The sequence below is a fragment of the Cupressus sempervirens genome, chromosome 8 (genome assembly GCF_028749045.1).
Source record: "Cupressus sempervirens isolate cs-2001-9-10 chromosome 8, ASM2874904v1, whole genome shotgun sequence".
In the NCBI taxonomy this organism is placed as follows: domain Eukaryota; kingdom Viridiplantae; phylum Streptophyta; class Pinopsida; order Cupressales; family Cupressaceae; genus Cupressus; species Cupressus sempervirens.
Genome location: NC_143125.1, coordinates 773583740 through 773655828, shown reverse-complemented (window position 1 = coordinate 773655828; position 72089 = coordinate 773583740). Strand labels below are relative to the sequence as shown.

Sequence of the window (72089 nt, the reverse complement as noted above, 5' to 3'; positions counted from 1 at the left end):
TTCAAATACATCATGTATGTCCCTAGGGGTCCTAGTACTCTTAGGAACATATGTTGTCATATAATGAGTCAAAAGGGGGCCGAAAGTACTCTATGACCCCTTTCAACTCATTTGAACATATGATATTTGTTCTTCTAGGACCCTTAGGAACATATGTTCTCATTTAATGGGTGAAAAGGGGTCGTAGAGTACTCTATGATCTGTTTTGATTCATCAGAACAATTATAATATGTCCCTAGGGGTGCTACAACCCCTAGGGTTATATGTTATCATGACTTGGGTCGAAAGGTGTCATAGAACATATGTTCTCATTTAATGGGTCAAAAGGGGTCCTAGAGTACTCTATGACCCCTTTCAATTCATACGAACAATTATAATATGTCCCTACGGGCCCTACGACCCCTAGGGTTATATGTTATCATGACATTTTTTCCCCTTTTGATCTATTTGAACAAATAAAATAGGTCCCTAGGATTCTTAAGACCCCTAGGGACATATGTTGTCATGAAATGTGTCAAAATGGGTCATAGGTTATCCTATGACCACTTTCCACTCATTCGAACAAATGAATTAGGTCCTAAGTGGTCCTAGGAATCCTAGGGATGTATGTTGTCATGCAAAATATTAGAAGGGGCCCTTTTGACCCATTTGAACAAATGAAATAGGTTCCCAATGGTCTTAGGACCCCTAGGGACATATGTTGTCATGAAATTTGTTGAAAGGGATCATAGGTTATCCTATGACCCCTTTCGACTCATATGAACAATTATAATATGTCCCTAAGGGTCCTAGGGTTCTAATTTATCATGAAATGTGTTGAAAGGGGTCATAGGTTATCCTATAACACCTTTCAACCCATTGGAATAAATAGCCCCTAAGGGTCCTAGGGATATATGTTGTCATGAAATCTGTCGACAGGGCTCATAGGTTATTCTATTGCACCCTTTTAACACATTCAAACAAATAAATTAGGTCCTAAGGGGTCTTATGACTCCTAGGTACATATTTTGTCTTGAAAAATATTGGAAGGTTTTGACCCATTTGAACAAATGAAATATGTCCAGTGGTGTCCTAAGACTCCTAGGGACATATGTTGTCACAAAATGCATTGAAATGGTTCATACATTATCCTATGACCCCTTTCAACCCATATGAACAATTATAATATGTCCTTAAGGGTCCTAGGGTCCTAGGTTATCCTATGGTCACTTTTGACCCATTGAAACAACTAAAAAAGGTCCCTAAGGGTCCATATGTTATCATGAAATGTGTCAAAAGTAGTCATAGGTTATCCTATGGTCCCTTTCAACCCATATGAAAAATTACAATATCTTCCTAGTGGTCCTAGGATCCATAGGGACATATGTTGTAATCAAATGTTTTGACACATTTGAACAAATGAACTAGGTCCTTGGTGGTCCCAGGACCCCTATGGACATATGTTGTTATTAAATAAATTGAAATGGGTTGTAGGTTATCGTATGACCCCTTTCGACCCATATAAATTATTATAATATGTCCCTAGGGGTCCTAAGACCCCTAGGAACATATGTTGTCATGAAATATGTCAAAAGTGGTCATAAGTTATCCTCTAACCCCTTTCGAACCATTCAAACAAATAAAATAGGTCCCTATGGATCCTAGGACCCCTAGAGACATATGTTGTCATGGAGTGTGTCGAAAGGGGTTATAGGCTATCTTATGACCCCTTTCAACCCATTCAAACAAATGAATTAGGACCCCTAGGGACATATGTTGTCATGAAATGTGTTGAAAGTGGTCATAAGCTATCATATGACCCATTTCAATCTATTTGAAAAAGTTTAGTAAGTCCGTAGGGGACCTAGGACCCCTAGGGACATATTTTGTAATGAAATACATCAAAAGTGGTCATAAGTTATCATATGATCCATTTGGACATAGGTTATCCTATGACCCCTTTCAGCCCACTCAAATAAATGACATAGGTCCCTAGGGGTCCTAGGACCCCTAAGTACATATGTTTTCATGAAATGTGTTGAAAAGGGTCATATGTTATCCTATGACTCCTTTTGACCCATTTGAACAAATAAAATGGGTTCTTAAGTGTTCCAGGACCTCCAAAGACATATGTTATCATGAAATGTGTTGAAAGGGGTCATAGGGTACTCTATAACCCATTTTGACTCATTTGAATACATGATATATGTTCCTAGGGGTTCTAGGACCCTTAAGAACATATTCTATCATTTAATGGGTCAAAAGGGGTCATAGGTTACCCTATGACCACTTTCAACCTATTTAAATACAAGAATTATGTCCCTAGGGGTCCTATGATCCCTAGTAACATATGTTGTCATATAATGTGTTGAAAGGGGTCATGGGGTACTTTATGACTCCTTTCAACTCATTTGAACACATGATATATTTTACTAGGGGTCCTAGGACACCTATGAACACATTTTATCATATAATGGGTCAAAAGGGGTCATATGGAACCCTATGACCCCTTTTGACCCATTCAAACACATGATGTATGTCCCTAGGGGCCCTAGGACCCCTAGGGACATACACTTTGTGTTGTAATGGGTCAAAAGAGGTCATGGGATACTATATGACTCCTTTTGATCCATTACATGACAACATATGTTCCTAGGGGTCATGTTGTGTTTGAATTGATAGAAAGTGGTCATAGAGAATGCCATGAAACATTTTGAAACATTACATGAAAAATATGTTCATAGGGTTCCTAGGACCCCTAGGGGTATACATGTTGCATTCCAATGGGTAAAATAGGGGTTAAAGGATATCCTATGACCGCTTTCGACCTGTTACATGAAAAAATATGTTTTTGGGGTCCTAGGACTCCTAGGAAAAAATATGTTGTGTTCAAATGGGATGAAAGGGGTCATAGGATAACCTATGACTCATTTTAATCAAATACATGAGAAATTATGTTCCCAGGGGTGCTAGGGCCTCTAGGGACATACATGCCATGTTTCAATGGGTAGAAAGGGGCCATAGGGTATCCTATGACCCCTTTGGACCCATTACATGAAAACATATGTGCCTAGGGTTCCTAGGACCCCTAGGGACATACCTCTTATATTCTAATTAGTAGAAAGGGGTCATAGGATACCCTATGACCCCTTTCAACCCATTACATGAGAGCATATATTCCTAGGGGTCCTTCGACCCTTATCATCATGTGTGTTGCTTTCCAATGGGTCAAAATCCTATGATCACTTTCAACCCATTACATGATATTATATGTTCTTAGGGGTCCTAAGACCCCTAAGGCCATACATGTTGTGTTCCAATGGGTCAAAAGGGGTCATCAGATACCCTGTGACCCCTTTCAGCCCATTACATGACAAAATATGTTCCTAGGGGTCATATGATACTCTATGATCCATTTCAACCCATTGGAACACAACATGCATGTCTATAGGGGTCCTAGGACACCTAGAAATATATGTTAAATCATGTAATAGGTCAAAAGGGGTCATAGGATACTCTATAACTTGTTTCTACCCATTGAAACACAAGATGTATGTCCCTAGACATCCTATGACACTAGGAACATATGTTGTTGTTTAATGGGTCAAAAGGGGTTATAGGATATCCCATGACCCCTTTGGATTCATTAGAACACATGTATGTCCCTAGGAGTAACTCTAGGAACATACATTGTCATATAGTTTATTAAGTTAGGTTACTAATATATATATAATATATAATTATAATGTATATGATATATAATTATATAATTATATATAATAAGTAGTAACTATATATAAAATAATTATATAGTAAATAATAATTATAATTATTTAATACCATATAATAAATTTTAGTAACTATATATAATAATTGGTTCCCCCCCAAATTATGTTATAACTATATTATACTAGGACAATATAACTTAAAAATTGGTCTCACCTTTGAGCTTGGTAAATAAAAATCAATATTTATCTTAAAAATTGGTCCCTACTCCCTTTACATTTGAATTTTGTGTCATGATTTAGATGCATAGATTAGATACCCATTTTCAAATCGGATACTCGTTCTCAAATCAGATACCCATTCTCAAATCGGGTACCCATTCTCAAATCGAGTACTCGATAAGGAAAGGTATTATATTTTTGGTTTGGTATCATGATCACTGGGACAAAAGTCAAAATGGATTTTGAAATACATTTAGACATTTCAAAACTACATATTTTTCACATTTTTTTGGCACAGCATGATCCTGCACATACCCACCATCATAATTTAGTTCCTTCTTGTTTTGGAATTCAACATTTTAGCCTGAACTATTCAACTATGCCACACTAAAAATTATATTTAAATCTATTAACTTGATATGCATTATCACATATGATCTTATCACTCAATATAATTAATCCTTTTCCTTTCACATAACACATGGTGCATCATTTCCAGAGTTAACACTACTTCCATTATAATGTTCTAACTTTTCAAATTTACTTGTATCACCAGTCATATGATGTGAGAAACCATTATCAATTATCCTTTATCATTCTTATTCACATGTGAGATTAGATAAAAAAATTCATCTTTAACAAATTAATGCTTTATTCCAAGATAAACAATTTCTTCAACATTTTCACCCAAATCACTATTAGAACCATCTTCTTCAACAATGTAACAAGATTTCTTACCTTTTCCTTTGTAGTTTTTTTTACCTTGGTTGTTTCTATTGTCTCTTCTTCCTTAGTATTTTTTGACTTTCCTTTCTTCCTTCTCATCTATCTCGGGACATCTTGTAGCAATATGACCAACTTTATTACATGTAAAACAAATCATAGGGATTCTTTGCTATATTTTTTGGGTAGATTATATTTCACAAGTACGCATCTCAATTTCTTCTCATCTTAAGTTTCTCCTTGAAGTCATGTATATAATAATTGCATATCTTCTTCTCTAAGAAAAGATAAACCTTAGGATCTCTCATCACCTTTCTCTATACTGGATGCATTGATCATTATCTCCTCCACATCTTCTCCATTGGTTGGCATCGCTCCACCTCCCACTTTGGATGTGTCACCTCAAGCCCACGCTCGTCTTTTTGCCAACACCCCCAACGAGCCATTTCTCTCTTCATGGTCTCTTCAAGCTCCTCACATCACATTGATCACATGTGTTCTCATCATCATCCCAATTCTCATGACACCCAACACATCTCTTTTCATCACACTTGGGGGTCATCATACATTCAATACTGGGATAGAGAATGTCATAAATTTCTCCAATGCACCATTAAGTACTCAACCTTTTCAATTTCTAAAACATGGTCTTGGATTTTACTTTTCCCCCAAGACTATTCCTCACATAGATTTTCTCATTGAAATTGAGAATCTAGTTTGTTCCCTCGCTCGAGATGTGGCTGAAGAAGTTCAACAAGACTATGAAGTTGCATTAAGGCATGCAAATCCTTTGAGGAAAAACATTCCTAATTTTGAACTATCTACATTTATTGAATTTCTTAAGGAAAAAGACCTTGTCATTACCCAAGAAGACAAAGGGAATTTAATGGTCATCATGAACCCTCAAGACTATGCATCAAAAATGTTGCTCATTTTGAATAAATACACTTACAAAATCTTACCTTGTAACCCTTGCACCAAAATTTTAAAGAAGGTCAAGGTTGAAATATCTTTCCTATCCTTTGATGATGAGACCAAAAATTGTCCCATCCCTCCAAAATAAATAACCCCCCACATTTACAGTACACCAAAAATTCATAAAATAGGCATTCCTCTTAGACCCCATTATTGACACCATTGGATCCCCTCCTTATCCTCTTGCCTCATTCCTTGCTAAAGTAATTGTGCCATTTTTCAATAACACTCCTTCCATCAAGGACTCATCCCATATTGTTGAGTTCATCAAGGATGAAACACTTGTTGATTCTGACCCCACGGTGAAGAAAAACTCTAAGACTTCCATACCCATTTACATAGCATCACTCCTTGCATTTCCTTCACATTAGAGATTGAGTCAGACAACTAACTCCCTTTTCTTGACATCTTACTAATCAAGAAACTTGATGGATCCATAGGTCATCAAGTCTTCCAAAAATCAACCCACACAGACCAATACCTCCATTCGTCTTCACACCAATACCCTAATAAAAATTGTTATGTTCTTAAGATGATCATCTTGAGAGTCTTTTACATTTGTGATGATGAACATGTAGACCTAGATCTCTCACATCTTTGCAATGTCTTCAAAATCAATGGGTACTCAAATAGAAAAATCAAGAAGGCTATCAAAGACATTGAAATCCTCCTCCTTTCTCAATCCAAATCCCACAAAATCTCTCACTCTCATAGGGTCTTGTTGCTCTTTATCAATGGTGTCTCCCACAAGATTGCCAAAATTCTAGCCAATAAAGGTATTTTTAGTACCTTTGAACCCTTCTTGTTGGTTAAACATTGTATCCACTCTCTAAAAGACTCAAAAGATACCTCTCTTGAATTTGGAGTCTACAATATTGAATGCTCATGTGGTTTTCCTTATATAGGAGAAATAATATGTACTATCAAAACTCTATTATAATAACATGGGGTTGACATAAAATATGATAGAGTTGCCAAGTCAACCCTAGCTAAGCACTCCTCAACCACCAAACACCACATTTTCTTAGAGAAGGCGCAAGTCTTATGTAAAGAAGATTATTTCTTTAGGCAAAAAATTAAAGAGGCCCTTGAAATTGGAAACCACCCATGGAACCCTAATCTAGATGAAGGGTTATTTCTTAGCAATTCATGACAACCCTTATTATCCTCTATTAGAAACCATTCTTGCCACCCCCCCCCCCCCCCCCCCCCCCCCCTCTCTCTCTCTCTCTCTCTCTCCATATATATATATATATATATATATATATATATATTTCACCATTCATCCATCTCATAACTTATCAAATAAATTGAAATGTATCTAACTATGTATCACAACCATAGCATAATCTAAATCAACACATAACACAAAAGATTCTTATTACCTAGAAACCCTCCAAGGTGAAGATAAAACTAGGGTTGGGATGACACCCACAAACCTTCACTACTGTAGCAATAAAGTGTGGCCAATTATGGATACAAATTTCTAATCATAAACTATAAGCATACCCTATAAAAGGTCTACTCTATTAAAGGCTCACAAGACTGTTAGGTCTTACCTTGATGAAAGGATTTAAATTCACAATTCAGTAAGCACTCTATTAGGAGATTTATACAAGTCTGTTAGGACTACTCTATTAAGAGATTTACCATGTATCACCTCTCAAAATGATTTAATACCTAATGCTTTGGTTATCACCCTTTTTCTAGATATCATATCTCCTCTTTGTTGGTTATACCTTGATCCTTTTGATCAAATTTATCTTCTCTGACCCTTCATTGCTTGTCTTCTCAAATGACTTTGTTCTTATCAACTAGTTTTGCATTACTAATCCTTCACTTAAGAATCTTCTCCATCATGAATGCCTTCATTCCTCTTAGCATTAAATCTTCTTTAGACATGATTCTCCTCTTCGCATATAAATATTCCCCCTTAGGGTTTACCTCTTTAAATAGGCATTTTGAGACAATCTTAGGTCATAATCAACAACTTTGGTTGATTATTATTGCCTCTTTAATATTACCTTTTTCTTATTGGATACTTAGGTTACCTTGGGATACGAAATATGACTATGTTCTTATATCAAAATATCAAAAAATAAAGATTATGTTGGCCAAAAATGGTTTGCATACAAGTTTGTGCCATTCCAAACTTGTATGTCCATGACTAGTTGCTCAACATCAATAGGCTTTCGATGCTCAGCCTTAACTATGCTCTCTATTGTCACTCGACCTCTAATTGGCTCAACACATATTGTTGCTTGGATCCTAAATGAATTGACATTAATTTTCGCTTGGCATATACTAACTTGTCATATCAGCTTGGCATGTATTGTTTGAACACTTTTGCTTGACTTGCTCTATTTACTTAGCCTAAGTAGTAGCTCGGTTGTAGTGATGACTGACTAACTCTTCTAGATAATGACTTTATGGTTAGCTATTTATCTATAAATTTTTCTTTGTTTCTATAAATTGTCCCTTTTATTATTATCATGGTTATTATATATATTGATATATACATTTGTGTGTGTAGACTTTTATTTATTAGTAAGTTTGATCTTATTTCTTTCTTTTATTGTCTCATATTTAGATATATCAAATTATAATATTGATGTATACTTTTCCCTCTATTTGTTCTCCTTCCCCATTATTTTCTTATTGTTGAAACTCAAACTCTTCTCAACTATTGTGCACCCACTCCCATTGATTTCTTCTTTTATCCACACTGGGTTTGCAATCTTACCATATTTTTCCTTTAGCTCTCTTATCCTAATGATGGATCAGAAAGTGTGATCCTAAACTTTGATGCATAAAATTAAAACACAATCTACTTAGAAAATATAAAAAAGAATTCTATTGGATTGTGGAAAACTATTATCTACGTATTATAGGGAGTTTACCTTTGTAATTTCCTTTTCCTCATCATAGCCTTCTTGCCAATAATGTTTCTAACTCATCAAGGCCATCATTTGATTCAATATCACTATCGGTCTGCTTACTCTTCTTCTTTATTTTAGATCCATCAAGGGATAGTTGAGACTTGAAAGCACAATCGAAGGTGTGTAGTTATCAAAATTTGACAATTCAAATGCAGCGAATCTACTAATTAGACTATCCAAGGTTAGATCATTACTAGGTGTACATCTTAGTTCTTGTATTGTAGACACTCTAATTGCATAGATAGAAAGTAAAGTCATCAATATCTTTCTTATCACAGTCTCATCAGATATATTTTCTCCAATTCCTATTATAACATTCACAACCTCCTTAATTTTACCACAACAATGTGCAACAATCTCTCCTTCTTTCATTCTCATGTCATCAAACTTGCGTCTCAAAATTTTTCCTTTAGTGCTGAACACATTTTTGTCTCCTCCATGGATTTGTGCCAATTTATTGAATACATACTTTGCGTTAGTTGACTCCTTTACATCATCAAATTTAGCATAAGTCAAGGAAGATGCCAGATCTATCATCATTTGATTATTCTTCCACTTCTCCTTTATTTTCTCAACTGACATGGCTCTAGGAACTTCAATGTATTCATTTTCTAGGTAATACAATGTAGAATCTCCAACTCTAGATAGATGTGGTCTCATCATTCATTGCCATGTTGGGAAGTTCTCCTTGTTCATCTTGATCTTTACCTTATGTCCTTTCAAACTTGAACCTTACAAGAACCAAATCTATGAATATCAATTTTTAGAATGATTAGAATAAATGAGAGGGGGAAGGCATGATTAAATTATCCTTAGGTCTAGATGTACCAATTCCACTTTTAGCAACATTAGAAAACTAATTCAAAATCATAAAACCACTCGACCAATAAAGAAACTTGTCAACAACTTAAATTATTCATTCATCACTTAGCTCTTTGTTTTGTATATGCTGACTAAAATAACTGATTAATAGTAAATAACATGCATCATGGAAATAACATTCACATATATGACATTAGGATTTAACATAGAAACCCAATTTGGGAAAAACCACCAAGTAGCATGCTACAACATTTTAGTCTTCTAAAGTGTCGTCGATTAAGAGATAACCCTCTTAAAGGTTACAAAACACATTGTTAGTTATGGGGTAAAAGCATAAACCTGTGTCACCCTTTTGTAAAGGAAAATTCTAACAAAAGTATAACTATTCACCTTCAATGACATAAAACTTGTATTATTATTTAGAATTGGGTAAGTGCACCAAGTTGTGGTGCCAAAAGGGGGCTATAAGGGACACCTTTTTTCTGAAATCAGCAATTTCTGAACTTCAACAAGAATTTCAAGATAGTTACACTCAAAATTTTAAGATATGACAAAGACAAAAATAGTAGACCTTTGAATCTTGTATCTAAACTACTAATTGCTTTTCAAAATGATTTAGTTTTAGGTCCTCAAAAAAGGGGCCAACAGAAAGTGGTACTATTTCTTTAGAAAAAAAACATAACATAGTACAAAGTGTGGCCCCACTAAAATTTTAACTTTTTTTTTGAAATTCTTTAATCACTCTAGTGAAAAGTTACCTAACACTATGTAGTTGATCCCAGATTTTTTGGGTAATTTTATAATTTGTATTTTTTTAATGAATTTTTTAATTAGACACATCCCAAAAATGTGAAATATCTATGTGCTCCCCCTAGAAATGATTGAAAACTAATCTAAAATAAAAACTTATTTTTTTCAAAGTGTGTAGAATTTAGTCTAGTTTGTAAAAAACTAAGTTGTTGCAAAATTTGATGAACGAGCTAAAATCTATAGCCCAATTAGTACATGTTTGTTTTTGACAAAAAAAATGGACATACATTCAAAAAAAATTATAGTTGAAAGGCTTGAAATAGTTCAAATAAAAAATAAATTATATGGTTAAATAGCTAACACAGAGACCTACAATGTCAAGTAATCTAATTTTATTAATGCTCAACCACAAGGAAACTTGAAGGAGAGCACACAAGAAAAATCAATCATCTTTTTTATGTTTATAATGAAACATGTCTCAGACTAGTTTAGATACTCCAAACCTTTGGGTTGGATCCTCGAGGCAAAACCACGCCTTAGGCCTAATATAATCCAAAGCTTTACATAGCATGGGAACACTATAGTGTGCATGCGCTATGTAAAGGTTTTTAAATTTTTGTCTTAATAGTGCTTGCATGCTTTAGTACACACACACACACTATTAAGACCTAAATTAGGAAGGAGAGAGGGAGAGAGCACACACTATTAAGACCTAAATTAGGAAGGAGAGAGGGAGAGAGAGAGAGAGAGAGAGAGAGAGAGAGAGAGAGGGTGGGGGGATGGGCGCATGTGTGTGAGAGAGAGAGAGTAGGGGATGGGAGAGGAGAGAGAGAGAGTAGGGGCCGAGAGAGAGAGGAAGTGTGAGAGGAAGAGTAAGGGGTGGCATAGAGAGAGTAGAGAGGGAGAGAGAGTAGGAGATGGGAGAGGGAGTGGGGGAGAGAGAGAGAGAGAGAAGGGGGATGGATGGGAGTGTGTGTGTTAGAGAGAGAGTAGGGGATGGGAGAGGAGAGAGAGAGGGGGGATGGGAGTGAGTGTGTGTGGAAGAGAGAGAGAGAGAGAGAGTAGGGGATGGGAGAGGGGAGAGAGAGTAGCGAGAGAGAGAGAGTGAGAGAGAGAGAGATAAAGTAGGAGATGTGAGAGAGAGTGAAAGAGAGAGAGTAGGCAATGGGTAAGGGAGTGGGAGAGGGAGAGAGAGGGAGATGGGAGTGTGTGTAAGAGAGAGAACAGTGGATGGGAGAGAGTGTGAGACTGTGAGAGAGAGTAGGGGGTGGCAAAGAGAGAGTACAGGATGGGAGAGAGAGATTGAGAGTAGGGGATGGGAGGGAGGGGGAGAGAGAGAGAGAGAGGAGGATGGGAGTGTGTGTGTGTGTGAGAGAGAGAGAGTAGGGGATGGGAGAGGAGAGAGAGAGAGGGGGGTGGGATGAGAGTGTGTGTGTGTGTTTGTGAAAGTGAGAGAGTAGGGGATGGCAAAGGGGAGGGAGATAGAGAGTAGCCTAAGAGAGAGAGTAGGAGATGGAAGAGAGAGAGTAGGCAGTGGGAGAGAGAGTGGGAGAAGGAGAGAGAGAGGGGGGATGGGAGTGTGTGTAAGCAAGAGTAGGGGATGGGAGGGAGTGCAAGAGTGTGAGATAGAGTAGAGGTGGAGGAGAGAGTAGGGGATGAGAGAGAGAGAGAGTGAGAGAATGAGAGAGAGTAGGTAGTGGGAGAGGGAGAGAGAGGGAGGGATGGAGTGTGTGAGAGAGATCTGGAGAGTAGGAGATGGGAGAGGGGGGAGAGAGAGAGAGAGAGAGAGAGAGAGAGAGTAGGTGGTGGGAGAGGGAGTGGGAGAGGGAGAGAGAGGGGGGATGGGAGTATGTGTGAGAGATCTAGAGAGTAGGGGATGGGAGAGGAGAGAGGGGGGGGATGGGACTATCTATGTCAAAGATAGAGAGTAGGGGATGGGAGAGGGGAGAGAGAGAGAGTATCCCAATAGAGAGAGTAGGTAGTCAGAGAGGGAGAGAGAAGGGGAGATCAGATTGTGTGTAAGAGAGAGAATAGGGGATGGGAGAGAGTGTGAGACTGTGAGAGAGATAGTAGGGGGTGCCAAGGAGAGAGTACGAGATGGGTTAGTGAGAGAGAGAGAGAGAGAGATTATGGGATGGGAGAGAGAGTAGGCAATGGGAGAGGTAGTGGGAGAGGGAGATTGATAGAGAGAGAGTAGCACTGGGAGAGAGAATGGGAGAGCGAGAGCAAGAGAGACAGAGAGGGGGGATGGAACTCTGTGTGTGTGTGTGAGAGAGAGAGAGAGAGAGTAGGTGGTGGGAGAGGGAGTGGGAGAGGGAGAGAGAGACAAAGAGAGGGGATGGGAATGTGTGTAAGAGAGAGAGTAAGGGATGGGAGAGAGAGAGTGACAGACAAGGAGTAGGGGATGGGAGAGAGAGAGTGAGAGAGAGAGTAGGCAGTGGGAGAGGGAGTGTGAGAGGGAGAGTGAGAGAGAGAGTAGGGGATGGGAGAGAGAGAAAGAGAGTAGGCAGTGGGAGATGGAGTGGGAGAGGGAGATAGATAGAGAGAGTAGCCTGAGAGAGAGAGTATGAGAAGGGAGAATAGAGAGAGTGGGAGAGAGTATAGGATAGGAGAGGAGAGAGTGAGAGAGATAGAGTAGGGGATGGGGGAGAGAGTAGGGGTTGGGAAAGGAGACAAAGAGTGAGAGAGAGTAGGGAATGAGAGAGGAGAGAGAGTGAGAGAGAGAGATAGTAAGGGATGGGAGAGGGAGTGGGAGAGGAAGATAGACAGAAAGAGTAGCGATGGGAGAGGGAGTGTGAGAGGGAGAGCAAGAGAGAGAGAGGGGAGATGGGAGTGTGTGTAAGAGAGATGGAGAGTAGGGGATGGGAGAGAGAGATTAGGTGGTGGGAGATGGAGTGGGAGAGGGAGATAGATAGAGAGAGTAGCCTGAGAGAGAGAGAGAGAGAGAGAGAGAGAGAGAGAGAGAGAGAGAGAGAGAGAGAGAGAGAAGGGGATGGGAGAGGAGAGAGAGAGAGAGTAGGGAATGAGAGAGGAAATATAGTGAGAGAGAGTAGGGGATGGGAGAGAGATAGTGAGAGAGAGTAAGGGATGGGAGAGGAGAGAGAGTGAGAGAAAGAGTAGGGGATGGGAGAGAGAGGAGGTGGTGGGAGAGGGAGATAGATAGAGAGAGTAAGAGATGGGAGAGGAGAGAGTGAGAGAGAGTAGGGGATGGGAGAGGATAGAGAGAGCAAGAGGGAGTAGGCAATGGGAGAGGATTGAGAGAGAGAGAGAGAGTAGGGGATGGGGGATGGGGAATGGTGTCATAGGGAGAGAATATTCTTCACATAGTGTGTACACACTATAGTGTGTATGCACTATATGAGAACACCAAAAAATGGTTATAATGCAAGTTTGGGTCCCTTTTGATGCATATTCTACGTTTTTTATGTTGTGCATTCTATAGTTCTGAAAGAAAACATGACTTTCAAGTTGTTGGAAGTTAGCAAACACTATTTGAAGGCTTTTTGAATATTCTTTCACTCTATTTGAAGCTATAAAACATCAAATTCAATCATTGGATACACTATTTGAAGGCATTTTGAATATTATTTTTATAGAAAAGGTTAGTGTAATCCTTTTTAAATATTCTTTGTTGTTATATAGAGACAAATTTGATTATAATTTGACATGTTTAATATATAGTGAATTCATTGAAATTTGTATGTTTGATGAATTTTTATTTCAAAATGGCTAAAATTTTGAAAAGTTGTTTAATATGTATTGTGTATTCATTGAAGTAATTGTAATTTGTATATGTATTTGAATGATTTTAAATTTACAAATTGTAAGTAATTCAAATGTTTGAATAATTTGACATATAGAAATCATCATCGTGCCAAGGAAGAAACCAAAAACTCAAACAATGGAAGAGAGGGAGAGAGATTTGGCAATTAAAAGAGATAAAATGAAACTACTATGCGAACAAAAAAATTGCAAAGAAATAATGAAGAATTGACTTTTGAAGAGGAACAAGAACCATATATACAAAGAAACAAAGAGGAAGAATTGGAAAGACAAAGAGAATGAATGAGACTGTTACGCTCAAGAAGACAATTAAATTGTGAAGCTACACCATCTTTCAATTTTGGAGTCATATCATCATCTCATGTTGAAGAGACACTGATTTTACATCATTGAGTTCATTTCCATGACCCCGTTTCATATCGGTTGCTTTGTAAACAAAATCCTAACTTGATCACTTAGGGATATGTTGCTTTGTGATGGAAAAGGAATGTTGGAGTGGGGCTAGAACTTGATGCTTTGGGGTTTGAAGTAACTTTGAAAAGGGTATTCAAAAACCTAATTTTTTTGGGTCTTGTTTGAAACTTTGAGAAGTTAGATCCCAAAAACCATTTCAGGAGGACTAAAAGGGGCTCACAGGGCTACTAAGCCAAATTGGTGTTTGAGACTTTGTGCAAGTGTATGATTTAAACTAGTGGTGTAGTATATGGTAAATAGGTTCCCTAAGATCATTTAACCTCTTAGAGCTCTTGGGACAAACTTCTAGGGTGTTTTCTTAGTATTAACCTAGTTGTGGGAGATTGGAGCAAAACCCATAAAGTGGGGCAAGTTTGGTTCTTTGTCCTTGGATTCTTGGTGAAGTTGGAGAGCATGTTTATTTGATCAATTGGAGGATTGGAGTGTGTTGAAACCTTGTAATAAGGTTAAATATTTCATAGCTAGTTGGTTGATTTCAAGAGTGGGAAGCCCATTTGAAGCTTCTTAGTTGTGCTCTCTACATCAGTTCCCTTATTAGCCTTTTGGAGAATCCTTATGTTTGGTGCTTCTAAACTTAGAAAAACTTAGTGATTAGGTTCCCTACCTTGTTTGGTTTGTGATAACTTGTGATAAGTTCATTATTGATGCTTGTGATAAGTGTCCCAACACTAAACCCTCTTTTTGGGAAATTTGAAGGATTCCAACCTTGTCTAATTGCCTAGTGGCTTGCCTTTTAGAAACTTCCATCATGCACTACTACATCATAACCTATCCTAAGTGAACTATCTAGGATCCTTAGGTGGCTTCTTTGATGAGTCTAGAATGGGTGCTCCTACACCATTCATCTACTTGACTGGGACATGTTTGGGAATTGGCAATCTCCCTTTAAACTCAAGTCTCCATTTAAAGGTGGCAATGAGCTTTTTATTTTACTATTAGGATCATTAATATATTTCGATGAGAACTTTGAGAGATCATGCCCAACTTGAGTATCCTAGCTTCCTAAGCCCTATAAATGCAAGGCCATTGATGAATAGGCATTTCTAATTGAAACATGTATGGTTTTGGAATGACGTGTGTGACTAGATTCTTTGCCTACTAATGAGCCAATTTGAGGCTTCGCTTCACATTGCTCCATGGACAATTCTATAACACTTGTTACTTCTCTATCTAAAAATTTTGTAGCTGGTAGCCAACTTCTTATTCATTATCTTTCAATATTCATGGGAAAATAAGGTATTTGGTTACCTAATAGGTCCTAGGAATTTTAACTAGGGTCCTAAAATAGTCCTAGATGGACCCATTTGACCTAAATATGTAAAGAGCAAAAATTGCTCAAAAGTTGTAATGTTGCTCAAAAAGTTGCTTGAGCAAATTTTGTAATTTTTGCAAAAGAGTTGCGAATGGATTTTTGGGAAGTTTTAACTATCCATGCTCAGGTATATGAGCATGGGAAACTTTTTTTCGAAGGTTAGAAGGTTTCTAGTCAGATTTGCATTTTTAAGCAACTTTTACAACTTTTGCAATTTTCCACAAAAAGTGCAACTTTTGTAAAATTCACTAGATTTCACTTCTAGGACTTGAAAAGGGTTCCAAACTATTAAAAAAAATGAAAAACACCTAATCCTAGGCTATCTTGACCAAAAACTCAAACAGAGCCAATTTTTCCTAATTAGCAACTTTTACTCATATCTTGCACAAAGTGGCCTAGGCATACATATCTTGCTCATATCTCTCTCATTGTTCATCATGGGATTGAACTATCTATTCTATTAGATCTAGATAGCTAGGAAAACCCTAGATCCAAGCTCATCCCATCCCTTTGAGCACTTGAATATTCTCGAGCATGCCAAACCGCAACATCCCTAAGAGTCACTAAATTCCATAGGGCAATGATCTTTGGCAGGGTATATCTCAGAGCTCATGTGAGGTATGGATGAAATTATAGGTGCTATAGGAACATGTTGTAGAGAGATACAATAACCTCTCTCTCTCTTTTTGGAGATCTTACTCCATTTTTATTTTGTGGCGCCATCTCGGGTGATGCTAAAACTTGTAGTGTTGGCTAGTACAAAGTTGCCAACTACCAAATCTCCCTCACTATTTGTCATGGGATTGAAATGTCTATTCTATTAGCTCTAAGTGGCTGAGTAAACCCTAGCCCCAAACTTGTCCCCTCCCATTGAGTGCTCTAACATTCTTGGGCACACCAAACCAAAATGTCCCTAAGAGTCACTAAATGCCATAGGGCAGTGATATCTGACAGGGCATATCTCAGAGCTTGTACAAACTATGGATGCAATTTTAGCCACTATAGGACTATTTTGTGGAGAACTAAAATAACCTTTCTCACTTTTTTGAATCTTACTCCATTTTGATTTAGCTGTGCCATCTTGGGTGGTGTTAAAACTTGTAGTGTTGGCCAGTATAAAGTTTCCAACTACCAAATCTCCCTCACCATTCATCGTGGGATTGAACTATCTATTCCATTAGCTCTAAGTGGCTAGGTAAACCCTAGCCAAAACTTTTCCCATCCTATTGAGCACTTGAACATTCTTGGACATGCCAAACTAAAATATCCCTAAGAGTCACTAAATTGCATAGGGAAAAAATATTTGATGGGGCATATCTAGGAGCTCATGCGAGGTATGGATGTGATTCTAGGTGATATATGACCATGTTGTGGAGTCCTACAATAACCTCTCTCTCTTTTTGGAGATCTTACTCCATTTTGATTTTGTGATGCCATCTCAGGTGATGCTGAAACTTGTAGTTTTGGCCAATATAAATTTGCTAACTACCAAATCTCCCTCACCATTCCTCATGGGGATCAAACTATCTATTCTATTAGCTCTAGCTAGCTAGGTAAACCTTAGCCCTAATCTCATCCTATCCCTTTAAGTGATTGAACATTCTCAAGCACCCCAAACCAAAATGTCCCTCAAAGTCACTAAACTTCGTAGGGTAGTGATATTTGATGGGGCATATCTTAGAACTTGTGAGAGGTATGAATGTGATTCTAACTACTATAGGACCATGTTGTAGAGACTTACAATAACCTCTCTCACTTTTTGGAGATCTTAATTTTATTTTATTTTGCAATGCCATCTTGGGTGATGCTAAAACTTGTAGTGTTGGCTAGTACAAAGTTGCCAACTACCAAATCTCACTCACAATTCATTGTGGGATCAAACTATCTATTTTTTTAGATCCAAGTGTCTAGGTAAACCCTAGCCCCCAGCTTATCCCATCTTGTTGAGAACTTGAACATTCTCAGGAACGTCAAACCAAAATATCCCTAAGAGATACTAAATGCCATAGGGCAGCAATCTTTGACGGGGCATATCTCAAAGCTTGTACAAGGTATCAATGCAATTCTAATTGCTATGGGACCATGTTGTGGAGACCTAAAATAAAATCTCTCAATTTTTGGAGATCTTACTCTATTTTGATTTTGTGGCACCATCTCGGGTGATGCTAAAACTTGTAGTGTTGGCCAGTACAAAGATGCCAATTATCAAATCTCCCTCATCATTCATCGTTGGATCAAACTGTCTATTCCCTTAGCTTTAGGTAGCAAGGTAAACCCTAGCCTCAAGCTTGTCCCATCTTGTTGAGCACTCAAACATTCTTGGGCATGCCAAACTGAAACATCCCTAAGAGTCACTAAATGCCATAGGGTAGTGATCTTTGATAGGGCATATCTCAGAGCTCGTACAGGGTATGGATGTGATTCTAAGTGCTATAGGACCATGTTACAAAGACATACAATAAACTCTCTTTCTTTTTGGAGTCTTAGTCCATTTTGATTTTGCAGTGCCATCTCAAGTGATGCTGAAACTTGTAGCGTTGGCTAGTAGAAAGTTGCGAACTACAAAATCTCCCTCATTGTCCATCATGGGATCGAAATGTCTATTCCCTTAGCTTTGAGTGGCCAAGTAAATCCTAAACCCAATCTCATCCCATCCTGTTGAGTGCTTGAATATTCTCAGGCATGCTGAACCAAAACATCCTTAAGAGTCACTAAATTTTGTAGGGCAACGATCTTTGACAGGGTATATCTCAGAGCTCGCGTGAGGTATAGATTCAATTCTAGGTGCTATAGGACCATGTTGTGGAGACTTAGAATAACCTCTCTCACTTTTTGGAAATCTTATTCCATTTTGATTTTGTGATGCCATCTTAGGTGATGCTCAAACTTGTAGTATTGGCCAGTACAAAATTACCAACTGCCAAACCTCTCTCACCTTTTATTGTGAGATTGAACTGCCTATTCTATTAGCTTCGAATGGTCAGATAAACACTAGCCCCAAGCGTGTCCCTGTTGGTAATATAGATGGAGTAACTAAGGAGGGGGGGGGGGGGGGGGGGGTGGTAGGGGGGTGAATCAGTTACCACAAAATAAAATCCACAAATCCTTTAGATGTCTTAAAATTAGTTAGTGTTGTCACTTGGTAGCCACATAGAAAAATTTTGTAACTTAGTAGATGTACTATTAACTTATTAAGCATTCATAAAAATTTGACATGAGGGCATAAAAGAAATAACATGAACACAAGAGACACAAGATTTAATGTGGAAACCCAATATGGGAAAAACCACCAAGTAACTAGCTACCAATTTGAACTCTTCTAAAGTGAGCCCTGTTAGGAGCCAACCCAGTTAAAGGTTACAAAACACATTGTTAGGTGTGTCCTTGTTAGAGGATTTAATCACCCTACTAGGGGTGACTTTGTTAGAGGACTTTGAAATAATTCAATAGAACAATCACGTTATTAGAGAATTTACAAAATGGTTGTTAAACCAACTCAATTAAGAGATTTATAAATCATTGCTACAATGGTGAGAAAGTAACAATGAGTAGACCTAAATGACGTGCAACTAAATTGCTAATATAGATCTCTATTTCGATTTACTGGATCCTCTCTAATTGAATATAACTTTGCTTCTGCTCAAGGATATATGATCCTTCTTCAAAATTTTCTCACACTTTCTTCACAATCAGTACACTTGCATGCTTGCTCATTACACACTCATCCATACATTTGAATTCATAACTTGACCATTTATTTATGCCTTACAAATTTATTAGTCACCTCAATTACAAGTTATAATTATCAATAATCATTACACCAGTCAACTACATTCATTGCATGAAACAATTAAGCTTTATTTCCTAAAACAATGAAACCCTTCACTAGCTAACCCAACTCAGTAAACATAGCTCCAAAAATGATTTTTAGTGTTAACCAAGTGAAGCTTGATAAACACTACAAATTGTGCAAAATCTTTTGGAGACCGAGTGAACTTGGTAAGAATTGATCTTCCTTCGCTACCCTTGTGAGATTGGTAGAAACAGACTTTCCTCTATTAACATTGGAAGCTTGGTAAAAATTGTCTCCACATCGTAATGCTCAGTAGACTCTGTAATTTGCTTTTGTGACCATCTGAGTTCGAGAAACTCTGTCTGATAACTGATATGACATTTGTGTAACATCAAAGACAACACACAATTAAAAAATTATATCCAACAATCTCCCTCTTTGGCATTGATGGCAACACATGTCATAGTAGAATGAAATTTTAAAACAAGTCTTTTTCTAACAGAACAATTTTCCCTCTTAGAATTTATGCCACAAACTTCTCAAATACAACAATCTCCCTCTATAAAGGAATTACATAGAAAACTCTCCATCATATACCTTCAAATTTTAGAAATATAATGGTACACTCTCCCTCTTTGACAACACATGCCAAAGACAACAGATACCAAATAAAAAATAATGTACCTTATGTACTAATTCATATGCAATATTTCCCTAACTATGCTACATCAACTGATAGATCTTCAACCTGGTACCTATTGATGCATCACTAAAACTTCATTTTAGTGAACTTTAGATAGGGGAATGACTCCTAACTTACCTCTTAGATAAAAGAATGCATCCTTAGGTAATGGCTTAGTGAATATGTTAGAAATTTTTTCTTTTATGTGGACATATTCCAATCTGATCTCCTTATCTTGCACCAATTCTCTGAAAAAAATGATATTTTATTGCAATGTGCTTGGTTTTGGAATGCATCACTAGATTTTTAGATATGTTAATTGCACTTTTATTATCACAAAACATAACAACTAGTTCTTTAATTTTCACCTTCATGCCTTTGAATAACTATTTAGACCAAACAATATTAGAACAATTTACTGCTACAGCAACATACTCTGCTTCTATTGTAGATTGGGATGTACAATTTTGCTTTTTACTTGTCCAAGAAACCAACCTCTTTCCAAGAAAGAATGCTCCACCACTTGTACTTTTCTTGTCATCAATGTTTCTTTCCTAATCAGCATCAATAAACACTTTCAAGTCTAGATTAGCTCCAAAATTGTACCATATTCCATAATCTTTAGTACCTTTCAAGTATCTCATGATCCTTTTGATTGTCATCATGTGATTTTCTCTTGATTTTGTAGAAAATCTTGCTACAATACCAACTGCAAGAGCAATATCAGGCCTTGTATGAACTACATACTGCAACTTTCCAATCATAAATCTATATAAGGTCTGATCTACCTCTTTTGATTCATCCTCCTTGGTAAGCTTTATTCCAGTACACATGGGTGTCCCAACTTGTTTAAATTCGTCCATACCAAACTTTTTGAGTATCTCCTTGATATATTTAGATTGAGTGATGTAGATACCATTCTTATTTTGTTGAACCTAAAGCCCAACAAAGAATTTGATCTCACCAAACATAGATATTTCAAATTCCTTGTTCATTTGTTCTAAAAATTATTTGCATAGGTCATCATTCCCTATAAAAAAAGTATCATCCACAAATATTTCTATCAAAAAAATATTATTATCTGGTCCTCCCTTGATATTTAAACTACTATTATCATTAGTTCTCTGAAAACCAATCTGAATAAGATAGTCATGCAATATTTCAAACCATACAATACTTTGTACAATTTCTAGACCATGTCCTTCTTCTCTAGATCAACAAAACCTTCAGGTTGTTCAATGTAGACTTCTTCATATATAATACCATTGAGAAATGCAGATTTGACATCCATTTGATATACCTTAAATCCTTTGTGTGTAGCATATGCAAGTAAGGTCCTAACACCTTCCAATCTTGCAATGGGAGCAAAATTTTCTCCATAGTCTATTCCTTCTTCTGGAGAGTATCCTTTGCATACTAGTCTAGCTTTGTTTCTTGATACCTTACCATCCTCATTTAACATATTTTTGAATACCCACTTAGTTCCAATCACATTTTTATCTTTGGGCCTAGGTACAAGAGTCCATGTTTTGTTTTTCTCTATGTGCTCTATCTCTTCATTAATAGCCTCAATCCAACTTTCATTTTATAATGCATCTTTGACATTTCTAGGTTCAAAATCAGCAAGTAAACAAGTACCTTTTAACTTACTTATTTTCATAGTACCCTCTGATTTATCTCTAATAATTTGATCTAGTGCATGATGCCTCCTAACATACTTGGCTAATACAGGCTCCTTGCCTTTTGAATGCATTGCACTATCATCCTCTTGCACTCCACCTTCAAGCTCTTGCTCTTTTATCTATTGCTTGGGTCTTTTAGAATTGGGAGCATCTGAATGGGACTCGAATTCCTTCAACTTGATTTGAACTTCTTGTATCTTGGTAACTAAAGACTTGGGAGTAGAAGATTCTTGATTAACAGATGTAACTGGTACTATACTAGGTTCAATGAAAACAAATCTTCTATAATCTTCTAGTTCCTTTTTTCTTTCTTCTTCAGTCCTCTCTGCAAACTCATCAACTTTCACATGTGCACTTCCTATGACTTTGTGAGTAGACAAATTCAAACATCTATATGCCTTATTCTTGCAAGAATATCCAAAAAATATGCCTTCATCACCCTTCACATCAAATTTTCCTTTTCTAGATTCTTTCAAAATATAACATTTACTTCCAAATACTTTTAAGTAACTTACATTAGGTGTATAGTCATACCATAACTCATAGAAGGTTTTGAATGAGTCCTTCTTCAGCTATACTCAGTTCAAGGTATGAAGTGCAGTGCAGATAACTTCCTTCCAGTATTTGATAGCAATGTTCTTTTCAATCATTAAGGTTCTTGTATAGCCATGATAGATCTATTCCTCCTTTTAGCCATTCCATTTTTCTCAGGAGTTCTAGGGGCCGATACCTATCTTTTGATTCCCCTTTCAATGCAAAATTTATTGAACTCATGAGAGATGAATTCACCACCTCTGTTTGACCTCAAGCATTTCAATCTTTTCCTTGTTTCTTTTTCTACTCTGGCCAAATACCATTTGAACTTTTCAAATGGTTTTGATTTCTCTCTCAAATACATGATAGTCATCATTGTTGAGTAATCATCAACAAAAAAAATGAAGAACTTTTCTCCAGTATAACTTTCAATTCCAATGGGTCCACATAAATTAGTATGCACAACTTCTAAAATTTCTTTATATTGATAGTTCTTACTTTTAAAGCTAGTCTTTCCCATCTTACCAATCTAAAAATTCTTGCATAGACCTACCTAAGGTTTCTTTATCCTAGAAATGCCTCTTACTTTCTTGAATTTTTTTATTTTCACCAAGTTATCAAAATTCACATGACATAACCTTCTATGCCATAACCAACTTTCTTCAACTTGAGCAATAAAACATGAACATTCACCAAGTTCAAGATATAAAAATTTAACTTTTGTCTATATGCCCGATCCAATCAATTTTCCTTTGTCATCCAGTAGTCTTGCTTTTCCATGCATGAATTCCACTTTGAATCCAATGTTGATTAGTTGTGCCATACTCAACAAATTGTGTTTTAGATCTTCAACCTGATAGTCATTATCACATACAAGCTTTTTGGTTAGTGAGATTCTTCCTCTTCCTTTTATACAACAAGGTTCATTGTTACCAAACCCCACACTACCACCATCATAGTCTTCAAAATGTTCAAACTTAGTTTTATCACCAGTGATATGATAAGAGAAACCACTATCTATGATCCATGTGTCATTTTTACTCACATGAGAGATAAGTGCCATCTTATCTTCCTCATCATTATCAGATTCATCTTTCATAGTAATGTAAACAATTTCATCTTTACTATTGTTAGAATCTTTAGAATCTTTAGCTATAAAACATATTTTCTTACTTTTATCCTTGAATGATTTGAAATATTTCTTGCTTTTCCATTTGCGACCTTTCTTTTTATCCTTGTTTTGCTTGTTTGGGTACCTAGCAGCAATATGACCAATTTCCTCACATGAAAAATAGATTAGAAGAACTTTACCTTTATATTTTCCTTTGTCTCTAGAATATTTCCTTGCTAGTAGAGCTTCAACCACCTCAAGATCACTGTCAGAACTCTGTTCTGATTCATCTTTAGTTTCTGACTAAGATTCCTTTATCTTTTTGCCTTTCTCCTTGAGTGAAAGCTTGGCTTCAAATGCTGATTCAATGTTCTTGGAAGCTAGAACATAGTTTTCATAGTTTTCTAGCTCAAATGCAGTCAATATTCCTACTATGGCCTCTAAATTTATCTTATGATTTGCTTCACATCTTCTTTCCTAAATTGTAGAAACTCTAATTATATAAATGGGTAGCAATGTTCTAAGAACTTTACTTATAACTATTTCCTCTTACATATCTCCTCAATAAGCTTTGATTGCATTGACCCTTGCTTTGACTCTTTCAACATACTTGGTAATTTTCTCATTCTCTCTCATTCTCATTTGATCAAATTGTCCTCTTAAACTTTCTACTTTGGCTCTCCTCACATTGTCATCACCTCGATATATATCTTTCAGCTTGTTCTACATTTCAAATGCAATTTTGTAGTCCTTGACATCATCAAATTCTTCGTAGCTTAGGGCAGATGCAATGTCTATCATCATGGTGTTATGAGTCTTCTTCTCAGCAATATCATTGACAAATAGTGTACCAGAAGGAGTCACATATTCTTCATCAAGATATTTCAATCCTATATCTCCAATGGAAGCTAGATGGAGTCTCATGAGACCTTTCCATGCTAAAAAGTTATTCCTATTAAGAATTGGACTTTTCCTCTTGTAAGACATCTTGATCTTTAGCTTAGATCCTTGAAATCCTTCCTGCATGCACCAAAAGCTCTGATACAAATTGTTGGAAATATAGATGGAGTAATTGAGGGGGAGAGGGTGTGAATTAGTTACCACAAAAATAAATCTACAGATCCTTTAGGTGTCTTAAAATCTGTCACTCGGTAGCCACATAGAAAAATGTTGTAACTCGGTAGATGTACTATTAACTTATTAAGCATTCATAAAGATTTGGCATGCATGTATAAAAGAAATAACATGAACACAAGAGAAACTAGATTTAATGTGGAAACCCAATATGACAAAAACCACCAAGTAACTAGCTACCAATTTTCACTCTTTTGAAGTGAGCCCTATTAGGAGCCGACCCGGTTAAAGGTTACTAAATACACTGTTAGGTGTGATCTTGTTAGAGGATTTAATCACCCTACTAGGAGTGGCCTTGTTAGAGGACTTTAAAATAATTCAATAGAACTCACCTTGTTAGATGATTTACAAGATGGCTATTAAACCAACTCGGTTAAGAGATTTACAAATCACTATTACAATGGTGAGAAAGTAACAATGAGTAGACCTAAATGAGATGCAACTAAATTGCAAATATAGATCTCTGTTCTACTTTACTAGATCCTCTCTGATCAAATATACCTTTTCTACTCCTCAAGGATATCTAATCCTTCTTCAAAATTTTCTCACACCTTCTTCACAATCAATACACTTGCATGCTTGCTCATTACACACTCATCCATACATTTGAATTCACAACTTGACCATTTATTTATAACTTACAAATTTGTCAAGTCAACTCAATTACAAGTTACAATTATCAATAATCATTACACCAGTCAGCTACATTCATTGCATGAAACAATTAAGCTTTATTTCCTAAAAGAATGAAATCCTTCACTCACTAACCTAGCTCAGTAAACATAGCTCCAAAAATGATTTTTAGTGTTAACCAAGTGAAGCTCGGAAACACTGCAAATTGTGCAAAAGCCTTTGGAGACCGAGTGAACTTGGTAAGAACTAATTTTCCTTCACTGACCTTGTGAGCTTGGTAGAAACTATATTTTCTTTGTTAACCTTGGGATCTTGGTTAACACATGACTTTTTCCTCAGAATGCTTTGATGCCCCTGTGAGCTTGGTAAAAACTATCTCCACAGTGTAATGCTTGGTAGACTCTGTAATTTTCTTTGCTAACCATCTGAGTTCAGTAGACTCTATCTGATAATTGATATGAAATTTTTGTAACATAAAAAACAACACGTAATTAAACAATTATTTCCAACAATCCCATCTCATTGAGTGCTTGAACATTATCGGGCACGCTGAACTGAAACATCCCTAAGAGTTAGTAAATGCCATAGGGTTGCGATCTTTGATAGGGCATATATCGGAGCTTGTGTGAGGTATAGATGTGATTCTAGGTCCTATAGGACCATGTTGCAAGTACCTACAATAAACTCTCTCACTTTTTGGAGATCTTATTCCATTTTTATTTTGTGATGCCATCTCGAGTGATGCTAAAACTTGTAGTGTTGGCCAATACAAAATAGCCAACTACCAAATCTCTCTCACCTTTTGTTGTTGGATTGAACTATCTATTCCATTAGCTTTGGGTGTCTGGGTAAACACTAGCCCCAAGCTCCTCCTATCTTGTTGAGACCTTGAACATTCTCAGGCATGCCGAGCCGAATCATCCCTAAGAGTGACTAAATGTCATAGGGTAGCGATCTTTGACTGTGGCAACTAGATATGTCATCTCATCCAATGATGGAGACTCATGATAGAAGGTAAAGGGGTGATCATACACATCATTTTGGACATGTTATTTTTTTATGGTAATAAGGTAATCCTTGTTTTTAAGGTCAAGGAACTTGAGGTCACCTATAAATCCAAGTTGTCTTAGTCCTAATGATTTTTTTCTTTTTGTTGTTTTTGTTAATAAGTTGACTCAATAAGTGTTTTGAGAGTCATTACACCTTATATAGCTATATGTTATCACTTAATGGAGTTAATGGAATATGTTAAGGATATTTTTGGTTGTCTTAAAAGTCATTTCATGGGTTTGAAACATAAGCACTTCTCTTTGTGAAGAGTTGTCCAAAAATCAGAAAATTACATGTTCTTGCAAAGAAAATACAATAATAGGATGTTGGAATATTTTTTTTTCACTCATAGGATGTTGAAGAATCTCTTAGAAGGATGTAATAGATGATAGACTGAAGTTTGTGAGATAGTTATTATGTGTTTTTTGAAGTGTCTAAGATGTTAGTTTGAAGCAAGAAGTTGATTATGATCCATTTCTCAAATTTGCTCATTTTTCCCTTATTTCTTCCCAAGTCTTGAATAGGGAAAGTGATAAAGTAGTTTTGTGAAGTTGGGTAGAAGTTTGTTCAATGTTGTAACCAAGTTGGAAAGAGTCTTTGAAGACACTTATGAAGGTGGGAAAGGTAGTTTTCCTTAAAAATGTTCTTGCTAGGAATCCAGTAGCTTTTGGTGTGAGCACTCTACATCATTTTGGATGCAATTTACATTAAAATGAAATACATGAAATGTACTTAAAATGTAAACAATAAAAATGAGATATATATTATGATAACCAATAATGTCATACATGAACAAACATATAATATATTATGATAACCAATAATGTCATACATGAACAAACATATAATATAAAATGATAACCAATAATGTCACACATTAACAGACACATAATATATTATGATAACCAATAATGTCATCCATCAAATATATCTCATACATCAAATATAAAATGTCATATATACATCAAATGTATATCAAATATGTCCACTAACATAAAATCCAACATATATGTCCACTAATGTCTATATATGTGTGTCTATCAACTATATCTTCTCCTTCTCACGAGGGGAAGGAAACAAATCCCTAGAGGTTTTCGACCATTGTGTGGAGGGAGGTGATGGGAATGATGGGGTCTTCCTCGCATGCTTGCTCGTCCTATTATTTAGGCTCTTCTCTAACTCGAGCTGATACAAACAAAGTAGATATGAATCAATAATTATTATACATTGAAATCAAATATATGTACACACAAAATTTATTATTTTCTTACCGCCATCAAATAGTCACTCTGTACTTCCACCTCAAAGGCTCATGGATGATTGGGTGTAACAAGGCCCTACAACAATTCAATCAATATAATCACTTATAAATAACATTAGAAATTTTGATACTAACTATTATAAACAACAACTAAAACCAAGAATTTTTTTCATAACTTTGTCAATGGCTTTGAACTAGCCATCGCTATAGCAACTCCATGATCAATGGATTGGCAAAGATGAGGAGGAGTCTCAGATGTCAATAGTTGCATATCATATAATAAAATTTACATGTAACATGAAACATGAAAAAAATGTACCTCTACAAAGCTTGTATCATGCCGAGGCTCAGAGTCCCTTATGAATGTTTATGGTCTAGTAAGAACTAATGCACATGCATAATTTTATTTTTTCAATCCATCATATGATTACTTAATAAATATATGTATTAATTTAAATGATTAAATCGATACATACCTCTCAACTCATTGACGAGATGAAAAATAGGGCTAGAGGATCTGTAATAGGGCTAGCAACACTCTTACCCTGAATTTTGAACAATGTCAATACATGCTAATTAATTATTCATTCACTATACATACAAAATGTGATCAAATTAATTTATTATAATTGTAATTTAACTATGTGTCAATGCCAAATGTCTAACTCAAGAACTGATTAGTGACTAGCCCATCATCCATACTATCTCCAGCATGACTACCAAATGTGCATAAGGATCCACATGATGTGCACATGTGACTAAGATACACAGAAGGCTCCTCCTCAACTAATGGACTCATGCAATGAATGAAGGACTACACCAAAGCATTAATAGTCCCTAGAATGCTTGTTTCTACATGTTTCTTCACAACTAAAGGAATAATCACATGCTCACCTTGTGGCCTAACAATAGGTGCCATAATTACATTAGGGTCACAATGTTCCCCCAGCCTCTCAAATGATGATCCCCCACCTCTACCCTAAGATTCTAATATATCAAAATAATTGGGAATCTCCCCAAGGAAAAATTCACAATACAATTTCTTTAAGAAATACTTTGGAACCTTATGATTATTGTAGGGAGGGGCATCAAAGACCATCCACCATCTATTCCAAAAGCTATTTCTAATACCATCATGTATGCACCAATGGATGGGGAACCTTTTAGTTTTATGTCTAACAGTATTTTGTTTACTAGGATTTTTTAAAAATGCACAAATGATACCTTTTGGTTTTTTTTTTTTTTTTTTTTACATCTTGATATGATAATTTATTTGCATAATATCTTCTTTGTTCATCCCTCTTAACACACCAAATATCCAATTGACCACTAACAGAAGCTACATGGGTCATAATGGACTTGAGAGAGGATCCCAATTGTGCTCTCATTGGATTGGTTTGTCCACAAGCTTTCAACCTACCAATGAGTGCTTCTAATTCATTTTTCCCTCTTTCTATTTCATTCATAATGTTATCTTGGGTGCCAGAAGGAGGTATTCCAATTGGTGTAGGTTGCATAACTTCTTGCTCTCGTTGTGGAGGGTTTTGATTTTCATCGTGTGGAGGGTTTTGATTAGGATCTTGTGGAGGGTTTTTGTTTTTATTTTGTTGATCCAGTTGGGGATTTGGCAGTTAATTATTTACATTTCTTGATGAGAAACCAATTGCAATCTAAATAAATAAATAAATTTAAAGGAAAATTGAAAAAATTGACAAAATAATGTAAAAACTTACAAAACAATGCAAAAACAAGAGTAGAAAGCATACTATGTGATCTTGATCTTCAACTTTGGCAACAAGGAGGCATTTTGAGGAGGTAGGTGACAAAATTCTTCAACTTCTTCAATCCCCATGCATGTCGTTTGGGAGGAATGCAAAAGCCAAATGAAATGGTAAAATTGATCATGGGTTTGCAGCCCATTAATTTTATTTTTTGATTTTCAAAATGCGTACACACTATAGCATACACGTGCTTTGTAAAATAAAAAATAAAACTTTAGTTGTCATGTTTTTGGCACCACAACTTGGTGCACATACCCAATTTGAAAATGAAGTAAACTAATGAAATGTGTAGAAATGGATGAAGTTTAGGATTATAATTTTTTAGAATTATTTGGAATAAGAATTGATATATTCTCCTAATTTTTATAGATGATTTTTTAGTTCCTCAAAAATGCTAAAAAATTATGAGTTTAGTTCCCACCACAAAACTATATGGAAAGAAACTTTTTTCCATTTGAGCATAGACTATGTTATATATAACATATATAGCTAGAAAAATCAAATATAAAAATTGATTTTAGACCTATAATTTTTCTTCTATAATGATTCAAATTTAAACTCACTTGAAATCGATAGTTTTCATCTCCCACCACATTTTTGAAAACAAATCTATTTTAACCAAAATATAAATTATACATTCTTGAAGAGGATTCTCTCCTCTAGAATGTTATATAATTTTTTAAAAAAATTAATATGATTTTATTTTTTTTCTTTCTCAAAATTGACATCTTTTCAAGTGTTTAAATACCTTCTTGTAGATTTTTTTAATTACAATAAAATATATCTAATTATAACACTATAAACTCTATATGAGAATATTCTTGACATTGACCTCTATAAATTGGTGTTTATATGTTACTAAAAAAATATCATAAAAAGTAGTAAGAGTTACTGAAATGTCATTTTTCTGAAATAATTTTATTTCTTTAGTAACTGGATACAAAATAGTATAAAACATGCATTTAATAAAAATTTCCAATTGGAAAAGTGTGAGACCATATACAACTTATCTAGAATGAATTTATCTAGATCATATGTTTGAACAAAATTGATTTTTGGATAGAAATACTCAAATTTAGTCATTCTGATAAGTCACCCTAAAAGGTGACACAACTTTGTACTTTTACCCTATGACCCTGTTAAAAGATTTAATCACCTTGTTAGGAGTGGCATGGTTAGAGGTATTTAGATCATTCCATTAAAATGTCACCTTGATTAAAAGATTTACAAATGACTGTTAGGTCAACCTTGATTAAATGATTTTACTCCCATGATGGTTAGAAGGAATAGCTAGGTTTGATCTGCTAGGACACAACTCACTTTGCAAATTTAGATCTCCATTCGGCTGATTTACAGGTTCATTGACTAGAGTTTATCATGTTCTTCATCTCTAATTTTCTTGGCAACCCTTGAAGAAATCACACTTTACCAATCTTCTCACTTTTCATCTACTACTCTATTCTTCACTATCCTACACAAAATCATCAATCAGCAATGAACCAACCAACAATAAATATCTCTTGTGCCTCCTTAAATAGGCAACTTTGATCTTTTGATGGTTGAACATCACTGTAGATCTTAGGGTTTGATTCTATATTCATTGAATTTGTCCATAATTTTGTCCTTCTCCTTTCTTGAAATTTCTAGAAGATTCTCTTTAAATCATTGTCTTAGATAGCTTAAAAAATTTAATTAATGCATTAAATATGCTAGCTCATTAATCCTTATCATTCACACAGTTTGATTAATCCAAAAATTCAACTATCAATCTCAAAAACTAATTATTTCACAAACTATTATTTTTCTAACACTTGGCTATCACTATGTTCCTTTTCTTAGTCAACACTACATAGCTTGGTCTCTACTATTCTACCTCACTCGACTTAAAGTGGTTCACTAGACCTTTACTATGCTCAATCACTACTACATTTTTTCCTTCATCTTGCTCAATTTTAACTATCACCTGACGAATACTATTTTCTCAACTATCTCTTAAGTTCCTTAATTATATACTTCATCTTTCTCAGTTTTAACTACCACTCGACTAATACTATTTTCTCATCTATCACTTAAGTTCATCTAGTTATCTCTCTTTTCAAATCCTCTTCATCAATCTACTAATATGGAACTATACACTATTAAAGAATGCCTCACCAGTAAGGTTTGACATCAATGACAATATAAAAATTATTCTAATTTTAGTTTCCAACAAAATCAAGAATCATTATGATATTTTAATAGCTTCAAATGACCATCCTATGATATAAGACAGATGAATCAGTATTACAACTTAATATTTTTTCTTAAATGAAGTAAATAATTGTTGGGACTATGAGTAAATCTTTGGCTACCTAGATATAAAACATGATAAGCTTACTACTTGCCCAACTTTTATAGAAAATGCTATAAGAAAACCATCTCTACATATTGAGCCTTTTTAGTTGATAATGTGTAATCTCCCACATGGAGATCCTTGGAACGAGGATGAAATACAAGCTAAGATATTTTTTTTTGAACAAGTATGAGTGCACATGACAACATCATACACATATCACATAGATCACACTAGAAGACTTAATCACCATCCTAGCAACCAATTAATCTACAAACACCACTACCTAAACTAACACACACACAACAGGAAATAGAAACCCAAAATGACAATAGCACAAATAAACTAAGATTTTTCAGAGCATGGAAAATTAAGTAAACCCAAAGGGTACTAGAATCACCAAAAATCGATCCTCAAAAACCAGTGGAGATGCCCCTTATTTTTTGTGCAAGGACCAATAGCAGATAGATTCTCACCTGAAGATGTGGAGCATGCCACAAAAGAAAGTACCTTCTGTGGGAGGATGTGTACCATACAGTGCGAGAAAGTACTTGGCCAAATAGCCAAGACACCCAAAACTAGTGTTGGGTTTCACACAAGAAAGTACTAAAGGCTATGCGAGAAAACCCAACACACCATGGAAGATCTTGCATTCTCACATGAGAAAGTATAATTTCATGTGAGATTCCAAGATAGTAGGCCAAAAAATGAAAAGGTAAAAAAACTAAGGAATAAAGTTCCTCCACACCAAGGAGTACCAAATCCACATCTTGAGGCAAGGACACTCGCACAATAATTGAAAGATGGAAAGCCAAAATTTGAATTGAACGAGTAACCATAGTAGTGAAGGGAAGTACAGAAGGTGACATCACAGTGTAGTAAACAACATCGCAATAAATAGAAATAACATCACAATGAATAGTACAACAAAACTAAGTATGTGGTTCCTCCCAACCATAATATCATCATAAGACCATTCTGGGCCCTAGCTATCTCCCGTGCATGACATCCCAAGCTACCGATTAGATTGTTGGTACTATCATATAAGGACGTCACTACTAAAACATTCTATAACAAAAGCATAAGGGAATCTAACATGCTAGAAGTAAAGCATAAGATAATTCTACAAATATAAATAACATTATCTACCATATGCTAACCATCATAATAAAAAAATGCGTCAATAACTAACACCATCTAAACATGATATACAAGCATTACAATGAAAGCATAAATCACAAGAAAGCATACTCGAGAACCTAAAGTACCTAGTGAAAACATCCAACAACGGTCAGACTAGGACAAAAGATTGTCTCTATACATTGGTCCCTAGTAGTGGTATAGGTAGCTATGCCTCCCAACCACATAGAACTTGTAGGCCCACTCCTACTATGTTAATGGATATAATGATCCAAGCACAAACACAAATAAAGTATGAAATCCATGGCTAACACTCATGCTAGATAGTATGGTGACTAAAACCAAGATTATAGACAATGCATAAACTATAGATTCTAGTTAGACACTCATTGGGCTACTAAGTAGGGGCTGACATCATGAAGAGTCGATTTGCATTAGAAAGCCCAAGCTTAGATCGTGTGTCCTCAAACTTAAATGGGTGCTCACACATTGTGTCCTCAAACTTAATCGAGTGCTCACACATTTTATTATCTTAAGTTTTATTACAACCTAGCATTTTATTTAGTTATCACTTAATTAAAGTTCTTGCTTCGAACCTATGGTTCCATGATTGCCAAGCTGTGAGATAGAAGCCCCCTCCATATGCTACCCTACCCTACCCATGCTCATCCAACGATGAGTACCCGTTGGCATAAAAATTCCCAACCCAACCCCAATGATCATAACTTCCAAAATTACCACAGAAGATTGGGCCTTACAAGTCACCTGAAAAATGTACGCGCATGTACTCGTGTGTGGTGCACCACCATCACAAAGATCATAATAGAAGGATTGGATGAGAACACAAAGCAAAAAGTCACTCAACTGAAAACAAACTCAAGAGGATGGATGTGGCATGCATCCCAATGTAACATTAAAGTGCAACAAAGCTCTAAATGACATCCAAATAGATGTTCTAGGTCTGTGACCAAAATCATGCCAAGAAAACTTGAGAAAACAAGGTGGCATGCAAAATGAGGTAAGAATCCCAAAAATTGAAAAACTTCAAAATTAAAACCCAATTGGCCTTTGAGTACAAAAACCCTAAAAATTCAATAATATTTGGGTTCAGACACTATAAGCAAAAATGGCCAACATAACTGTGGGAAAGCCCAAACCCCAATCACAAAAATAGGGAAAATGTTCATAACCAACCTACCAGGTAGAACCAACAAACGAAAATGGAGGAGAACAATAGTCCTCATCCTTCCAACATACTGCTCCCAAAAACAAAAGTTGAAATGATGCAGAAACAAGAAAATGGAAAAGCCCTACCTAATAGAAAAAGGGGCAGAAACCAAAATCAACTCAATAAAATAAATCACTCATTGAATCTGTCAAAAACCATGACAAAGCAAGATCCATCTGAGTCGGATCCAATGAGACTAATCTCATGAAAATCCCCAATCCTTTAGACAGGATTTTAGAAAAGCTCTGCAATTTTTGAATTGTAAAATTGAAAAGTGAGAAAACAAATCCCTTTTTCACTACTTATTAACTTTTTGAGTGAATAATTGATTAGGAAAAATAGCTAGTTAGACTAGACAGACTCTAAGTCGACCCAAAAGAAAATAAGTTACTCCTCATAATGGGTATTCACCTAAGGAAAAGTTGACAAAAATTAAATTCAAGAAGATTTAAAGCTCGAAAACCCAAAATCATAGAAATCACTTAACAACTTTTGTGACAATGCAAACCTCTAAATGTAGAGACATGCTCACTAGTCTAATCACATAATGCATATGAGTTTGGATATAATAATTATCAAAATGTTTATTTAAATAATTAAATAAGGATACACCAACCATACAAGGATGACATTAATAAGATATGAATAGCTAAATCACCAACTCCATGTCCCACTATCAGGAATATAATTCCTACACACTAAAACACGTGAGCAAGTGCAATCACATATAATATCATAGCTAAGGCAATAATGCATGAAATAACTAATTAATCCATTTACATCACCCACATTCACATAAAGCATAAAGAAACAAGAATGAAGTAAATCACCATAACAAATCCATCACATAACATAATAAGAAAATATGTCCAAATACCAAATAATCAAATATCATCATAGATCTACTGTCATCTCAAAATGGCATCAACATGAAAATATGATAAATTGAATAGCATAGCAGTAAAGCATCTATAATATTGAATCAAAGTGTAACATTTAACCCTCATGTCATCTTAAAGTACATATAATAAGAGTATCAAGTATCTCTTGAATCAAAAATAGACTGCAAACATGAGAGGCACTACAGAATGACAGAACCTTTTATGACCTTCAAATATAACTAATGATTTTTCCTCATATAGAAAACATATAACTTGTAATACAAACTCAAGTATCAATATCACCCAAAAAATCATAGTCAGCATAGCTTCAAAAGTAAATATTAGTTTTAGAGAAAAGTAAGTTGTTTGAAGTTGTACATATCAAATATTCTAGGATCTATTTGACAACATTCCAAAGTTCCATTCTAGGGTTCTCCATATATTTACTCAAGAATCCTAAAGCATGTGTAATATCAGATTTCATCAATACCATGGAATACATTAAACTATGAATAGTTAAATAATATGATATTTTAGAAACTATTTCTTCATCTTGTGTATTTAGACACATTTAATTAATCAATAAAAATCAATAGGAAAGATGTTTTCTCATAACTTCTACATTTTTCATATTAAATCATTTAAGAACATTTTCTCCATATTCACTCTTGGCCAGAGTTATTTCTATAGTTTTTCTCGGTCCATTGTGATGAGCATGCCAAGGATTTGTTTTGATGCACCCAAATCCTTCAAACAAAATAAATTTGCTAACTATTATTTCAACCCACCAATATGTTGTGTATTAGAGTGAACAAAAAGCTTGCTACCAACAAATAAGCATAGGATGATATATTGTGCATCATTAAACTTCATAATTTAAACATAATTATCAAATGATACCTTGTATAATCCTGGTCTACCAATATCAATGGAGAAATTTGATCTTTACATCTACTTGTTCATGATGTAGATTTTGTTCAACTACAATATTTAGAACAATTCTAATAACATTCATAGGTCTTAGCTTTAAATTTAAGAATTCTTTTTTTATACATAATGGGGGAAAGCTTACATTTTTTACTTTTTATTATTATTTGCTAAGATTAATTATTATTGTGTGTTAAGCTCAAGTAGATTTGAACCTAAGACCTCACATGAGAGGCTCACAATTTACCATTTTTTTGGAGACTCTTGCCTAATTTATAATCTTGAATCTTTATAACCTAAGATAGATGCAACTCTGTGAAAGATGAAACACTTCCACAATAAGAACATAAATTTAGTTTTGTGTAAAATAAAAACTTATAATTAAAAACCTCTCTTTAATTTCTAGCAGAATTATTACTCAAATTTGAATTTACAGAAGTTTCTCTTAATCCAAATATAAAACGATGTCCAAAAGGTTGTGTATATTAGCTTCTATCACCAATCCCTAGGTCTATGATTTTTTTGAGCATCGAAAATATATGATAAGAGACATTTTATGATAAATAAAATGGTAATAATATAATGCTTGTTATAGAAATCTAATAATAGCACTTTTAATAAAAAGGCATTCCTAGAAAGAGAAATTGTGTGACATTTCATAAGATTTCAAATCGCTGCTATCTAATTGAACAATTTCATATAATGTTTTCATGGAAAATGCAAAGCCATCGTAGAAGAATTGAGAAGATTTAGAAACAAAGAAAATATCACAAATGGATCCTTAAAAAAGAGCGCACATGTAGTAAATAAAACAAAGATTATGTGATGTGTCAAATTACCTACATCAATTTGAATAGTAGTAAATACTAGTTCTACATCTTGTAAATCACAATTAATAATCCCCCAAATTTATAAATGTCATTTGGGGACAACAGAATTAAAAAGCCATGTAATGTAAAGAGACAATCACCTAGTTGAAGTACAAGCCATGTTGCAGTATATCCTAGAGTGGTCACTGAACTTTCCAAATTAGATATGACAATCTCACCAAACCAAGACAAGCTTTGTGGAACTCTAGCTTCTCTTTCAACTTGAACTTCCTATCTCGAGGAGTTGTCTAGACGAAATTGTGTCAAAGCTCTTCGTTGCTTGTCCTCATGTGAAGAAGTACATGTTTATCCAGTAAATAGTGCTATAGTCTAAGCTAGATGCTACATACTACCTATAGAAGTATAATATTTTTATATTAGATCACTGTAGCAAAAAAAAAATTTACAATGTAAAATTGTGAATGCATGGGAAAAAGATTTTCAAAATCTTATCAACTTTCTCAAAATAGTTTTTTTTCAACACAATAAATACCAATACTATTGTAAAACTTGCTACACATGATATTGTTAGAATGGGGTTGCCACTGCAAAAAAAGACCAATATGTCAATGCCTGATACAACCACTCAACTTATAGTACATAGGAGGCAATTAAGCCCTTGTTAGGAATCTTGAGGGGAGCACTGGACAAATTCCAATAATCTCCCCCTCAACATTACCCGAGGGTCTAAGGATTTGAACTTGTGACCAAGCTTTGATACCACTTGTTAGAATGTGGTTGCCATTGCACCAAAAGACCAATCTGTTAATGCCTGATACAACCACTCAACTTATTGTGTGGAGGAGGTAGTAAAGACCTTATCACAAATCCTGAGGGGAGCAATGAACAAATTTCAAACATATATTCCCACTCCACTATCATACCAGATACTTTTTGGGCTTTTCTCTTCTCTAGTAAGAGTTTTATAGATGGGAGAAGGACTACAAGTAAATTTAGGCCAAGAAAATTTCTTTGGAAATGGACAACCCCAAAGATTTGGATTGCCTAAATATGATGATTCACTAAATGTTGCCATGTGTCCTCCTTGTGGTATACTCCCTACAAGTTGGTTGTTGGAAAATTTTAGGTCTTGCAAATAGTTCAAAGAAGCAAGATCTGAAGGAATCTATCTAGAAAAATGATTTCTAGAAAAGTTTAATGTTTCCAACCAAGTCATTTTTACAATGCAATTTTGAATAGGACCACTTAAATTTTTCGTGGAAATGTTGAGCAACTTCAATCCCTTCAATTTCCCTAAATCATATGGAAGATCCCCACTCAATTGATTGTCTAAAAGGTCTATGCTCATCATGTTAGGGAAATATATGTGTACTAGTCATCTCTACCTTTGGAATTTATAGCCAATCCATTCTTATACATGTATTGAATCCCAAAGTACTATACTCTTATAAGAAGTTGAACTTTAGAAAATTCATCATGGTTTTTTTCCATCAATTCTTGTAAACTAAAAATGTTATGTGGTATCTAACCTAAAAATCAATTCAAAGAAAGTTCCAAGATTTGTAGGTTCTTCAGTTGCCCAATATCAGTAGGAATACCACCAACAAAATTATTCTTCCTCATTGCTAACACTTTCAGCTATGAAATGTTTTCAATTGAATTTGGAATGTTGCCTCCAAAGATGTTTTTCCCAAAATCTAACAAATATAATCTTGTGCAATTTGATATAGATGAAGGCAATGGTCCACTCAACTCATTATTCTCTATGACTAGGGACTTTAGTTCACTCAACTTACCAAACTCATAAGGAATCATTCCCCTAAAATTATTATTTGCCAAGTTAAGTAATTGAATCTTAGAGGAATTGTTCCATTAAAATTGTTATTTATGAAAAATTGCAATCTCCAATGAAGCGATATCCTGTATGTTTGGAGAAATATTTCTTGTCAACAAATTATCATTGAGTAATAGTATAGTTATATTAGGAGGCCACATTGATGGAATCTGACCATACAATGCATTTTTTGACACATCAAGTGTTGTTAATGGATTCACACCTGATGCATTCAGCAAAAGTTGACTTCAGAGATTATTTTTTGTAAGATTGATGAAAATAATATTCATATCCAGTATGCATGAAGGAATCTCTCCAATAAGATTCTTGTCAACCAATTGTAACTCTATAAGTGAGAACTCAGTTGAAATCCATAAAAAAATTTGACCATCCACCTTACATGATATTATAAATAACCAAAGTAATTGGAATGGAGGAATCCAAGTGGTACTAATATTATATACACAATTTGACAAGGCCAAACTTGTCAATCCAGTAAGGTTGTAAAAGAAAACCTTTGAAATTACTTGTTGACTGTCTACTGATAGAAAGAGACTTTGAAGTGAAGAAGGTAGCATGAAGGAAGAATTTCCCTTGTTGAATGAATTCCCATCAGCATAGAGCTCAGTAAGTGAGGAGAGATTTGAAAATGAGGATGGAAGAGTTCCATTTAATTGGTTGTAAAATACATCCAAACATTCCAACAAAGAAAGATTATCTAAGGAAACTAAGACATAACCACTTAGTTGGTTTAAGGATAGATCCAATCTCTCCAACAAAGAGAGATCACCCAAGAAATTAGAGATAGGACTACTTAGTTGGCTATGGAATAGAAAAAAATTCCCAACGAAGAGAGTTTGCCAAAGGAATCAATGATAGAGGCACTTAAGGTGTTATTAGAAACATCAAAATACTTCAAGGAGGACATCTTCAAAGAGTTTCAGTTTGAGTCAAGTTATTATTGTATATGTGTTTGAGCTAGGTCTCCATAAGTCTTAGTTAGCTATCAATTTTATGTGTTTGTTGTCAAATATTGTAAAGATAATGACATTCTTAAGAAATATGTATTGGCCCATAGACCTGAACAAAATGGTGTTGGTGAAAGTAAAAATAGAACAATTGTTGAATGTTCTATGATAATGCTAAAAGAAAAGAATCTCCCTAATAATGTGTGGACTAAAGCAGTTAATACAATTGTGTATTTAGTAAATACAAGACCTACCATGTATCTTGCAAACAAAACTCCTTATGAAACTTTTCTTGGAATTAAGCCAGTTGTTAGTCATTTGAGAACTTTTGGAAGTATGGCATATTGTCATATTCCAAAAGAGAATAGAAACTTGATGAAAATTCATTCAAATGTATATTTGTTGGTTATTGTATTCATCTCAACACCTACAAGATTTATAATCCTACTACTCATAAGGTATTTTCTAGTAGAGATGTTGTATTTCATGAATTTGAAAATGATGTTCAGGATGAAGAAAATGTGGACAAAATCATTTCATTAAAGGTACTTGAAGAAGACAATGTAAGTTCAGCTATTGTAGATCAACAAACTCATGATAAAAGTAAGCATGAGACAAGTTAAGTTGAGGCCAAACCATGCAATAATGAAGTAGTAAGAAGATCTACCAGGAAAGTCAAGACACTAATTAGGTATAATGATTATGGCTCAATGACTCAAATAATGTGTAGATGAACCTCAAAATTTTGAAGAAGCTGAGAATCATAAAGAATGGATGAATGCAATGAAGAATATGTTTCAATTATGATTAATGAAACTTGGGAACTAACTGAATTACCACCAAATAAAATTCCAATTGGCTTTAAATGGTTGTTCAAAGTAAATTTTAATGCTAATGGCATTGTTGATAAATATAAAGTTAGATTAGTTACAAAAGGGTACTCACAAAAGGAAGGAATTGATTATGAAGATACTTTTTCACTAGTAGCTAAAATGAATACTATTATACTAATGATTTCACTCACTACTAAATTTGATTGGGTTCTTCATCAAATGGATGTTAAATCAAGATTTTTAAATGGTGATTTAAGAGAGGAAATTTATCATGTTCAACTTGAAGGTTTTGTAAAATAGGGAAAAGAGAATTTGGTGTGTAAGTTGAAAAAGGTATTATATGGTCTCAAACAAGCACCAAGATCATGCTATGAGAAAATTGATAAATTCTTGTTTCAACAAGGATATATCAATAGTAAAAATGATCCAAATTTGTACATAAAGAATGATGAACATAGGAGTGTTGTTTTGATTTCTTTGTATGTGGATGTCTTAATCATAATAGGAAGTTCTATAGAGTTTATTAATACAACCAAGGCATCTCTATCACAGACATTTGAAATGTAGGATCTTGGAGAAATGCATTATTGCTTACAAATTGAGGTGTGGAAACAAAATGGTAAGACTTTGATTGCTCAAAGTAAGTATGCAAAGAAGTTAATCCAAAAGTTTAATATGCAAGATTTTAAAGCAATGTCCGCCTCCCAATTAGATCAATAACTTGGTTTTAGAAACACAACTCACAGATTATACATCCAAAATGAGCAGTTATCTTTCTAATAGAGAAGGCTCATTTAAATTGTCAACCCAAGGATGTATACTTGAAACAAGTCTGCAAAGTATATGCACCATGAAACTCTCTAAGTTATTCTATCATTGCAAAATATAAGCTATAACAATGCTGGAAATAAACTAAATACACAGTAATGGCTACATGAAACTGCACAGTAGTTGCTGCAGGAACTGTATATTTTCTAAACTATTTACATCTCTATGTATTTCTGCATCTCTCTACTTCTCTACCTCTACTTCTACCTCTAACAACCCTCTAACTACTTTCTAACCACTTAACAAGATTCCCTGTCATCCTTTTAAATAAGGAAGAATCTTATTACAAAAGTAAAGACAAAGTAGGCTGAATTTCAGTTCCACATTTTCAGCACTCCACTCAAATGCATGGCTCTCTTTCATTATTGTGAATTAGTTCAAACCCCTTTACCATGTCATGCTCCTCATCTTCATCTTTCTATATCATTTTGAAAATATAAATTTTATTAAGTAATGTGAAAGTTATGGTCATTTTTCTGAAAGTGATTTTATGCTGCCTAAAAATGTGCCGCTTTTTCCTCAACCAACTTCTAATCTATGTTGCTCATTAACTACTTCGAAACAACTCAAATTCTCAAAAGGGTTTATGCTCCTTAATCCTAGCTTTCCAAAACCGTAAGACATTCTTAATTTCATTAAGAATTGAGCATGATATGCCTATTTTTCTAGAACTGGCTTTTAACTTTTTCTTCATTTCTTGTACTTGCTAAATATTGACAAGTGTCAACTTTCTTTTCCTTCTTTCCAGCTGCATGAACGACCCAAATAACTCACATACAACATGTTAACCACCTCAAGAATATTATTATTCAATTTTAACCATTTATCACAAAAATCATCATAATCTAGCATCAACTAGCTATACATGCAATTGTTAATCAATACATCATTTATCATAGTTAATGCTTCATAAACCAAGTTAATATATGGAAATGGCTTGGATATATATTGAAACTATGGGTTAAAGTTTTATAATAGATGGATATAGATATGACATTTTATAGGCTCATCAAGCACCATGTACTCCTTTGGAACAAAATTTCATGTTCTCTTGTGGCAGTGACACTTTAGCAGTCAATGGGACATTGTCTAGGAAAATGGTGGGAACTCTCACCTACTTGACCACTAAAAGACTTGATATTTCATATTCTGTCAACATGCTTAGCTAATTCATGGATAATCCTCTCAAGGTGCATTGGAATGTAGTAAAAAGAGTTCTTCAATTCCTACAAGGCACCATATCTTTTGGCATTGAATATACCAACCATTTGAATATTGAGTCGACAGGTTACTCTGATTTTGATTGGGCAGAGATCCAAATGATCATAAATTAACAACTAGTTATGCATTAAACATAGGATTAGGTTTTTTTTCTTAGACCAAAAAGAGGCAACTAACTATTTCTCTTTCATCTACTAAAGTTGGGTACAAAGCATTGTGTAGTGCTACCTATGAAGCAATTTGGAAAAGGATAATTCTTGAAGATATGGAACAAAATCAAGATGGACCTACTCCAATCAAATGTGAAAATCAAAGTACAATCAAGATGGCCGATAATCTAGTTTATCATGCAAGATCAAAGCACATTGAAACTCAACATCATTTTGTAAGAGAGAAAGTTCAATCTCAAGAAAGAGAGCTACAATACTGCACCATAAATGATAATATGGCTAATGTATTCTCTAAGTCATTGGGAAAAATAAAGTTTGTAAAATGTAGAGATGTGTTAGGAGTGCATCTTAATTCCCTTGTTGATTAAGGGGGAGTTTTCAGATAAATCAACAAAGAGAGAGTCTTAGTTTGAGTTCTAATAGGAGTCTGTAAGGAAGTAGCGATTTATTCACAATTCTAGTTTTTTGTCAACAATTCTAGTTTGCTATCAGTAAAACTTAGTTTTCTATCAATTGATCACAACTAGATGTAGAGTTTGTTTCTAGTTTTATAGGAGAGCAGTTGGTTATAGTTTGTGTATAAATATGCATTGCTTATGCTATTTTCAATAGACAAATTTAGTGTGCTCTTCATTTGCTCTATTTTATGCTTTGTATTTTTGTTGTTCTATGAGACATCTCGTGTGGAGATGGTGTGTCCAATGGTGTTTTGAAGCTGGATGGTAGTTGCATAACTATGAGAAAGTCTTACGCTATGACATATTTTCAAAGTATAATTTCTACATAATGTTTCCTTTGGTTAGTTGTCAAATTAAGCGGGGGTTTTGGAGTTAATGTTCCAACAGTGGTCAATAATAATTGTTGCACATGTGACAAACATTGTTGAGTTGTTAGCAAAAAAAAATTTAGTTTAGGTGTGAGTCAAAGAGCTTTAGTTTGAATCAAGTTCTCATTGTAGATGTGTTTGAGTTTGGTGTCCATAAGTCTCAGTTAGCTATCAAGTTTATGTGTGTTATCAATCATAAAGTAGTTTTTTATCAATTTGATTAGCAGTCATTTAGGAATGTTGTTCGGTCAAGATATTATATAAATTTAAATCTATTATTCAATAATAATAAGCTAGAATTTCTTTCTTTCTCTCTCTTTTTTTTTGTTGTTCTACTTTTCTAATATGGTATCAGAGCCATCTTCCTATTAAGTTTTTTCTATTAGAGAATTATTTTTGAAGAGATTGGTTTTTTGAAAAATAGGAAAACAATGTGGTAGAGGCTAGATGGATGCTCAAATAGTTTGAGGTGCAATAGGATCGGAGAAGCTATACCTTTGTGAGGGTTATGAGGCCTTCTATGTGGATATGATGTGTCTAATAGTTTGAGGAGATTTGAAAGTCTAGAAGCTTAGCATCATACCTTTACAAGGGTTATGAGACATTTAATGTGGAGATAGTGTGTCCAATGATGTTTTGAAGCTAGATGATAGTTGCAAAACTATGAGAAAGTCTTACTCCTCTATGACATATTTTAAAAGTATAATTTCTACTTTTAATGTTTCCTTTAGTTGTCACATTAAATGGAGGTGTTGGAGTTAATGTTCCAACATTAGTGAATAATAATTGTTGCACATGTGGAAAACCTTGTTGAGTTGCTGGCAACACCACTTTAGTTTAGGCGTGAGTCAAAGAGTTCTAGTTTGAATCAAGTTCTTATTGTAGATATGTTTGAGGTAGGTGTCGATAAGTTTTAGTTAGCTATCAAGTTTGTGTGTATTATCAGTCATGAAGTAGTTTGTTGTCAATCTAATTAGCATTCATTTAGGAATGTTGTTGGGTCAAGATATTGTATAAATTTGATCTATTCTTCAATAAAATTAAGCTAGAAGTTCCTTCTTTCTCTATTTTGTTTCTGCTATTCTATTTTTCCAAAACATCTTCCCTAAAGTATATGGAATCTTACCACTCAAGAAATTTGCACAAATTTTTAAATAAGTTATAGAATAGAAACTATCGAGATATAATGGTAAGCTTCCATTTAGCTTGTTTTAAGAAATATCAACTAGGCTAAGGTTGTTGAACAAACAAATATTAGTGAGGAGAGTTTCACCTTCAAAATTGTTATAAACCAAATCAAGAATAGCAAGAGAAGAAGACAACATGGAATATTCCCACTCAACCTATTGCCCCATAGATGCAACTCTATGAGTGAAGAAAGAATTCCCAGATATGAAGGTAAGGTTCCATTCAGTTGGTTGCCAAATAGATCAAGCTCCCTGAGGCTTCTGAGGTTACAAATAGTAGTGAGGACAATTTCACCTTCCAAATTGTTAGTGTACAAATCAAGGATAGAAAGAGAAGAGAGATATTCCAAGCATGGAGGAAGAGTACCAAGGATATCAAGGGGAAATTATGCAAGATAGATGAAGATATGAAGGCAAGTGCACATTAGCTATCACTTGACCCAAGCCATAGCTCTGCATATTATACAAAGATTAGATATCTAACCAATCTACAGGTAGAAATATTAAGGGAAGAAGCCTAGATTAGGGCCACATTTGAAGAAATCCAAGGCACGATTCTTCCAAACATGGATGCATTGAAGACACATATTGCTCATGCAAAGACACTCATCCATGATAAAACCTTATTCATCACTAATCACATGATATAATTATCAACAGAAGCTCAGATTGCATTGCATGCAAGCAAGGTATTACAGGAGAATTGGGAAAAGACAATGGTACTCATCCTCAAGGTACATTCTAAATTCTTGTCACATTTTTGTATTAACATATAGTCATCATACACCTTTGGAATTTATGTCAAAAAGGGGGAGTAGTGTATATAATATGTAAAGGAGGAAAAGTATACTATACCATGTATATAAGGGAGATATATGTATAGGGGAGAAATATAGTATAAATAAGTAGAAAATACTTTTACACAAGCAATTTTGAAAAATTAGAAAAATAGAGTATGTTATCATGCCACAACAAATGGAAGTCAAATTTGAGTTGAAGACACAGGATAATGGGAAAGGAAGTTTTGACTTATAATTTTGAATGATCAAAATTTTGTTTTGATAAGCGTTTTTGTCACTAATGCCAAAGGGGGAGATTGTTGACATAAAAGGTCAATTTTTCTATTAGTAACTTACACTTAGTCAATTGGTTACATTGCTACCGAGCTCTATAGTTGCTCCTGAGCTTATCATTTAGTTTGCAGTGTTGACCAAATAATCTAGTTGTACCCCAACTAAGTAGTCACTTTATAGTGTTTTTTGAGCTACATAGTTTTTTTGACCTACACAGTGTTTACCGGGCTTCAAAGATAAAGTTCAATACAAACTGAGCATAGTAGTGGCTACTGAGTCAGTTAGTGAAAATGAAGAAAATAATAGCATTAACCAAGCTCTGTAGTGTAAACCAAGTCTAATACTGTCTACCAAGCTCATAGGGTTAACAAAGTGGATTTAGTATTGATCGAGTCATGTAGTGTCAATTGAGTAATCTAGTTGCTACCAAGTTTCTCAGAGTTCACCAAGTCACACAGTACTGACTGAGTTCAAGCTACTTGGAAGTTATTAGTATGGACCAAGCCTCTTTTTCAATTGAATGCCAATACATGTCAAGTGTTGATAGTGGTTTTTGAGTATTAGAACCTCACCAAGTTTATCTTTAGAACCCAAGTTACTATAGTCGGGTTGGCTTTATGAATTATGATGAAAATGGTATTGTAGCCAACTCCAATAAGTTATGATTTGGATTGGTTTATATGTAATGCATTGTAGCATATGTATCCAAATACATAAGAGTGAAGAATATATGATGAGCATAAGTGTGAATTAAGAATGCTACAAGTAGTATAAGAGACAAAAAATATTTATCTATGACAACTAGGTGATCATTACATTACAAAGAATCTCAACCAGAAAATAAGAGTCGTAGATCAAATATTAGCTACTAGTTCATCCTAATAGGTGTATCAATTAAATCCTTTAATATGGTAGACTTAATAGTCTTTGACAAATATCTTTACTAAGTGCATACTTCACTGTATGTTTTGTAAATCCTTTCACAAGCTAGATCTAACAGTCCTTATTGCTCCTAACAAGGCACATCGGCAGAAGTGATCAATTGCAAGCCTTAATAGATCAACTTTATACTGTAGTACTAAAGCTTGTGGGTATCATCCCCACCCCAATTTTACTTTCTACCTAGAAGGCTTCTCGATCACCATATCTTGTGTCAATTTTTTATGAATGTTTTACTACTTTCATTATTTCTTGCATGAAATTAGATCATAAAATTATAGGAAGGATTCATTGGTGAAATAAGTTAAAGTTTAATTGGTTCTTGATTCACCCCTTTCCTCTTAGTAACCTTGTCTACCTTATATTTCCAATAGATTGACCCTATTAGGATTATGTGTACATATGAGTCCCTGTTAGGAGACTTTGAATCCATGTTAGGAGATTCCAACCCTATTAGGTGTTTTGGAAGACAACTAGACCCACTACCCAAATAGTTTCAAGGTTAAGATCAATGAACCCACTATCCAAATGATCTATGTATTATTCCTTGCAGAATAATAGAACTAAATTGTACTTCTTCCTCTATCTCTATCCTATCAACTGAACCTCTTCTCCTTCAAATCTTGTAACTAGATCTCATATTGCACATCCATTGATCCCTTGAATCACTGACACACATTCAATAAGCATTCTGCTCCTTCTCGCACTACACACTAATACTTTGCATTCCACTTGGTCCTCTTCACCAAGATACATTACAAATAAGGAAAAACACTTTCCTTTAAACCGTATCTTCATAATAATTCCTTGAGTCAGCCTTGAGGATTTCTTAATTAGTTAAAATAAGATAATTAATTAATTCACAATTACAATAGCACTATCAGCTCAGAGTCTATACAAAACTTCACACGTGTGATACCATGTCTTGTGCACATGCTGGCATCACCACACGTCTATCCTATATCACTATGTGACTACATATCTCTTCATTACATCTCAGATGAAAGATAGCGATTGATCTTCATAATTCTATTTTCCAATGCTCTATTTTTGCACTACTTCACTTCCATACACCATGGACTCAGACTTATTCCTCTTAACCATGTCATCAAGAAGACCTCAGGAACATGTCCTTCACTACGTGTTTGATGTAGGAGCATCCTGGGCATAAGAGCAATCTTGAATCACCAAAAAATATTTTATTTTTAGTCTTTTCTATTTAATAAGGACTCGTAGACAAGGTGGTTACTATTTATAAGAACTTGCTATGTTTAGTAAGTTTATAATATGAGCTCGTAATGTTCTCATTTTCTACATGAAGGTTAATTTTAGTGTTATAAGCATAACATAAAGATCTCATTGCTCCAACTTAAGTATTAGAGAAGTTATTGCATATTTTCGGTGGAAATATTTGTAGAAAAATCTTCAGGCTCACTGTTGGATGCCTTAGATTGCCTAGATGAGGTCCAAAAACTTGATGGAAGGGTGCTTGCACTGTTTCAAGCCTGTAGATCATGAGCTAGCATTTCCCAAAAGTGTTTATAATAGACAATCAAAGCAACAGTTCGTGAGTTATGGCCTTTCAAAGTTTGGCTACTCAAAATATCTAAAATAATTGTCAAAGATGTATTTGACCAACTCTATATACTATTATTAGGGTCCATCGGCCCTAGGTACTAAGTTTCAATGCCTAGAACCTTTCTGGGTAGCATAAAATTGTCTAATTAAGAAAGGCCCAAAATTTTTCTAGAGCAACTCTAGGTGGTAGTTCATAGCTTAGTCATGTAGATTATTGTAATGAAGGCACCCATGTGGGTTACCATTTTGCACTTATGAATTATATAATTTCGCATTTGTAGCGCAAGTAAGAAGTGCATTTTTTTCTCGCATTTTTTGTTGTTTCTTTGTTTCTGTCATGAGTTTATGGTTTTAAGGGGAGCACCCTTCATCAAGTGGTATTCAAGCTAGAGTTCTTGAGAGTGTGGCCAAATCACCAACTGTGAGCCAGTTCACACCAGGACCATGGTTTTGGCTGAGTGTGTAGATAGATCATTGATTGTGAGGTAGTTTGCACTAGGGTTTCAACAAAAGTGTGAAAATGCATCCAAAAAGAGATCATGGTGGAAAAGTTGTAGGTGTTACACCTAAGGGTTTCCTAGCCCTACAAAGAAAAATGAAGGCATTGGAAGAACAAATGTGTAGAGGAATAAATCTTCATGTAAGAGATGAAAGTGAGGATGAGGACGAAGTAGAAGAAAATGCCGAAGCAAAGGCAATTCTAAACCCAAAGGAAGAGAGGCTTTTTAGGGCCATCTCAAAGATTAGAAAAAGACCTAAGTTTGAAGTTCTCACATTTTCAAAAAATCTTAACCTAGAGGACCTGATCAATTGGATCAATGAACTGGAGGAGTACTTTGATTATGAAGATATTGATGATCTTGATAGGGTCAAGTTTATGAAGTTGAAACAAAAGGGACATGAAAAGATCTGGTGGCAGGAGGTTTAGTTTGAGCAAAATAGAAAAGGAAAGAAAAAAATCACTAGATGGGAATGGATGGTGGGTAAACTGAAGTGAAAATTCATTCCCATGGATTATGAGCTTGATCTTTTGAAGAAAATGAAAGGGTTGAAGCAAGCAAGAAAATCTGTTCAAGAGTATACCGAAGAGTTCTATTGAGTTCTCATTAGAACCAACCATGCAAAAGCTAATAAGGAGAAAGTGGCTCATTATCTTTCTGGGTTAAAGCCAAGAATTTAGAACAAGTTGAGTTTGGTTCGAATGAATAGTATTGAGGAGGCATACTATTCTTCCCTAAAATTTGAGGAGAAACTAAGCAAGAAGTTTGATAACAAAAATAGCAGAAGAGGTCACAGTGGAAGATCTGGTAGATGATCAGAAGAACAAGGATGAGGGTAGAAGTAGAAATCAGAACAAAAGGGGAAACAATTCTAATTATTTCCATGATCAGAGCAATAGAGATTAGAGAGGAAGAGGTAGAGGACAAGGATCTTGAAGAAGAGGTTTCTGTGGGAAATGTTTTCACTATAGAGAAGAAGGGAATAGAGCATTTGAATGTTCCCAATACTAAGGAAGGATAGATTGAAGAACAAAAGGCTAGGCTAGAATTGCACATGTTGATGAAGATGCGAGATCTTCACATTTTAAATATGCTAAAAGACAAGAAATCCTAGTTAACAGAAGAGTCCTACTGAGTGGTGAGAATGAACCTGATCAAAGAAGGAGCTTGTTTCGCACAAGGTGCAAATGTGAAGATAAGTGTTGTGATGTGATCATTGATGGTGGAAGTAATAACAATTTGGTGTTAGAAATTATGGTCATAAAGTTGAAGCTAAAGAGATAAAAACACCTACGTCCATACCATATTGCTTGGGTGCAAGATGAAAACAAGGTCATGGTCAATGAGTAGTGTTTAGTGAAGTTCAAGATTGGAGGCTACTAAGGTGAGGTACTATGTGATATCATACCTATGGACATATGTCATATGTTGCTAGGTAGACCATGGCAGTTTGATAGGCATGATGTACACGATGGGCAAGCAAATACCTACACTCTAACTAAGGATGGAGTGAAACATAAGTTGAAGCCATTGAAAAAGAAAAAAGAAAAAATATGTAGTGCTGCCAGAATATGTTTTGTTGATGGAAAAGAGTTTCTCAAAGGTATGATATGTGAGCATATGTGTTTTGCTATAATTCCAAAAGATAGTAAAGAAGAAGTAGAGGAGGTACTTATAGAAGCTGCAGATATGTTGGAAGAGTTTTCTAATATTGTATCAGATAATGTACCTAATGGCTTGCCCAATGAGGAAGATCAATCACCATATGGATTTGGTTCCAGAAGCCAGTTTACCAAACAAGGTAGCACATAGAGTAGAAATTAAAGAGTTGAATAGACAAGTTCATGAGTGGTTATAGAAGGGGTTGATTTGAGAGAGTTTGAGTCCATGTGCTATACCAACCATATTAGCACCAAAGAAGAATTGAGAATGGAGGATGTGCACAGATTCTCATGCTATCAATAAGATCACAATCAAGTATAGATTTCCATTTCCAAGGATCGATGATATTATGGACTGTTTGAGTGGAGCTGAGTATTTCAAAAAGATAGATCTAAAGAGTGGATACCATCATATTCATATTAGAGAAGGTGATGAGTGGAAGACTACTTTCTAGATAAAAGAAGGACTGTATGAATGGTTCATCATGCCTTTTGGGCTAACCAATGCACCAAGCACTTTCATGAGGCTCATGAATGAGGTACTAAAGGAGTTTTTGGGTAAGTTTGTTATTGTTTACCTAGATGATATTTTGGTCTTTAGTAAGACATTGAAGGAGCATTTGATCCATATTTGCAAGGTGTTTGATAAGTTGAGGGAAGAAATTTTTTTGATAAACCCAAAGAAGTGCAATTCTGTAAAGGAGTTGGTGTACCTGTGGTTGTTACTCTTAGTAGAAGGTTTGAAAATGGACCCAGAGAAAGTGAAGACTATCCTTGAATGGCCTACTCCAAGAAGTGTGATAGAGGTAAGATCTTTTCATGGACTAGCTAGTTTTTACTAAAAGTTCATAAGAGGTTTTAGCAGTACTTGTGGACCCCTGACTAAAATAAAGAGAGGGGATAGGAAAGAATTTAAGTGGACTATAGGAGAAAATAAGAGTTTCAATCTATTGATATAGAAAGTTACTAAGCAACCTATTTTAGCACTTCCTAATTTTAACAAGGTGATTCAAGTAGATTGTGATGCTAGTAGTACTACAATAGGAGTTGTTATGAGAAAATGAGGTAGACATGTTTCTTATTTTAGTGAGAAGTTGAATGATGCAAAAAAAAAAATTATGTTTATGGTCAGGAATTTTATGCTATAGTTCAAGCATTGAAGAAGTGGAGACACTATCTTCTTCCTAATGGGTTTGTTTTGTATACTGATCATCAAGCTTTGCAACATTTAAATAGTTAAGGGAAATTTAACCAAAGGCATTTGAAGTGGGTTGAATTTTTACAGAGTTATACATTTGTTTTGAAACACAGGAGTGGGAAGTCTAACAAAGTTGTTGATGCTCTTAGTAGAAGACAACTCGATACTTTGTATCCCAATGATGTTGATTTTGGTGAAGCATGGAAGACTTATATAGAACCTATTACACTTCACAGGATAGAGTGGTTGAATTTCATGATCTAGGATAGAATGTTGTTCAAAGGAAGCCAATTGTGCATTCCTAGAAGTTTAATGAGAGAGAATCTCATCAAGGGGAAGCATAGTGGAGGATTGGCTAGAAATTTTGACAGAGATAAGACCATTTCTTTGGTTGTTGAGAATTATTATTGGCCATAGTTGCAACAAGATGTGAATAAGTTTGTACAAAGTTGTAGAGTATGTGAGATGGTGAAAGGAGTGAAGTAGCATACAAGGTTGTATCAGTCATTACCTATACCAGAGAAGCCATGGGTAGATCTTAGAATGGATTTTGTTCTTCGATTACCCAAGAATTAGCATGGGTATGATTCTATTTTTGTGGTTGCTGACAGGTTTTTGAAGATGGAACATTTTATTCCTTGCAAGAAGACTAGTGATTTTGTTCATGTAGCAGAGTTGTTTTTCAGAGAAGTGGTGAGACTACATGGTCTGCCAAAGAGTATAGTTCCAGATCGAGATACCAAATTTGTTGGATATTTTTGGTGTACATTGTGGAAGAAGTTGAAGACATATTTGAAGTTTAGTTCATTACATCATCTATAGACTGATGGATAGACAGAAGTAGTGAATTGCAGTTTGGGAAACTTGTTTAGATGTTTAGTTGGAGACATGCCAAAAAGATGGGATTTGATTTTACCACAGGCATAATTTTCACATAATAATTCTATGAACATGAGTACTGGTAAATCACCATTCTGGATTGTATATGGGAGTAGTCGCAGAAATGCTTCTAAATTGAGGTTATTGGATAAAGGAGAGATAAGTAGTGTTGAAGTAGAAGAATTTGCTAAATATTTGAAGAACATCCATGAGGAGGTAAGGAAACACATCATAAAGATGAATACACAGTATAAAGTTAACGCAGATGTGAAAAGGAGGTATAAGAAATTTCAAATTGGAGATGAAGTCATGGTTCATTTGAGAAAAGAGCATTTTCTAGTGGGGACATATAATAAGTTGAATATGAAGAAGTTTGGACCATGCAAGATAGTGAAAAGGCATGATTCTAGTAATGCTTATGAAGTGGAGTTGCCTATTGAATTGAATATTTCATGATTATTTAATATTTTAGATTTGATAGAGTATTATGAAGGAGGTGACAGAGATGAAGTTGTAGAAGCACAATGGATTATTCTAGCAACTAGTTCAGCTACAAAGGAGATTGAGGAGATATTGAATAGTCATGTTAGAAAAAGTACAAGGAACAAAACTTATGAGGAATACCTAGTCAAATGGAAAGGGAGGCCAGTACAAGATTCATCATGGCTAGCAAGGGAGGAGGTTCACCACCTTGGTTTTCCTCTGAACACCTGAGACATGACAGAGTCACTTCTCAAATTACCCTAGGTGTCTAATGTAGGATCATCATGGGTGTAAGAGCAATCTTGCATCACCCAAAAATATTTTATTTTTAGTCTTTTCTATTTTAATAAAGACTAGTGGACAAGGTGGTTACTATTTATGGGAACATGCTATTTTAGTAAGTTTTTCATATGAGCTTAGAATGTTCTCATTTTCTACATAAAGGTTCATTTTAGAGTCATAAGCCTACCATAAAAATCCCATTGCTCTAGCTTAAGTAACATATAAGTTATTGCAGATTCTCAGTGGAAATATTTGTAGAAAAATCTCCATGCTCACCATTGGAGGCCTTAGATTGCCTAGATGAGGTCCAAAAACTTGGAGGGGCACTTGCACCATTCCAAGCCTATAGATCAGGAGCTGGCATTTCTAAAAAGTGGTTATAATGGCCAATTGGAGTGACGGTTCATGAGTTATGGCCTTTCAAAGTTGGGCTACCCAAAATATCTAAAATAATTGTCAAAGATGTATTTGGCCAACTCTATATGTATTGTTAGGGTCCTTCAACCCTAGGTATTAAGTTCCAATGTCTAGAACCTTCTCAAGTGGCATAAAATTGCCTATTTAAGAAATGCCCAAACATTGTCTAGAGCAACTCTGGGTGGTAGTTTGCAGCTTAGTCTTGCAGATTACTATAATGAAGGTGCCCATGTGGGTTAGCATGTTGTACTTGTGAATTTTGTAATTCCACATTTGTGGTGCAAATAAGAAGTCCATATTTTGTTGTCGCATTTGCTATTATTTCTTTGTTTCTATTATGAGTTTATAGTTTTAAGGGGAGCACCCTTCATCAACATCATCTAAAACTTCCTTAGCTTCTACACATCATAAGATTACCAATTGCTATTCATCCAGTCTTCATAGAATTGCTGCTATGTTGACATCAATGTTAAACACAATCATGAATGCAACATGTCAATACTCTCCAATGCTTAGGATACTCCCCTAATGTAGTATCATTATCATTCATGCTAACAAAATGTTCCAACAAGGAGAGATTATCTAAAGAAACTAGGATAGAACCACTCAGTTGGTTGTAGGATAGATCCAATCTCTCCAACAAAGAGAGATTTCCTAAGAAATCAGGGATAGGACTACTCATTTGGTTGTGAGATAGATTTCCAAAGCATGGAGGAAGAGTACCTATTAATCCCATGAGGGGTAGGTGAATGGACACAAGAGAAGTGAGGGTGCACAGGCTCTCAGATATGACTCCACCACCCTCCATTCCATTATAACCATTTTTATGAATGGAGACAACATGATTGGTGGTGTTATAGAAGAAAATGCCTTGCTAGAGACAACAATCTCCTCCCTCCTTCCACGAGCTCAAACCAGTGTAATCAGAAGAGAAATTAAAGGCTGATTTAAATCAAAGGAGAGCTTCCCATTCCTTGTGAATACATTTCTAGGAGAAGGGGAGGAGAAAGAGGAGAATAAGTGTAACAAAAAGAGTGAAGAAAAGAAACAACAAGTGGGTTGTGGAAGCCATTTTTAGTTTGGATGATATGGCAGGCAAGGAGAGGGCATGGCAATTATAAAGGATGGGGATGAGATTTGAGCCAATTGTAAATTGTAAAACAACCATTATGCCAACAACACTCCAAAACTTCCATTGAAATATCTCAAGACATGATAAAGATCTCTTCCTCTGTTATATTTGATTTTTCTTATTGACTATCTAAATGAAAACTATTTACAAATTTTGATGAATTTCTATAAAGTTATAATTTTCTAATTTGAAAAAATCATTTAATTCAAAAGTACTCAATGATATTTTAGATTTAGTTCATAATTTCCTCTTCAAACACTATTTTACTTCACTTTTAATCATTTACTTAAGTGTGTGTATATAGAACTATCTAGGTTCTTCTTGTGAGGTGTTAGAATGCTCCAACATTAAGAATGCATAAGATTAATTCATTTTAGTTGTTAGTATGAATTTCAAAGTAGTGCACCATATGATCTTTAACAAATATTAACTTCTAAACTATGTAGTTAAATTTTACTTACTACATACATTACAAAATTTCACTTGTTTTAACATTTAAAAAATAATGAAAGAACAAAAAAATTTCAAAAGACGCAATATTCATTCCTAGTTTGTTTGCACCAAATGAATTTGTGTGTTCATTAATTTGATAAAAACACCACTAGGGTATGTGCAAGATCATGACCAACTAAACTATGTCCTTAAGTGGCAATGAAAAATCAGCAAATCAGAGTTATGTCAACTTGATGTGCAATTTTGAAATTGTTATGAATTGTTAATCAAAAAGTTGTTAGATAAGAATATGTAGAAAATTGAATTTAGTTCTGAACTACTAGGCCTTATCTGAAAAAAGAAAAAAATTATTGGTTAAAATGTTGATTTTTAATGCAATACTATTTGGTAGAAAACTCCATTTAATAGGAAACTTCATAGATGGTTGGGACCCATATGTAAGGTGACCAAAAAAAGTGAGAACTTACACATGATAGTGTGAGCAATGTCAAAATTATAAAATTACAATATTTTTTTTAATAAGTTTGACATTTTCTCAAATATTTCTTTGTTGTATACTAGTAAATTTTATTTATAATTTATTTTTTAATATAAATATGTGAAGATCTATATAATGTAAAATTAATATATTAAGAATTGTTATGTTTGAAATTTTTCTTCTCAAAACAATGTCCCATCAACATGTAACTTCTCTTGAAAAGAATGAGAAAACTATGCAATCCGATTGTAGCACGGAAGTCTGACTATAATAATTAGTCCAAGTTCTGTAGGAAGTTTATGAGAAAATAGATGGGTATGGTTGGAACATGAAAACTTTTTCTAATGACCAAGTAGATGCAGCTACCTCCAATTAAGTTATTTTCAATGATTGCTAACTTAAGTATTTTTCAATAACAAGTTATGTAGAAAAAAAGTATTTTTCAAACAATTTTTTTTTATAAAGAATGAAAAAAGACATCCCATTGTACCACATACCTTTTCACAATAACTTCCTATCACTCCTCCATTTGGCTCCCATCTATTAGCTCCCCAACCTATGAAGTAGTGCACATATCATCAAGTTTAGCTCAATCCTAGAGAATTACATCATGGTTAATGTGTATTTTGTTTATTACATCTAGGCTCACTACCTAAACATATCAAGAGATGAGGAACGTACCTTTGCTACAAGTACATCCATGGCAGAAACAATCCTATCATCCTCATTGAGTCACATGTAAAATGCCTTGATCATTTTTGGATAGTTGTACATAGTAACTGGCTTCTTAAATATCACCTCATTTAAATATCTACATCAATTGGGTACTAAAAATACCACACATTTTCCCAAAAGCTAGATCCAACACTCTCATGAAAGTGGATAGTGCATATATAATCATATTTTTTGTCAATGATTCTAGCATATTCCAACAAAACATATGGGCATCTTATGCTTTGAATACCTTTCATGCTCTGATGCTAAACCAATTCCCCATTCTACCTTTTTCTCAAATTTCTTATCCATGACCTACTTATTTGCAAGCAGATACAAAATTCTCAAGTCCTTATTGTCTTTAAAGTTTGATATGTCAAGAAATGTAAATGATAATATATTCCTAAAAATACTTGCAAAATAAGTATAACCTTCTCTAATATTTGAGCAACCTCTATGTAGGTAATATGTTTAAATTGAGTTGAAACTAATTTGCGAAGATGATCTATGGCAGTCTAGTCGATTCTTTGGTTTATGAATTTCATATCATCAAAGTAATTATCGAGCAACCATTGACAAATGAATTTCGTATAATCTTCTACATAATTCATGTCATCCTGCAAATGAGATTACAAAACATTCTATAGTCAAACCAGCCATATAGTATTTGTAAGACTTTACCAATCTTCATCATTCCAATATCATTTAAGATCTTCACTAGTTATTTAAATCAAATTAAAAGATCTCAATTTTTTCATATAATTTTTTTATAAGGGCATCAATTATGAGAATCCAATTTAGTGTAAATCACATCAGATAACATACAAAAATGGGTAGAATAAATCATTGACATGCTCCCGCAACCATGCATCTATAAATAAAATCAATGAAAAAGAATACTACCAGCATAGAGTACAAGAGTTTCTATTCTAAAAGTACAAGAGTTTCTTTGGAAAAATCTACACTTTGAAAGTAAAAGAATTTCTATTCTCATCAAACCATTTCATATTTATTTTTACCATATCATTACTAATTTACTATTCTAGATTCAAACTATTTCATATCAGTTCCATACTATTATCAATTTAAATGTATGCCACATTTTCTTTAGAAAAATCTATAAAGATAATCACTGGTGATGTAATAAGTACAAAATCATACAACTAAAAACATTGAACTCTACACACCTTTTGCAAAGAAAAAAAATACTTACCAAGAATATTATTGTTTGGATTAATGGTTTGCATCATGTTTCCCTTCTCGTTTTTTTTTTGAAAAAAGAGGGGTAAAATTTTATTCAATTAAAGCCAAGATACAAAGAAAAGGCCAAAGGCCCAAAGCAACACTACATACTCCTATCCTCTAATAGCAACTGATCAATGATCTCATAATACTCATCATCCCTACCATTAATATCCCATCCAACCACATTCTCTGAAGCCCACTTTGTCAAACAATCCACTACTCTATTCCATTCATGAGGGAAGTGACAAAAGGAGATAGAGTCCAAGGACATACAAAGACTTAGAATTTGTCTGGCCATAGAGGCAAGTTTCCAACTAACATCTTCCAACCTCTGGTTATTCAACATATCCACAACAATCTGAGAATCAGACTCATAGATGATCTTTCACCATCCTAAAGTGCAACCATGCTCAATAGCAACCTTAATAGCCAGGGCCTCCATCAAATTATTAGAATGGTGACCCTTGTAAATAGAGAGGATAAAAACTGCATCACCATCACTATCTAAACCAATAGCACCGATACCAGCATCACCAAGGTTCCCATGAGAAGAACCATCTGTATTGATCTTCAAAATCCCAGTCGAGGGAGGAGACCACCTCCCATCCTAACACACTTGCTGCCTAACATGCCAAGGTCTTTTTTCCAGATTGACTCTCTGGCTATTAACTTCTAGGTTCAAATTCCTCACAATAACATGATCCCCAGGCTCTATAATATCAGACATATCACACTTTGCATATATTTTTTCCTGGAGCCTATTGAGAATTTTCTTCCATAATTGACTGCTCCCTAATTTGGAGTCACAAAAAATGTTGCAATTCCTTTCTAGCCAAAGGTTCCAGAGAATGAAAATTAGTCCAACCATCTAGGCAACCTATAAGAAAGAAGTATTCACTGGAGGTCTACCCAAACTTTCCCAAAAATCAATAAGAGAAGTGGCATGAATACACCCATGACACCAAGACTCCTACCATCTATGCCATATCTCTCTCAAAAAAGGGTAGAGAGAAAAGAAGTGAGAGGCACACTCCTCATTGTGCATACAAAGAAAGCAAACTGAAGGTCCTTGAAAGCCTCGTTTGCAAAGATTCTCCCAAGTGAGGCATTTCTTTTGAGCCAACATCCATAAGAAAAAATTACATTTGGGCCAAGAAAAGTGGCTCTAAACCTTCTTCCACTAGTGCACATCAGCTAGACCATGCAAGTTCCTATCAAGTGTAGCATAGCCTTGAGCCACTATAAAATTAGCCTTTGGACTAGGACTCCAAGCCAAGCTGTCCCTGACATTAAGTAAGCTGCAAAACCTAGTCTCCAAAACTTTAGAAAGAAAGGGACAATCCTCAATAGAGCCACCAACCGGCCACTCTTGAGAATCCTTCCAGCAAGTCACCTCAACCTGACCCAGGTGTTTGAGAGTCTCAAAATGCTCCACCTTAAGCTAGCCAACATTAGTAAAAGTATGGGAAAGGGGTAGAAGCTGGGGAAAACTAGAAATAATGGGAGGATGGCCATCCCAAGAGTCCTACCAAAAAAGAGTATCTGATCCTCTATTGCAAATCCAAAAGAGACCTTCCTTAACTAGATGGGCTCCCTTCTTAAGAGCATCCCAAATACATGAGCCTTTTCCCACCAAAGGAAGTCATGGCACCTCAGAGCAATCCACATCAGGAAAGTACTTATGGGAAAGGATCTTGGCCCAGTCTTGATCTTGATTGTTACGCCATCACCAATACAACTTGGCAGCCAAGGTTGTGAAAACAAGAGCCTTCAAGTGAAGCCCAAGGCCACTAGCATGTTTTAGTCTACACACTGACTCCCACTTGACTAGGCTCCACTTTGAGGAAAGAAAGCTACCAGACCAAAGGAATTGTCAAGATAAAGCATCAAAGTCCATCACAAAATTAGAGGGTGGGACCTAAACAAAACACCAATAAATGGGGAGAGATTGCACCACATTCTTTAGCAAAACCACTCTCCTAGCATAAGATAACCATATGTAAGTCCAGTGACTAACCTTACTCCTAAATTTATCCAAAATGCCCTACCAGTAATCCCTCTACTGAGAACCCAACACTATTACATTTGGGTTCAATTTTTGGTCAAAATTTTGACCAACTCACTAGTTGGTCAAAATTTTGACCAATCTATTGGTCGAAAACCCAAACAATTCATTGTCTAAGGTCATGTAGGAATTGGTTGAAATTTCAACCAATAAAGGTTGAAATTTTGACCAACAAAGGTAGAAAAAAATTTGCACATTGGTGGAAATTTTGACCAACAAAGTCAGAAAAAATTTAGGCGTTGGTGGAAATTTTGACCAATGAAGGTGCAAATTTTGACCAACAAAGGTGGAAAAAATTTGAGGCATTGGTGGAAATTTTGACCAATAAAGGTAGAAAAAAGTTTAAGAACTGGTGGAAATTTTGACCAATGAAGGTAGAAATTTCAATCAACAAAGGTCGACAAAAATTAAAGTGTTGGTGGAAATTTCCAACAACAAATGTCAAAAAAACCCAAGCATTGGTGGAAATTTTGACTAATGAAGGCGAAAATTTCCACCAACAAGAAGGTGTAAATTTTTTTCAGGCATTCTATAAAAAAATTCATATGTCTTGCCTATGATACGACATTTTACATGCATCCTACACTCTCTCATCTGACTGATGATGGATTATGCAAAGTGATCTGAAACCATGATTCTTAAAAACACACACAATCAAATCCAAAATGAACTTGCACTACAAATGGATTATAGAAATCTAATATTGTAAATTTTACATGGATGTCTACCAAGATAAATATATGTTTAAGTTGTGATTGTCCTCGTAGACATGCATGCAATTTTACCAATATCATATTTCCACAACTGATGTGTAGTGCAAGTTCATTTTAGATTTGATTGTGTGTTTTTTAGCATCATGGTTTTAGGTCACTCTATGTAATCCATCATTACCCAAATGAGAGAGAGTAGGATGCATGTAAAATGTCGTATCATAGGCAAGACATGTGAACTGTTTTATAGAATGCTCCAAAAACATCGACAATAAATAATATGAAGAATATATAATTAGTTATACAATTGAGAAAAATCATGTACCAGTGAGTTGGTCAAAATTTCAAGAAAAATAATTTTCACCAATAGGTTGGTCAAATTTGGTCAAAATTTGGTCAAAATTTGGGTTGAAAATTTGACCAATAAAGGTCAAAAATTGAACCCAAATGTACTAGTGCAAGTATGCTCACCAAGTTGACTCATTGAGTTTGGTCATCAAGTCACCCCACCAAAGTGCCTCATCAAGGTCAGTCTTGAGGTTTGTTCATCGAGCTTGGTCACCAAGTCAGCTTGCCATGTCACGTCTCTAAGTGGCCTTGCTAAGTCGGCTCGCCAACTTGCCCCACCAAGTTGGCACTTTAAGCCCACTCACCATGTTTAATTTTGAAAATAACATCTAATTACCAAAAATTGACATATTATGTCAACAATTAAATGGAAAATAGAGTAAGAAGGTATAGAAAATACCTTTTGTCCTCCTACTGCTTTGATACTATGTAGACCAAAAAATTTAGTGGTCAATGTGCTTTCATAAGTATGAACATGATTATAGTAATTTGGAAGCATACGAAGAAGTACCTGTAAAATGGTCACACTGGTAAACAATGAAGAAAAGAAAAACAATAGGATGCTGAAACCCTATGGAACATTAAGGAAAACTGAGGAATCCCATAATATAAAATTTGTGTACACTTAAATGTATAGCTTAAAGGACTCATTTAGTTACAGCTAGCACCTTAAGATACAAAGATGCATCAATTTCCAAGGATGCTGACAAAATTTGCCAAATAAACTAAGAACAATAACTCCCACTTTCTTTGACTAATTGTAAAAATTGCATAGATGACACTAAATTAGTATGCATGGTGTTTAAAATGTAAATCTCTTGTACACCCAAAACCAAGTGTGGCAAATTCAAAATTTTGTGAATCCAATATGTCTAGGGACAAACACACAAACTCAATAGTATATTTCAATATAGTCTTCTTCAATAACAAGAAATAGACTAAAAATAAATACACATTTTAAAGTCATATTGTTTTCATCATTCAAATATTACACATATACATTTTTCATTCTCTTGTTAGTCTGTCTCTGAATTTCTTGTTAGCAAAATCAATAAACATTACAAGGCATATCCATATAAATGTAAAATATTGAGCAAGTCGCTAGTCATATGCATGAATATGCAAATAAATATGTGAACCTGATTTCCAATTGCAGATTGAGAATTAAGTCATAATTTTTGTGCCCTTTATAGATAATTTCACCCAGTCTCTTACTTTCATTTGATTCCCATTTATGCCCTCTTTTCACAGCCTTGGAAGGCACATTTATTCTGGATACCTCATTAATCAAAACTCCTTGAACATATTCTCTCTTAATAGTAGATTGCATAGGAAAAATTTTGGGATCACAAGTTCTGACACCCTCATCATTATCATCAAATTCCTCACTACTTGAGCTTCTTATCCCATCAAAGGAAAAGGTTCTTACTATTCAGGATTCAAGGGTTTTTGAGGATGTTGTTTCAGAGCTAGGGGCATAAGAAGTATTCAAATAAACCTCAAAATTAGATATAGAAGAGCTTCTCTCCTTCCAACAAAATTGCTCATCAACGGAGAGATCGTCATGCTGATCCACATTGGAAGGCGAGGATTCCAAAAGGTGGCATAGCCTAGTCTGATCGCCACATGTAGGATAAAATGTACCTTTCCCATCTTTGAGCCCCTTACTCCAGGTCCCCATATAACAACTCCCATCTACCCATCTGTAGACTTCATGGCCATGCTTCAACCCATCAAGCCATTGCCCATCATATTTATCCCCATTGGTCTGACTCATAATCCCCATTTGATAATGGGTTTCCACCATATCTTCTAACTTATCATAAAAGGCAACAAGGTTAAGCCTGCTAAGGTTGGCATGAAAATCTAGCTTCTCTTTTTCTTCCTTGAAAATCACTTCTTTGAAGGCATCATAGTATACAATCTTCATCCTCACACATCTATTTCTACAATCTCTTAGTCTTGCCATGTGTTCCGCTTCCTCCAATTTCACCATTTTTGCCTTTAGCTTATTGATGTTCTCCATGAGCTTTTCCTCACCTCCCCTGCCACTCTTAAGCAAAGACTGGCCTGGTAAGAAATAAAAAGAACAATTCTTAGTACATTGTAATTTAACAAACAAATTGTGCATGACAAAGATTTTCATCGTTAAACTCAGTTTCATATGTACCAATTTACTATGGATTGATGTTTTCTACTTATGATTGTGTATAAATATATTTTAACTATAAGACAATTATTAGGATTCAATTATATAATTTTTGAATCCAATCTATTGATTCATTTACATGAATAAATGATCGGCTGTATATAAAAATCTATGACTTTTTAGTTGAATTTATGTACTCATTTCTCATGAGTAGCTGTATACAAGAATCTCTCTCATGAGAATGATGGTAGTAGATGGATGCAATAAAAAGACAAATAAAGAGGAAGGAAATAAATGGACAAGTTATTATGGATCAGTTAAGTAGGTTCTTATCACTGATTACTTATGAAAAATAGACCAACAAATTTAATTGAAAAACTACACAATTAAATTCTAGTTCTAGAAGTATCATAATTTAACTTGCTGTGAAAAAATATCAAAACTTTACATACTAAACAAATAAAATTAGTTTTCATTTTAGAAATTATAAAAGATAAATTAAAATATAGATCAAAGTCTAAATGCTAAATCCACCATTCACTCTTGCAGGTTACATCATGGATCCAATGATAGGCTTCCAAATCTGATGGCTAAGTAATCTGTAGTTCTCTTCAGCTAGCTGAATTAACAATTTAACACTAAATTCTATTCTTCTAGATCCAATTATGCTCTTCTATCGAATTAAGCAAGTGAAAACTAAATTTTATCTAGGAAATTGCATTATAAGTACAATGAAGGATAAAAAAGTTCTTAAAAAACCAAGTGAGATGACAAATTAGAGAGCATTTTGAAACTGGCCTCCATCTTTGCTTTTTTGGCTTGAAAATAATTTAAAAGTAATATGAATAATGTCAAGAAGCTTAATTGAATTCTAAGCCCAAGAGCATTTAGTTGGACTTCCGTGATAGAAGAAGGTGCACCTTGTGATAAGGGAAGCATAGAAAGCCCTTCCAAGTTAACACTACTTGTGTCAGCATGCAAGACTGTATCATACCTAGTGTGATTTGAAATATTAGCCTGATCTTGGGTAGTAAACGGGGAATTCTATAAGAATGGTTGCAAACACAAAATTCAAGAAATGAATTTCACTAATATGTGTAACATTTTAATTGATGATAAAAAACTCTATAAAATTACCAGGAGTAAAGGAACTTCCTTGATAGGAAGTTCTGCTCCAAGATCCCCTTGAGCTACCATAGCCTAAAGAAGAGGAAGGAAGAGACAACTATTAGAATCCTAAAAAACATACAAATACCATTAAAAAATCAATACATACATAACTTGAATGAGTGTGGCTAAAATGAAGGTGGCTATGACCATTCACATGCAAGCAATGTGTAAATGCTTGTCATAAATAAACTAAATGCAAGAAAACATTCAATAATGTCCAAGAGACCACTATCATATAAATATCAAAAAAACCTCCAACGAAGTACTTTCATAAAATTGTAAGCTTATAAAATTATATATTGTAGGTAGTAGCAGATAGAAGAAAAGGGAATAGAAACACAGGAATAAGGATCCAAGAAATTTTTTATTTTGGAGAATCAAATGGAGCACTAGCATTCAAGATGGATGCTTTTGCAAGATAGAGACTAGGACAAAGACACAACTTATATTCACCACTACAGGTCACTTGCACAATATTTGGGTGCTCCAACCTTGTATGGCCATCAGAAATGGACACTTGCATTAAATAATGGTGCCCTTCCCTCTGCAAATCAAAAAATTGGATACATGTACTAAAGAATGGAGATCCTACAGATTGAGAACACAAACTATTTTACAGAAACACTACTCCATGACAATTCTACACTCTGACATTGGTGCCTAGACAAATAGTGGAGCCCTAAATACTAAGAGATGCATTATCATTCACAATTTAATCAGATTGACATATAAATTTCTATATGGACTTTGGACATCTAGAAAGCTAAATATTTACATGAATAGGGACAAAAGACAAGGGTGTTGTTGTTTGGGAGATTGTCTTGGTCAGTCCTCTAGGTGGTATCTTTCAACCTCAACTAAGCCGATTGAATATTTGGGTGTGTAAGATATACTAGAGACTAGCCAAATACTGTAAGTGGTGTTTACGAGAGACAAAACAAAAAATCTTGGATACCGAGTTCAAAAGAAGGTAAAAATTAACAAAACAATAAGATCATTGTTTCTTAGCTATTGAAATCTAACTTGTAAGACAATGTTTCTTAGCTTTTAAAACCTAGCTTGTATCCTATGTATTCAAAATATGGCATCTCATACCAAAACAAAAGGTGGCAAGATGGAATCAAAGCTAGAATGAACCTAAAGCTAACCCTAAATTCTTCTCAAGGCAGCACTGATAAAAATTATGGCAAATAGAAGATCTTTTCCCATGCATGGTATGTCAGCTGCACAAAAATACCCATAGCCCTTGCATACCACAACATATCTGTTAGGAATTGGAAAAGCACATTTCCTCTCACAAAAAAATGTTTCTTGATAGTTCACAACTTCTAAGACCTTTTTTGTGAAGCTAAAAGATGGAGAGGACAAAGATAACAAAGGCATAATTTATGAGATTGAACTGATTGTCAAATTTATTGAATTACGACAATAGAATCTGAAGAGAATGCCATGTTTAAATACATACACTAAAATTTCATAAGCATAAGATACCAACAAGTCTTGCATGGGAATGTACCTAGTACAATCAATTATGAGAAGTTGTGATGACATAAAAATGCCCATTAGAAGCAAATAGTCTCAAAATGAGGAAGATGTCAAGATTTTCACAGTTGAGAGTTATGCCATTTTAACCAACTTATGTCGCATTTAGAAAAATCTCCAAGGCTATATAGCCTCATAGATTTTACTCACACAGGAAAAAAATCACATTAATTTATTTCATGTGAAAATTATAGCATAAAGAATATATCTATCCCTCCTTTCAAAGTGTCAATTTAGATATTACTGTCCACATTTAAGTTTTTCTCTCTCATTTCTTGATAGAACCATCTTGAGCTCTATCAGGAAACTACAATCTGAAAACTCAATAGCTAGGAATCAGTCAGGCAGCTAAATGATGGTCTCATTCTAGTTAACTTCACTGAATGATAGACAATCAAAAAAATTGATTTAAAAACATCTTTACTGAAGCTCATAGTCCTTGCCAACAATTTAAAGAAGATTATAACATATTCACAAGTAAAGCTTTTATATTTTGTATTTTACATCAAAGCCATACAAAAACCATCAAAAACCAACAATGAAAAAGCACCAACATCCAAACCAATACATGCATGACTAAATAGTAAACAAAGTAGCATGTACATTTAACTTTCTATATAATGCTTGACAAGCATGACTTCACATAATTTATTAACCCCATTCAAAGCAATATCACCAATCATAAAGTAACAACTTAGCCAACTAAAACCTATGATCTAGGTAGACTATACTTACCCGATCTGATGTAGAAAGAATTGAATGAAGATTTGGTATTGAATCAGCACTTTCAATCTTCACAATCACATGGATATCCACACCACAACCTTCACATAATTACAAATACAAATGCATTGATATTTTATCACATTTTAAATTCTGATTTAAAATATAAATTAAGGGAACATGCTATATCGAGCCCAATACTATCTGCAAAGGATTATATTACACTGGAAAGTTAAAATTTTGCTTCAAAGGTTTAGTTTTAAGGTAATCTTTCAACTCATGCACCACCTTAGCATCTTTAACAAAGGAAACAACATTATAGTCTATGCCATTCTCAACTCCAAATTTAATATCATCCCAATCTTTATCTGTGAAAAAAAAGACAAGAAATAGATTTTATCAAATACCAAATTAAGCTATCTCAGATGCTGTGTTGGTAAAAACAACTCATCACATATACAAGTAACAACAAAATACAAATATTACACATATTTCAATATTGATAAACATATCATTCAATTATATTCTAGGTAACTTCAATCAATCAATATTAGATACAAAAAAGGGAAATCACAATGAAATCAAAGTCCCTACGAAAGAAGCAAATTGAGATGTACATGTCAATAAGCAACAAAAATCTAATTTTCTATGCATGCCTGAGAGTTGATAAAATGGTCTTAACTTGCAATGGAAGGTAGGGTAGCACTTTTTCCACACACATTTAAGTGTCATCGTGATATAAGCTCTCCTCCATCAATTACTTCACAAATTATAGAATCTGATGTTTTTTACTTCACTTGTAGTGACATCATGCCCCCTAGAGAAATTCAAATAATGATAAGAAATAGAAAGCTATGAAAATGTTGTGAATAACATTAGTAACTCTATTCTTTTGACCTAATAAATGAATTTTCAAGCTGACACAAGAGAACGTACCATCAACAAGTACTGTGTCTCCTTTCTCCACATCATTCACAAAATCATCATAATTCACGCTTACATAGTCTTCAGAGCCCACTCCTCTTTTGATTGTGAAAGTAAACTCTTGGCCCTTTGTGAGCATGATAGGCTGTGGTAGATCTCCACTTCTGACTTCAGGGCCCTACAATAAAATGATATTTTAATTTATTGTTTGAGCAAAGGACTAACTCAAAAGACATATCAAAAAGGGGTTTATCTGATAAATTGCACCTAAAACACAAAAAATGACTATTAATAATGTAGATGTATTTTAATTTAGGATGAAAAAAAGTGAAACAGATTTCAAATCTACATCTTTTCTGATTGGCTAATAGTGTTGCAATATGAAAATAATCCACATTATGATGCTTTCAAATAGTTAGTTCCAGCAACAACCTGTATATAATAAAGGAGTTTCAAAACCTATGCAACTCTAGATGAAAGAAAATCTTGTATGATCTTAAAAATTTCATGCATATTGATAATATTCTCCTATTATAAGATTTCATGCATATTGATAATAATAAACTTACATATCATTTATAAAACAAACTCTCAGACATTAGCGGTAGAAAATGCTTCCTATTTAAATTACCTACCAACAAAATAAGTGTCTCACATTGTAGATTAAAGCCCATAAATAGTTATACCAAATGCATAGCAATAGATCTGAGCCTAGATCAAGATAGCTCAAGTCCATATGAAATGTCTCAATGATTGAGTTTCTATATATAGTTATCTTATTTTAGGGCACCAAAATGTGTTTTATCCCATCACACAAGTAAATGATCTATTAAAATATTGTAGATTTATAATTATAAAGCTTTTCTTCAAACAAAATGCCACAATCAAATTGTGAACTAGAGAATAGTGGAAGGCCACACAAGCAATTACTTCCCACAAATACTATGATAAGAAAAGATAACGCTCATGTTGGTCTGATTTTTTGCATATCAAATTTTCTTTGAATCATAAAAAAATCAGATGAGAATCCTATGGTAAGTCATAGGGTTTTAGGTTTTTGTCTAGTGTATTTTGATACCTTTGAAAGTCTATGAAAAACCCTAGGTTTGGCTTTTAAAATTTACCCCGGTGCGAATTCTTTTTGAAAAAGGGGGCAAAGAATGGATATTCTTCTCCCACCTGTTTGGACATTGTGGTTGAGTCTTATGAAAATGGGTTTTAGTCCTACCATCAGATCCGATTTGAATCCACGGTTGTCACATACTCGCTATGGCAAGATGCTCATATGTTACGCATAGCGAGATAGCGATCAACAAAAAATTACCTATGATATTGAAAAGTGGAATCCAATGCCGTGAAATGTGTTCACGGGATGATCTTATGACCACGTGATACATCCCAGACCTGTCAGTTTCAAGAAGGAATGCAATTGGGAAAAAACTAGCTAACGGGAAATACTTGTGATTTACCGATGGTGATATAGCGAATTCCCAGATGGCACTGGCTAAATAGCCACGAAAATGCACTGGCTAAATAGCCTATGTCATTACCTCCTTTACTTCCATAAGCTCCTACAAAATGTACTGCCCTAGACGATTTTGGGTTGTGTCCTTTTAAATAGGCCTGGGACAGCGTGAGGGTGGGGAAAAATATTTATGGGGCCCTAAGCCCACGTGGTTGGAAGTTGGAAGTTTGTGGTCGTGGACAGTTAGTGTTAGGGGTTTGGGGTTATAGTGTAAGTTCTAGTTTTAGTATAAGTTAGTTTATATATATATATATATATATATATATATATATAGTTTTGATTATGTTTTTATTTATATATATATAATTCAATTAATATGTGTATTTTAAAAATTAGTTTAGAATTAAGTTAGTTTGTTTTTATTTAAAATTATTTAAATTAATATTAAATTAAGATTAGTTTTAAATTTAAATTAGTATTAGATTAGTTTAATTTTAAGTTAGTATAAATTTAATTTAGTTTTTAGTTCTTAATTAAATTTATTGTTTGTGATAATTAATTTAATTTTAATTTAAAGATAGATTAGTTATTTAAAATAAGTTTAAAATTTAGATTTTAATTGTTAGGTAGTTTAGTTTAAATGTTTTAAAACATTGAAAATTTATTGTTTGAAAGTTAAGTAGTAGTGTTAATGTCTTAATTTTTATTTTTACTTTTTATTAATTTTAGTATTATGAAATGTTAATGAGTAGTATCAGATTTTAGATAGTTTTTAAAAAATTTAGGTTTTTAGTATGTTTTTAAATTAGGATATTTGACGATAGAGTTGTTTGTTTTGTATTAATAAAGTGTTAGTTTAAATGATGTTAATTAGTATATATACTTTTTTAGTGGAACCAAATATAATTTCTTTAAAAGCATAGTTGTGTTAGTATTATTAAATAGTATCATTGTTAATTTATTTTTTAGGATTGTATCTTATAGACCAAATTCAACATATAATTATCTCTTCTTACAAAATAATAAATTTACTTATCTATTTACCTTTATAATATATTTTCACAATTATATAAATATTATTAATTCTTATTTTCACTTAAATTTTCTCAAAAAAAACTAATAATTAATATAGTGAAGTTGTAAACTTGTAATAAATTAAATTTTAAATAGGAAATTTTTGAAATAAATTTTCTAAAATTTAATTGATATAAACTCTTGGAGAACTACTATGCTAAATCTATGTGAATAGTTTTTTTAATAAAAAATGATATAATATTTAGCTGAAACTTTAATAAACTTATTTTATACTCTAATTATTAAATTTAATTATTTTTAATTATTTTAAAAATAAATTTATATAATAAACTTCCCTATCTAAAATATGATACTACTCATTAACAACTCATGATACTAAAATTATTGCCAAATATCCTAATTTCCTATTTAAAATTTAATTTATTACAAGTTTAGTACTAATGTTTGCAAGAGCAAGACTGCAAATTAGAATCCTAAGCAGAAGTTCATGGGTCACTACCACAAATGCAACAAACAAGGACATCAGGCACATGAATGCAAAACCAAGACCTTAAGCACACAAAGATTTGAAGGATACTCCTATAACTATCAGAAGTATGGAGATAGAGCATATGAGTGCAGATCCAAGCCTAAGTGGTCATCAAACAAATAGACAAAGGTAAATCACAATGGAAAATCTTATAATTAGGATTAAAATACTAGGTATATTTGTCACTACTATCAAGAGTATGGACATGTTCCTAAGAATTGCATAAGAACACACTTTAGAAGTGACTACAAAAAATGGTTGAGTCAACTACATGTTTTAGTTGGTTGAAGATTGGTCACATAAGTAAGAATTGGCCAACAAGGTCAAAAGTGCCAAGCAGTGATTCAACAAAGGCAAAGAAAAGGCAAATGTTGAGAATGTCAAAGATGAAATGAAAAATACATGGAAGAGAAAGGAAGATTGCAGCACATCAAGTTTTGATGGGATCTCTTCACCCAATGGGTCAGTTGATGACACCACCTCCAACTAAGAAATCAAGAGGTATGTGTGGGACTGATATTTAAATAATATATCATAATTATTTCCAAGGACTTAGTTTTGAAAAGATTATATTTTCATGAAGAAAGATGCAAAGTTTTGTTTAGAATCTTGAAGAAATCTTTTAGTTTTTCAATTTTCATGTTACTGTCAAGAATGAAAATTTTCACTTAAGTTGTCGAGTGAAATCTAGTTGATACTGAGCTATTATAGGTGATAGTGTTGACCAATCTCATAGTGGCTTTTGAGCAAGAAGTAAACTTCATGGAAGCTGAGTGAGTTGAAATTTCTATTCAAGCTGAGCTTATAGTTTTGTAAGGACTGGGCATTAATTACAAAGTTATGAGGTCTATATGATCAATTTTTTACTCATTTGGCATCATTCAAATTTGGAGAGAGAACAAAGAGCTAAAGGAAAATTGAAGAGATCATTCTAAACATTTTCAAAGTGAATTCAACCACTATTCAACATTGTTCATCAAATTTTTGAAGGTATTTATTGTATGTTGAGTTACACTATTTGAATTTTTGTAAACCATAGGTGATAATTACGGTGCCTAGTTCTTCTACTACCAAGGTTAAAGAGGGAAAGGAGATCTTGAATGTTCAACTGATTAACAATGAGATTAGACAACCAAATTTTAAAGCAATCCCTAATATTGCATATAAACAAGATCTATTTGGTGTGTTATCCATGATACCACCACAAGTCTTAATGATTCAAGATGTGAAATATTGTTCACATGCAAGGTGGGTAGCATAGGTGACATGGAAATCAAAGATCTATATGGAAAATTGTATGAAAATGGAATACTAAAGGAGAAATACAAAATTGTAGAAATAAAAGGGTTAATCATGCCCTAGATTTTCCAAATATTTTTAGGACTAAGTGGATTAAGAATATTTTAATCAAAATTCATGATAACTCAGTATGACTAGAAGATGGACCTATCAAGATAACCAAGAATATTGTGCAAATGGTAATAGGGTATCCAACCATAGATAGACATAAAACCATGAGGAGTGATGCAAAAGAAGTTATTGAGAAAAATATAGGGGCAGTGTGGAATAAAAGAGGAATGACAATGGATACTATCATAGATCCCCTAATTTCTTTTGTAGTAAGGATTATTGCACATAAGTTCTTTCAATCAAGTAGATTAAATAGTGTACCCTGTATTGATGTTGATGTAGGATAAAAGATAATGAAGAAGGATTGTACTTATGACCTTTTCAAGCTTCAATTGCAACAACTATTAGAAAATTTGGGAGCCATTATGAAAACCAAGAGTGCACAATGCAAGTTTGGATCAATACTTATATGTATAT

The 72089-nt window shown here is 34.3% G+C and overlaps 1 pseudogene; it reads right to left on the bottom strand.

The window, feature by feature from the left end:
- Positions 1-37145: 37145 nt before the first annotated feature.
- Positions 37146-54388, bottom strand: LOC149544700 (uncharacterized; annotated as a pseudogene).
- Between the last annotated feature and the right edge of the window lie 17701 nt (positions 54389-72089).